At 60.3% G+C, this 53,819-nt stretch overlaps 1 protein-coding gene across 1 annotated transcript; it reads right to left on the bottom strand.

Annotated features, from left to right (window-relative positions):
- Window positions 1-22,587: 22,587 nt before the first annotated feature.
- On the bottom strand, window positions 22,588-48,930 carry MUC2 (mucin 2, oligomeric mucus/gel-forming). Its single transcript, XM_049096298.1, is given in 53 exon segments — window positions 22,588-22,992; window positions 23,070-23,196; window positions 23,481-23,520; window positions 23,635-23,763; window positions 24,393-24,488; window positions 24,584-24,706; window positions 24,829-24,869; window positions 24,958-25,062; window positions 25,199-25,373; window positions 25,920-25,951; window positions 26,046-26,143; window positions 26,292-26,361; window positions 26,702-26,880; window positions 27,501-27,726; window positions 27,954-28,137; window positions 28,641-28,888; window positions 29,256-29,430; window positions 29,719-29,948; window positions 30,225-30,467; window positions 31,242-31,340; window positions 31,419-32,263; window positions 32,265-33,938; window positions 33,940-35,183; window positions 35,185-36,780; window positions 36,835-37,460; window positions 38,428-38,619; window positions 38,934-38,977; window positions 39,321-39,468; window positions 39,953-40,084; window positions 40,268-40,424; window positions 40,799-41,038; window positions 41,144-41,323; window positions 41,408-41,518; window positions 41,713-41,851; window positions 42,038-42,189; window positions 42,489-42,589; window positions 42,690-42,742; window positions 42,861-43,116; window positions 43,350-43,476; window positions 43,644-43,738; window positions 44,156-44,320; window positions 44,422-44,559; window positions 44,664-44,733; window positions 44,819-44,929; window positions 45,015-45,153; window positions 45,254-45,371; window positions 45,855-45,980; window positions 46,221-46,431; window positions 46,532-46,641; window positions 46,724-46,814; window positions 47,102-47,216; window positions 47,731-48,001; window positions 48,811-48,930. Coding segments are annotated over 53 exon segments (12,696 nt in total). The 5' UTR covers window positions 48,887-48,930; the 3' UTR covers window positions 22,588-22,769.
- Between the last annotated feature and the right edge of the window lie 4,889 nt (window positions 48,931-53,819).

Here is a 53,819-nt window from a genome sequence, read left to right as displayed (position 1 = left end):
CTGCCAACCTGACCTCCAGAGGGGCTGTCCCTGGACATTCTTGTCAGCAGACATCGAGCACGCCTGCTTCCCTGCGTCCTGACCAGCACCCGGTGCCCCAGGCTTTCCCACAGCCATTCTGGTGTCAGTGTCCCCACATGCCTCTGTGGTTTCCATCTGCACTACCTCCGGGCTCATGATGTCCAGCATCTGTCCTCATGCTTCTCGGCCATCTGTAGCCCTCTTCAGGGGACCAACTCTCCATATCTTTTGCCCACTTGTGATTGGTTTGTTTGATCATCAGCGCTGAGTTTTGAGATTGTATATTCTAGATACTGATCCTTTGTTGAATGTGTGGTTTGCAAATATTTCCTCGCTGGCTGCACCTCGTCTTTTCGTCCTCATTGGGTCTTCCATGGAGCAAAGATTTTTCATTGGGATGCAGTCTGGTTGGACACCTGGGTCAGGGCCACCAACTCTTGGACCATCCCTGGAGCCCCAAGATTTTCTCCTACTTTTCCTAAAAGTTGCACAGTTTTGCATTTTACTGTCAAGACTGTGATCCATTTGAGTTAAATTTCATATAAGCTGGAGACTTGGATGTGGGCTCCTTTTTGCTCCTGAATGTCCAGTTGCCCTGATGGCTTGTTGAGAAGACAGTCCTTCTTCCATCAAATTGCTTTGGCAGATTTGCCACAAATCAGTCAGGTGTATTACGCATCTCTGTTCCTGGGTTCTCGGTGCTGCCACACGGATGTGCATCTCCATCCCTCTACCAACACCACACAGTTTGATCCTTGCACCTTAGTAGGTCTTCAAATCTGGGAAACAATTTCTCCCAACAATATCAATTCCCCCTACGTGAGCTTGGCCTTCAATTTCTGACACATTGTGTTTTCATGGTCACACGGTTCAGTCTATCTCTATGCTCCTTTTGACTCTTCCTCCCTGGTCCCTGGATGATTTAGACATGTGTTTCTGAGCCTTTGGAGATTTCCGTGCTTTCTGTTCCTGGCTCCTAATTTGATTCTGTTGTCAGAGAACAAACTCTGCCCGGGTTCAATTATGCCAAACGTGTTAAGGTTTGTTCCGTGACCAGGATGTGGCCCATCTTGGTCTACGCCCTTTGGGTGCCCAAAAGGCATGTGTGCTTTGCCGCTGGTGGGTGGCGTGTTCGGTGAATGTCAGTCAGGTCCTGTTGGTCGACAGTATTAAGTTCCTCCATATCCTTGTTGATTTTCTGCCCAGCTGTCCTATCAGCTAGGGGCTGTGAAGTCCCCATGAGTAATTGTCAGTTTGCGTATTTCCCCCTTCGGTTTCATTAATGCTCAGTTCACATATTTTGCAGCTTTTCGGGGACATCTTCCTGTGAGTGGATCTCTGTTCCTTCCTTGGAGGACATTTGTCTTCCTTCCACTGACGCACCCCTGGCTGGAAGGAGCAAGGCTACGTCGGCACCACTCCCCTGACCCCAGGGGAAGGGGTCCTCTCACTAGCAGGCTGTGCAGATGGCCCTGACTCTGCTGGACTTCTAGCCGGAGCTTGGGGTGCCCCCTGGCAGTCTGGCAGGGGTGGGAGGCTGGCGCCCCTCAGTCTGTGCTGGGGGCTGGCACACAGTTTGCTCCTGTAGTTGGGCAGCTACTGGGCTGGCATCTAGAAGTGCCCTGAGGGCACCTGGGTGGCTCCATCAGTGAAGCATCTGCTTTCGTCTCAGGTCGTGATGTCAGGGTCCTGGGATTGAGTCCCACGTGGGGCTCCCTGCTCCTCAGGGAGCCTGCTTCTCCCCTTCCCCCTGCTGCTCCCCCATGCTCTTTCTCTCTCATAAATAAATAAATAAATAAATAAATAAATAAATAAATAAAACCCTAAAAGTGCTCTGTTCTGCCAGCCTGCCCTTCTCTCAACCATCTTAGCTCAAGTGAGTAGGTTTTGCTGGGAGTTTGCTGGCCCATTGCCCACCTCTCCAGCTCCATGCCCAGGATATGAGGCAAAGATAAAGCCCAGAGAACTCACCCCTGGGGTGCACTTTCGGCCCCAAGGCCTCTTCTCATCACTCTTCCACCTCCTTATGTTTGTCTTGTATATAATGTTCAGGATCTGGGGTGGTACTAAATGCTCCCCTTTGTCTTATTTGATTTCTTTTTTTTAAGATTTTATTTTATTTTATTTATTGGTGTTCAATTTACTAACATACAGAATAACCCCCAGTGCCCGTCACCCATTCACTCCCACGCCCCGCCATCCTCCCCTTCTACCACCCCTAGTTCGTTTCCCAGAGTTAGCAGTCTTTACGTTCTGTCTCCCTTTCTGATATTTCCCACACATTCTTCCCCCTTCCCTTATATTCCCTTTCACTATTATTTATATTCCCCAAATGAATGAGAACATATAATGTTTGTCCTTCTCCGACTGGCTTACTTCACTCAGCATAATACCCTCCAGTTCCATCCACGTTGAAGCAAATGGTGGGTATTTGTCATTTCTAATAGCTGAGTAATATTCCATTGTATACATAAACCACATCTTCTTTATCCATTCATCTTTTGATGGACACTGAGGCTCCTTCCACAGTTTGGCTATCGTGGCCATTGCTGCTATAAACATCGGGGTGCAGGTGTCCCGGCGTTTCATTGCATTTGTATCTTTGGGGTAAATCCCCAACAGTGCAATTGCTGGGTCGTAGGACAGGTATATTTTTAACTGTTTGAGGAACCTCCACACAGTTTTCCAGAGTGGCTGCACCATTTCACATTCCCACCAACTGGAAGTCCTAGCCTCAGCAATCAGACAACAAAAAGACATTAAAGGCATTCAAATTGGCAAAGAAGAAGTCAAACTCTCCCTCTTCGCCGATGACATGATAATCTACATAGAAAACCCAAAAGTCTCCACCCCAAGATTGCTAGAACTCATACAGCAATTCGGTAGCGTGGCAGGATACAAAATCAATGCCCAGAAGTCAGTGGCATTTCTATACACTAACAATGAGACTGAAGAAAGAGAAATTAAGGAGTCAATCCCATTTACAATTGCACCCAAAAGCATAAGATACCTAGGAATAAACCTAACCAAAGATGTAAAGGATCTATACCCTCAAAACTATAGAACACTTCTGAAAGAAATTGAGGAAGACACAAAGAGATGGAAAAATATTCCATGCTCATGGATTGGCAGAATTAATATTGTGAAAATGTCAATGTTACCCAGGGCAATATACACGTTTAATGCAATCCCTATCAAAATACCATGGACTTTCTTCAGAGAGTTAGAACAAATTATTTTAAGATTTGTGTGGAATCAGAAAAGACCCCGAATAGCCAGGGGAATTTTAAAAAAGAAAACCATATCTGGGGGCATCACAATGCCAGATTTCAGGTTGTACTACAAAGCTGTGGTCATCAAGACAGTGTGGTACTGGCACAAAAACAGACACATAGATCAGTGGAACAGAATAGAGAACCCAGAAGTGGACCCTGAACTTTATGGGCAACTAATATTCGATAAAGGAGGAAAGACTATCCATTGGAAGAAGGACAGTCTCTTCAATAAATGGTGCTGGGAAAATTGGACATCCGCATGCAGAAGAATGAAACTAGACCACTCTCTTTCACCATACACAAAGATAAACTCAAAATGGATGAAAGATCTAAATGTGAGACAAGATTCCATCAAAATCCTAGAGAAGAACACAGGCAACACCCTTTTTGAACTCGGCCATAGTAACTTCTTGCAAGATACATCCACGAAGGCATAAGATTTTATTTATTTATGAGAGACAGAGAGCAAGAGAGGCAAAGACACAGGCAGAGAAAGAAGCAGGCTCCCTATGGGGAGCCTGATGCAGAACTCGATCCCAGGACCCCAAGATCACACACCCTTAGCCAAAGGGAGATACTCAACCACTGAGCCACTCAAGTGCCTGTGTTCCGTCTTTCAATTATTATTTGTGATCTCTGTAATCTACGTTGTTGCCATAATGCACATTTTTCTGGAATGACCCCTGAACCAGAGCATTCAGGGCTCAAAACAGATTCTTATATTACAACTTCTCCATGCTTGGGTTTTCTGCTAAGATTGTGTTTCGGGAGACTGAAGTATTTCTCTGACTGCTTTTAGTTTCTAGGAAAGTATATGATCATGAGTTCAGACCCCACATTGGACTCCAAGCTGGGAATGGAATCTACTTTTAAAAAAACACATTATACCACTCGATGTGAAATATAAAACTTTAGAACAGGCTCTTTTCATTTATCCTCCATCCTTTTTTTTTTTTAAGATTTTATTTATTTATTCATGAGAGACACAGATATATATATATATAGCGAGAGAGAGAGGCAGAGACACAGACGGAGGGAGAAGCAGGCTCCATGCAAGGAGCCCGACGTGGGACTCGATCCTGGGTCTCCAGGATCACGCCCTGGACTGAAGGTGGCGTTAAACTGCTGAGCCACTGGGGCTGTCCCTATCCTCCATCCTTGATGTTATTAGTTGTATATTTAACTATTACATGTGTCATAAAACCCTACAATTAATTGTTTAACTTAGTTAATAGTCCTTTAAAGAAAGTAAGAAAACTACACTTTTTTATTTCTGTTTAGCCACATATTATCATTTCTGGCATGTCTACCTTGTTGATTTGTAGGTGATTTAGAACTCACTACTTTTTGATTTTCAAATATTTTCTTGCTGTCTTATTGTTACTGGTTTTTAGTCAATATTTCTTTTAGTGAGAAAACAGACTGATGATTTGAGTCCTTAGAGGCTTACTGAGACTTGTTGCCTGGCATTGTTCTCAAGATCTTAATGAACGGTCCACCTGAACTTGTAAAAAAGGTGTATTGGGAATTCCTGGGTAGTGTCTAAAACACGAGCTAGGTCAAGTCTGCCCATAGTGTCTTTCAGATGTTTGATAGCCTTACTGAGTTTTTGTTTACTTGATTTATCAATTACTGAGAAAAAAAAAAAAGCGTTAACGTCTCCAAATTTTGTGGATGTACCCGTTCTTCCCTTAAATTTTTTCAATTTTTACTTTGTGTGTTTTGAAGCTCTGTTATTGGGCATGTACACATTTAACATTGCTATGCTTTCCTGTGAACTGGCACTTTATCTCTGGTAAACCTCCTTGTCTTGAGACAATCTACATTTTCTGAGGTTAACATGGCCACTTTGGCCTCCTTGGGATTACTGATCACGTGGCACACATTTTCCCATCCTTTCACTTCCAACCCCTCTGCATACAGATATTTACAATGCATCTCTTGCAGGCAACGTTCACAGTTGGCTTATACTCTTTTTGTATCCAATCTGAAAATATTTGCCTTATTTTTTTAATTTTTAATTTTAATTTTAATTTTTTAAAAGATTTTATTTATTCATTCGAGAAACACAGAGAGAGAGAGAGAGAGAGAGGCAGAGGGAGAAGCAGGCTCCATGCAGGGAGCCTGACGTGGGACTCGATTCCAGGCTCCAGGATCAGGCCCCAGGCTGAAGGCAGTGCTTAAACCACTGAGCCACCTGGGCTGCCCAATATTTGCTTTTTTAATTGGAGAGCTTAGTCCACTTACAGTTGATGTGAATTTTTATATGATTGGATCTATAGCGACCAATTTATTATGTGTTTCTCTGTATGCTCTATGTATTTTTCCCCTCTGGCTGCTTTAAAGATTTTCTCCTACTGTCTCTTTAGCACTTTGACTATTGTGTGCATAGGTATGATTTTTTAAATATTTATTCTTCTTGGGTTTTGTTTCTTGGAACTAAGATCCTTAATTTTTAGTCAAATTAGAAGACATTTGGCCATTTTTTTCTTCAAATATGTTTTCTCTTTTTTCTTATTTATTTATTCATTCATTCATTCATTCATTCATTCACTCATGAGCAACACAGAGAGAGGCAGAGACGCAGGCAGAGGGAGAAGCAGGCTCCCTGTGGGGAGACCAAATGCAGGACTCGATCCCAGGACCCCAGGATCACGACCTGAGCTGAAGGCAGACGCTCAACCACTGAGCCACCCAGTTGTCCCTTCAAATATGTTTTCTACTCCCTTTTTCCTTTCTCATCTTCAAACAACTTAATTTAATTTCTGACATAATCTCAGGTCACTGAGGCCTCTTAGAACAACCGTTTCCTCTTTCTTCCTCAGTGCAGATAATTTCTACTCACCTCCTCCTAGTCCATCGATCCTTTCCTCACACTACCCGATCTTCTGTTAATGACCACTCATTAGTAGCCATTGAATGACTGTTTTATTTCAGATACTCTTCCTTCAGTTTTAAGATTTCCATTTGGTTGGTTTTCAGAGTTTCTGTATCTCTCCTGAAGTTCCTCACCTCTTTCCCTTCCATTATATCCATTTTCATCTGAAGTTACTTAGCATCTTTATAAAAGCTACTTTAAAAAGTTTATGTTCTAATTGCAAAACATGATCTCTGTGGGTACTTCCTTCCTCTTGGCTGTTGGTCACACTCTCATGCCAGGTGACGCTGGACCTTGTGCATGGTACGTAGCAGAGGCTTTAGATTCTGTTGTCTTCACCACAGGAGTGTTCTGTGTGGTGCTAGCAGTTTAATTATTGGTGGATTGATGATCTTGAGGAAGATGCTTTAGGCTCTGATATCTGGACCTCTCTCAGTTTTGTGTCAGATTTCAGTTATTCTTGGGCACAGCTCTTGGTCCTGGGACACAGTCCTTACTCCAGAAACACGGTGTTGATGGAGTTTTAACAGAAAGTGCAAGCCGTTTATCAAGTGTCTCTGGGTGGCCAACCTGAATTCCAAACTCTGCTCCCTGCTACGTCTTTCACCCTTCCACTGTTTCTTTCCACGTGATTTGGAGTTGCACCTGACCAGGTGCGACGTTGAAGGACTCAGCCTGTGACTTGTGGCTACATCACCTCCATATCTTCCTTCCTAACCCCCAGTCTCTCCAGAAGCCTTGAGCTTGGCCTCCAGACTCCTGAGCCCTGTGAGCTTGCTGCATTCACTTCAGCTCTGCCCAGCGTGCCTGTAACCCAGGGAGGTTCTTCTGGCAGGAGCCACCAAAATCTGGAAACTTCCTCTTGCTTCTCTTTCTCTAGGGCAGTACCCTTCTGATTGCCATCTGCTTTGGGTTGCACCCCATACTTAAAACCATTGTATTTTATCTTTTATCCTGAGTTCGTCATCCGTACTGGCGGCCGTGCGAGTCTGACATGAGCTGCTCCGAAAACACTGAAGAGGCCACTCACGCTGGTTAATCTCTTTATCCTTTTCTTCTTCATTCCCAGAGAACCTTTTATATCTTCCACATTACTCATTCCAGGCTGTGCACTGCCATCCGCTCTCTGCTGACCCTAGTGGACGTGTCAGCCACCCCTGTCACCTATTTCTTTCACACACCTGCCTGAAGTTCACCCACCCTAATCTCAAGTCTGTGTTACCTTTCTCATCCATCTTTCACTAATTTTGCTTCACTGAGTCAACGTTTCTTGAATTAATATTTTCTAAAATATACTTCATTTCCCCTTTTATTTATTTATTTTTTTACCAAATTATGTTCCCCTCGCCCCACCCCACCCCCAAGGGAAATGTTTATTGTAAGAGCTAATGAATCTGTCCGCAAGCCCCACTTGTCTGTTGCTCACTTGCCTTGAGGTGGCTCTCCTGACCTCTGGTGATGCGGGCCAGGGGTTCTATGGGCCCCCAGACTCACCAGGCAGGTAGCTTCTCAGCCAGTTTAGACATCTGACATGACCACATCTCAGCCACAGGCCCATTCTCTTAGCTGAAGCCAGGCATGTAGGTCCCCCACTGGAGGAGGGCTGGTGCTAGTTGGGAGAAGGGGGAACAGGCCGACACCGGGCTGGGACTCTAGGTGGGAGTGACAGGGGTGGGAAGCGTGGGTCCCACGTGGCCTTCTGGATGGAGGCCACGGGGCAGTTCCTGATGTGAAGTGGCCCCATCTAGACATGTCATCTGGAGCCTCACTGTGGGATGAAGATGGTGGGGTGGGACCTGAGTCCAGGCCCAACACCATGGCCTTGGCTGTGGGCTCCAGAGGTCTTGGGGACACTCTACATCTTTGTCCAAGCCCCCTCCCCCACTGCCTATGGGTGGGGCCTGTCTAGACTGCAGGCTCCTCAGCCCACCTGGCTTTTGTCCCCTGAACCCCTCAAACAGAAGCCAAGGCTGCAGACAAAGGGGTGTTTGCTTTCCTCTCCCCAGCTGGTGACTTCACCCTGGCTCTGGGCCAACCTTGGGGCCCCAGGCCCACTCTCCCGGAGTGACAGAGGCCAGAAGCGAGCTCCAGGGCTCAGCCAGAGGGCCCTATCTGGGAGCTTGACCTCAGGAGCCTAACCCCTCTCTGCAGACACAGCAAGGGGGACAGGAGGCTGAGAATGTACTCCAGGAGCTTCTCTGCCTGCAGCGGGCGCAGAGGGCTTCACGGAGGGGTGTCCTGGCTTGGCAGGGATGCAGGGTACGACTTAGAGGTAGACATGGGGCTGGAGCTGGGCAGGTCAGGGCATTCAGAATGGGCATGGTCAGGGAATGAAGGAATGGGAGAAGGAAGGGGTAGCTGGGTGCCCTGGGGAGGTCTCAGCCCGGAGCCCCAGCATCTGTACGCCTGCACCCTCCCAGATCCCTGTCCCCAACCTTCCCCTGGCTGTGGGTTGAGAGCGAGCCATGCTGCCCGTTGGTGGCTTGGGAACGCCCGCCTCACCTGGGCCTGCCAGCTCCACCTGAGACAACATCCTGGCCCGATAACGCCGATTTCAAGCACCAGGGTGCACACAGCACTAATCTGCTTACCCGCAAGGTCATCCAGGCCGTGCCAAGAGGAGCCCACACTGCGCTATGACAGCAGAGGAGGGAGGGGCTCGCTCCACTGCCCCATCTAGCTGTCCAGCAGGGTCCCCTCCCCCTTCCCTGGAAGGGTCACTGGGGAGTCATGCCCACCTGCAGGACAGCTGGGCCAGGAGATGACTTCCATCCACGGTAGTGGTCAAGCTCCAGGCTGGGGGACACCCATATGTGGTAGGAAAGGCTCAGGACACCCTAAAGCCTCTCCTGGCAGGCTGGACTCTGTCTGTACACCCTGGGCTTGCAACCAGGACCAGGTCCCTTGGTCCCTTTGCATCAGCCAGCTCTGGGCAGGGTAGCAGGGAGGCATTTGCTGAGTGACTCTGGGCCTCAGTTCTCTGGCTGGACACTGAGAGTACTGGGGCTGGTGCATTGCGCCCCTGAACCCCTCCCCGGAGCTGGGCACTGGGCACCCAGAGGGAGGGAAATGAGATCCTGCCCACGAGACTGCCTGCCCAGGCACAGGTAGTGGGGAAGGTGAGGACCTCTGCCCCTTCCCTGTAGGATACAGCAGGTTGGTGAGGGCAGGAAGTGGTTGTGACCATGGGAGCTGGAGCTGGACAGGTCCCAGGGAAACCATCAGGGAGTGGGGCCGGCGTGATGCACACTGCAAGCTACTTAAGAGCAGACAAGGAGGGCAATGAGAAGTGGCCAGTGTGATGGGCACTATGGAGTGCCACCTGGGCCCCATTGGAAGAGTTGGCTATGAGGCTGGACCAGTCCTCCCTGGAAGCAGGCCATTGCCCCCACAGCCTGGTCCAGAAGGGGTCCCTGAGCCCAGCCCCTCAGCCGGGCTCTGATGCCCCAACGCCCCAGGCCCCATCCCCAGTCCACACCTGGCTGTGGGGTGGGAGTGGTGGTGCCTCTACCTGGAGAGGTGCCCCCTCCCCAAAGGTGGTGCTCCCCAGAGCCCACCCACCCCTGTTCCCACTCCTCAGTGAGACTTGGGGCCTCCTGAAGGATGGTGATCTGTTGGTCTCTCTGTCTCCGGACAAAGGCCTGCCTGGCTCCCAGCAGCAGCGACCACTGACTATCGGGGATTTTCTCCTGAATGCAAAAGTAAATAGGGCTAAACGGGGCGCATTCTGTTTGCCAAACCAGAAGGTGTCAAAGAGCCAACCGTCCCCAGGGGCCCGATGGCCAGTGCCTGAATGACCTTAGCCACCTGCCCCCCAGGACACGTGCTGTGGGGCTCATGGGAGATGTGCTGGTGACCTGGCAGGGCCAGGCCCCTGGAGGGACGTCGTCCACACCAAACTGCTGGATGTTGCCCTCAGGTGGAGCCAGTACGTCCCAGGTGAGGGTGTCTTCGGGCAAGTCAGAACCGGCTTAGGACGGATCTCCGCACTTGCCGCAGAGTGGTCTCGGGGTGCTCCTGGCAGCCCCCACCTGGGAGAGCCGGTGCACGCACGTGGCCTGGACTCAGGGGTGTCCACCAGCAGAGGGGGCCACCGGCCAGTACTCAGCACGGCTGGGGACAGAGCCTGCTGGCCTTGCTGCCTGGGGCTTGCTGGGCTCCCTGGCCCCGGGTGGGATTCCCTCCCAGCCTGTTCGGTGCTGGGAGGGTGCTGGATGGGTTACTCCGCCTGTGCGCCCCGGGACAGCGCCATGTGAGCTGCCCTGAGAGGCTGTGGGGCGCCGCGTCCACCAAGCGGGCAGGTGCACGAAGGTCACACCTGTAACCACCGCGGCCTCCTTCTGCAGTCACCCAGGGACACCAGAGCCCGGCTGTGGGCCTGAGAGCGTGTGCCTCTCGTCGGATCACTCGCTCCCATTCGCCTCCACGCTCTCCGTCATTTGTTCCTTGATTCCAAGGTGTTTCTGGGTCCCCGCCCTCCGGAGCTCACTGGGATTTGGGGACACACTGTGTCCAGGCACTGACGCAGCAGCGTGTAGGGGCAGGTGCGGGGCGGCACTGGGGGCAGTGGGACCTGACCCAGGCGAGTCCTCAGGCTTGAGGCCAAATTCCAGCCCCCAAGCCCGAGCCAGGATGGACGCATGTTCCGAAGCCCCACAGGGCTGCAGGCCCGCTGCTGTGGGACCTTTGCTGTTCCTCGGGCCGCCTCACAGACCACGCGCACCTGCTTGCCCCAGAAAGTCAGCCCTTGGCACCCCACGTTCACAGCAGCCTTCGCCACACAGCCCAGGGGCGGACACAGCCAGGGCGTCCATCGGCAAACAAATGAATCAACACAATGAGTATCGCCACACACTGGACGGTCACTCAGCCTGAACAAGGAGGGACATGCTGGCATGGGCCGCAGCATGGGTGGACCTGGGGGATGTGATGCTGAGTGACACAGGCCAGACACCAGGGGACACATCGTGCAGGATTTCACCCACATGAGATCCCTAGAGTCTCCAGGTTTACAGGGACAGAGAGTGGACGGTGGTCACAGGGTCAGGGAGGGACGGGGTCAGTGTGTCCTGGAGACAGAGAGTGGATGGTGGGCCCAGGGCTGGGGGAGGGATGGGGTCAGTGTCTCAGGGGGACAGAGAGTGGACGGTGGTCACAGGGCCGAGGGAGGGATAGGATCAGTGTCTCCTGGGGACAGGGTCTCCATTTGGGAATGATGGACAGTCCTGGAGATGGACGGTGGGGACGGCCACACAACAATGTGGATGTGGGTAGTGCCCCTGAGCTGTGGCTTAGAGGTGGTGAAGACGGTACCTTTATGTGTATTTTACCATAATTTTTTAAGAACACTTTTGACATGTGTTTTGGAAGATATGTAGAGGGGTCAACCTGGTTTAAGGGGGACAATGTTGGGGGGCTCAGTGGGTGAAGCATCTGTCTTCAGTTCAGGTCATGATCTCAGGGTCCTGGGATTGAGTCCCGCATCAGGCTGCCTGCCGGAAGCCTGCATCTCTCTTGCCCCTGCTCACAAGTCCCGTCGGCCAGTGGCGTGAGCCCCTAATGGATAAATGACAGTAAGAATTGTGGGGACAAAAACCACACTTCTGAGTCTCCCCCCAATGAAAACTGTGGTGCTGCTGGGGGGCTTATGGACCGAAACCACCTACCTCCCCCTTGGCGCCATGAGTGTACTTAGTGCGGCTGAAATCCACACTTAAAAACGGTTAAGCTGGTAAATTTGACATTAAGTGGCTTTCGCCATAATTGGAGAAAGAGAGAGAGAGAAAGAGCGAGCGAAGGCCTGACCCCCAACTCGGGCTGAGGCGGGGGTAGAGGGCAGGGAAGGAACCTGCTCCACTCAGCACTCGGGCCTCACACAGGAGGGCGTGCCCAGGTGGCTCCAGGTCAAGAGGCTTGGGGACCTTGGGGTCGCAGTGACAAGCATCCAGCTGGCCGCATGGGGCCATTCTTTCCCTCCCTTGTTCAGCAAACACCTGTTGGATTGGAGTGTGCCCCAGACCCACGGTGCCCGCAGGGAGTGCTCACCCTGTGCTGCTGCCTGCAGCAGGGACCCTCGAGGGGCTGCTCGGGGAGTCACCCAAGGGGACACTCTTGGCAGCTGGGACCGCTCAGGGAGGCCCGGCCCAACCCACAGGCTTTGTTGTCATGTTGTGGTGGATCAGTCACCGCCACTTCCCCAAAGGAAGCTTGGTGACAGCCCATGATGACCACAGTGGGGGTGCCGGCCTTGGGGCTAATCCAGGATGCCCGCGGCCCTGGGCACAGGCGGATCCGGGTTCCCTGGTGAAGCCTGAGTCACACACCGTGGCCCCGTGGGGTTCACGGGCCTGTGAGCCATGGACTTGGCACCAGGTCAGCCAGAGTCACGTCTATTCAGAGACAAGGAAAATATCGTGTCTGTTCCCCCTCCTCCCTGGGAAAACAAAGGCCTGGTTCATCTGCACCTCTGGGAACATGCTCTGGGTTCGAGGGACCAGGTCCTTGGGTGACAGAGGGGACCCATGACTCAGCCACCGTCAGCCACCCAGCTTGCTGATGCTGACCCCTGTCTTCGCAGCCGTCACTCATGTCTCGGCCAAGGAGGGGCTGGGGGCCTGGGAGGCACCTGCTGGACCAAGGGTCTCCAGGTCCCCACTCTCAAGGACCCCCCATCACGCTGCCTGGGCTTGGCCCCAAGGCCTGGGCTCTTGCCCCTCTTGGAATTTTGGGGCACTCTGGGCAGAAGCTAGGTTTCCAGGATACCAGGAATGCCTCCATGCACCCTCCCTGGGGCTGGGCTGCCCAGGGCCATGTGGGAGGGCCAGCCATGGTGCAGGAGGACAAGTATCAGGCTGGGGATGGCCCCGTCCTCAGCTGTCCTGTGCCCCTCCAACTTGAGAGCCTCAGGGACTCTGTGCAGCCACCTGCCCCATGGGGATGTTCTCGTGTGGGCACTACTGTCCTCGTCTCTCACACATACACACACACACACACGGGGCAGCCCTGCCCTGGACATCACAGCTCAAGGGAGAAGATGAGACAGTGGTCACACAGGTGGTGACCAGAACGGTCAGCACAGAGTCTCCAATCACCACCGCCCCATGCTTCCCCCATGCAGGGCACTGGACGGCAGGACACTGGGCTCAGGGTGCTTGTCTGGCTGCCCCTGGGGGCCCCCAACAGCTGCCCAGCCTGGCCCACCAGGAGCGGGGATCAGCCCCTTGCAGTTTAGTGACCTCTGGGTGGGCGCTTAAGGCAGAATGTCCTTCAGGGCACTCATGGGGCAAGAGGGAGGCCTCAGCCCACCTGTAGGCCATGAACTCCCCAACCAGAGGCTCCCATGCACGACCCACAGGTGGGGCCCCGGGGGGAAGGGCCCTCGCTGGCCCTGTCCATCTGGAAGCCTGGTGGTTGTCAGAGCAAGGTTTGGGGTTTGCATAAGCAGTGAGGGGAAGTGTGGTCTGCCCATCCTGGCCTTCATCGAGCCCTGGCTCTGCCTGGGGCCCACAGGGGATGCCAGGGGTCCCAGCAGGTCTGAGAAAGGCAAGTGCCCTGTGACATCAGGTCATGGTGTTTGGGGGTCCAAGCAGCCCCGCCTCCAGCCTAAGGAGCTGAAGCCAAGAGCCTGTCAGAGGAATGGCCCACTTGGTTGCCCCTGTATCCACCTCGCAGCCCTTTGGGGTGATTCGGAGGGGACAGACCCTGCCTGCCACAGTCCCTCCCCAGCAGGGACTCAGCAGGACGGTGACAGAGCCGCTGTCCCCCCATGACTCTTCCCTGCACCCCAGCCCTCCCCAGCAAACCGTGAAGCTGACCCACCCCCAAAAGTCACCGGGTTTGCTCTGCCCCGGCCCTGTCACCAGTGAGAGATGGTGATTTGCAGGGACAGGCCAAGGTCAGGGCATGGCACACAGGTTCCCAGCTACCCTGAACACATTTCTGCCATCTGTGCCAGGGCCGAGGACGGTGAGCACCAGTGGACCTGCCAATGGATTGAAAGCCCCAGCAGGCGGAGGCTGCTCACGCTGTCCAGGAACGCGGTGGCTTCCTGGCTCCAAGGAGTGTCAGCGCTTTTTTTAAAAAGGTGTTAAAAATGGCAGCTGGAAAAATCCCAGGACGTCCTCCCTGGGGGTCAGATTGGCTACCAGCCGTCTGTCCGCCCATAAAGGCTCCCCAAGTGTCCACGGCTGGACACTGAGGCGCAGGCCCCGGCGGTGGGAAGCAGGCCACATGGCCCTTCTGGCTGAGCCCCCGACTGCCAGGCCCCTGCACGCAAGACCCGAGCTTCCAGCCCCAGCATGACTCGGGATTCAGTGGAGATGCGGTGGGGTATGGCCTCCATGGGTTGGACCCTCATGGTGCCCGTGTCGTGTGACCCATGGGTTGCCACACAGGAGATCCACTGCAATGAGCAGCCGGTGTCCCAAGCAGGCACTTTGCTTCCACACAGCCTGGGGGGAGCTGGATCTGCAGGGCGCCCAGTACAAACCGAGCCAAAGCCTAGATGGTGCCGGTGCAGCCCAGCGGGTCCCAGCACGGAGGCACGCTGCCCCCAACCCCAGGTGTGTCACCCTGACCAGCACCCCCAAACCACTGCCTCCGGGCCCAGGGCCTGTCCCCTCCCAGGGCCTGCTTCTCCCTCCTCTTGGTGAGTCACCCCAGGGACCAGGCCTGGCCAGGGCTGCAGGGGGGTTACTGGGTGCCCTGAGCCCCCCACCCTTTTACCGCAGCTAGACCCCAGCCAGGCTGGGCCACGGTCCCCTTGCATTCTGAAAGGACACCAAGTGCGGATATGTTAGGACAGCCAGCAGGGAATGTGTCAGAACTGGCACTTGTGGGAGGACTGTCTCATCCCCCATAACTGGTCCCCACATTCCTGAACAGGGTGGAGACCACACGGATGCTTCTTGTTTGCATACAGGGCTGGCCAGGTCACCTTATTTAGTTATGAGATTTACGGGGTTTTAATTAAGCCTCACGTAATGACGCAGTCACTGGGCTGCACCAAAGTGGGGAGTAGTCAGAGATGCAGAGACTCAGAGATGAGGAGAGACAAAGTCTGAGACCGCTTGGCTGGGTGACAGCTGAGCCCAGAGAGGCAGCAAGAGGCCCTGGGGAAGCAGGCTGGCCTCTCCCGGCCTCATCCCTCATCAGGCTCCCGGCCATGGGGGTCGGAGGTCTGCAGCAGTGCTCTGCCCGCAAGTCAAGGGGGAAGATGAAAATCGGTGTCATAATGGCCATAAGCAGGCAGGGCCACTGGCCGGGCCACCCGGATCTGCTCTTCCAAACCCCTGCAAGCACCCCGGCTGGTAGGTCAACCCGCAGAGGCTCCCCTTCCCTGGCTGCCCACCCAGCTCAGGTGAGGGCCAAGCCAGGGTTTCTGCTCAGGGGACATGTCTAGGTGGGTCTGAGAGCCGGGGCTCATCCCTCCTTCCTCCTTCAGAAGACACAGGAGCCCCCAAACAACGAGAAAGGGGCCTCAAACAAGCACATGCTCCCCGCGTTCACAGAGCTCACGACAGCCTGAGGGTGGGAGCCACCCCGCGTCCATCAACGGACGAGGGGATAAACATGGGCCATCCACACGCTGGACGGTCACTCAGCCTGAACAAGGAGGGACGCGCTGACACCTGCCACAGCATAGGTGGACCTGGGGGACGTGATGCTGAGTGACACGGGCCAGACACCAAGGGACACATCCTGCAGGATTCCGCCCACACGAGGTCCCTCCAGATTCACAGGGACAGAGAGTGGACGGCGGTCACAGGGGCCGGGGGAAGGATGAGGTCAGTGTCTCAGGGGGACAAAGTCTCCATTTGGGACGAAGGACAGTCCTGGAGATAACGGTGGGGACGTCTGCACAACAGTGTGAATGTGCGTCATGACCCTGAGCTGTGGCTTAGAGACGGTGAAGACGGTACTTTTAAGTGTATTTTACCACAATTAAAAATTTTCATTTTCATGACAAGGAACAAGATTAAAATACTAATAGGAATCATATCCCAACAGTAAAAGACAAAGGCCTCAGTGGGGAGGGACTCAGGCAGAGCCACGCAAGCCTAGGAGACCGAAGCCCTGGCCCGGACGGGGAGCCGCCGGCTGCGGAGGGGCTGGGGCGCCGACCCAGAGCGGCTCCCGGTGAGGACGGCCTGTGGCGAGACTACAGCCCCAAAGGTGAGTCACAGCCCAGCTGCAGGGGGAGACACGAGTCTGGAATGTGGCCCAGATGGGCCACCCCCACGCACTCTGGTGACAGGACCACTGTTCCTATTTCTTAAGCCCCGAGAGAAAGGATCTTTCCATTTTGTTTCAGGTCGAGCCAAACCATCAAGCAGACGGTAGGACAGAACGGTGGAGTTCCCAAGGCCCCGAGGGCTTCCCACAGACCCACAGCATAGACACGCCGCACATGGGCCCAGCCCGGGAACAAGTCTATGCAGGGAGGGGGGCTGCCCCCTAAACAGCAGCCCAGTGAGTGCGGCTGGGGCCCGATGGGGACCCATGACAGGGCTCGGGGGTGGGTGGGAGAGCCTGGCAGGCACGACTCCCATGTGGCGGCATCCTGATGCCCTCAGGGGCCTCTCCCACCGCACCCCCACCCCTGTCCATGCAGGACATCTGGACCCCCGCAGTGTAGGGGGACAGGCACCCAGGGCCCAGGCTGCAGAAGGGACAGCATCCAGGCTTCCCTGGGGAGGGGTCTGGCCAGAGCCCAGGGGCCCCTCAGCCCACTGTCCACTCTGCAGAGCCGTGGCTGAGCCCTGTCCCTGCTCCTGGGCCGGCCGGGAGCTCCTCTCAGCCGAGCAGGACACAGGACGATGGCTCTACAGCTCGCTGCCCCTGGAGATGCTGAGCAAGCCCTTCGTGGCCCTGGGGCAGCAGGGTGACGGCCAAGAGGGGAGACACTAGGAGGAGCCCATCTCCCTGGGGCCTCTATAGAAGCCGCTGGTGCTTAAGGAGATGAGAGCGCCCAAATTATCCTCTGGCATCGCAGGGAGGAGGTGGCTTGGCCACGGTGCGCCTTGGGGGAGCAAGATTTCACACTTTGGGAGCATTTCTGGCCAGGACAGGGCAGGTACATCCTGCCACACTCCCGCCCAGGCCGGGGTGTTAGGGGGATGCTGCTGACCCGGTGTGTGACCCCCGGTCACTAGCCGTTCCAGCCAGTGTGTGAAGTGAAGGTGAGGGCCGACCCCCACCCACCCACCCATGATTGCCACATGGATTAAGTGGTTTTGCCCTCGGCACAGGGCGCTGAGTTTGTGCTCACTCCCTTTACCCCTCGTGGCTCTTCAGGACAAGGTTTTTGGTGGCAAACCGCTGGCCCTCTCTGAGCTTTCCATCCAGCCTGCCTGGCTCCTCCGTCACTGTGTAGTCGTGGGGTTGATCCCAGGGTGGCTGTGATACAGCGCACACTACAGACACGGATTCTCTCCCGTTCCTGGAGCCCGAGGCCAGGGGTCCAGGCGCGGGCAGGTGGGGTCGTCCTGAGGACCTGAGCGTGTGTGTGGACGGCCAGGCTCTCCCTGGGTCCTCACGGGGCCATCCCTCTGCATGTCTGTGCCCTGACTCCTCCGTAGGGACCCCGGTCATATGGATCAGGCCGCTGGATTCATACAGCTATTGGCCAAGAATCGACTTTGTTTTTCAAAACCCAATCTTACCACTCGTGAGCGTGACGTACGTGTCTCCACATACAAGGATCCACCTGTTTGTCCGTCCACAGAGCAGTTCCATTGTCTCGTCAAGGCCAGGGACGTGTCGTTAGATTTGCTCTCAGGAATCTGCACAGGTTCTGAGGCTGCTATGAGTGAGATAATCTTCTATTACTTTTGCTGCTTAGTTTTGTGTATTTTTTCTTCATCAACCTTGTACCCAACAATGTTACTGAGCCCTCTGGCCCCGGACGGAGCAGCGTGCTCTCTCGGCTTGCCTCATCTCGGTGGTCATGGCATCTTCAAATCAGGGCAGGCTAATCTCTTTCTCATCCTAGTATTTTTATTTCTTTTTCTTATTTTATCGATTTGGCAAGAGCCTCCAGAAGCCCGCAGATGGGGAGCAGAAGCACGGGACAGTCCCATTTCCCCGACTTCCATAGGAATGATCTGAAAATCCCAGCACTAAGTCGGATGCTTGCCACCATTTCTTGTCAGATACACCTGAACATGGTAAGAATGTTGCTTGTGATCTTGGTTTTATTTTTTTAAACAATCAAGACCAGCTGTTTACTTTTTTTTTTAATTTTTTAAATTTCAACTCAATTTGCCAACACTTGGTATAACACCCAGGGCTCATCCCATCAAGTGCCCTGCTTAGTTGTTTACTTTCATCACTTGCTGTTTGTGCATCTACTAAGAAGTTCACGGGTTTTCTCCTGAAATCTGTGGACGTGCACATCGCGGCAGCTGGTGGCAGCCCGTGGTCCCAGGAAACTACGGCTCTGCTTTCTGCTCCCTTGCTTTGTCATTTCCAGAATCCACGGTATGGACTCGTGCAGTCCTGTGTGTCTGTACACTGATGGGTGTCCTAGTGCTTTCTAGATTCATCCGTGCTGTGTAAGCCAGGATCAGCTCGTGTTCCCTGTAGATGGATTTTCACCCCTTGGATGGTGGACTCGCCTTTGATACCACACAAGTGCTCCCCAAGGAAAAGCAGGTGGGGAGACAGTTGGTGGACCCTCTCAACCCCCGCCCTGCCTCCCCAAAGCCGCTGCTCATGGAGACCCCATGATTGAGGGTGAGACGGTGGGACCCAGGGTTCACCTAGCCTGTGGTGCCCTGCACAGCCCAGAGGGAGTAGCACCAGGGTCTGGACTGGACCTGACATCACAGCAGGGCAACCCCAAGGCCCCTTCCCTCTCTGGGCCCAGGTGGGCGTCCTGGCTCTGCCACCTTCCCCTGTCATGAAGAATGAGCATAGCCTCCGGGAAGCCCAGTAGGCAGCAGGCTGGCCACTGTCCATTTGTTGTTCTGGTCACGATCTGGCTTCGAGGCAAGGGCAGGAGGGTGTCTCAGGCCCTCGGCAGCCCGAACCTGCCAGCATAGCCAGATTCTGAGCCAGACTGACCCCTGGAGGCCACACCTAGCCCACAAGGCCCAGCTCCTGAGAGCACAGGTGCCCACTGACCCAGACACTCGGTGTGTGGTGGCAGCCACAGGACCCAGATGTAGCAGAACCGTGAGGCACGTGTCTAATCTAGAGGATGCTATATGAAAGACAAGGTAGGCCAGCATGGCCAAGACAGGCCACAACCTCTGGGCATCCTGTCGGGCCCTGGGTGGCCTGTCCCCGTTCCCCAGAGTACCCTCAGATGGCAGCAGGGACCATATGGCCCAGCATCTGAGCTTACAGGGGCAGCTGCCCATCTGACCCCCCTCCCAGGTCCTGTATGCCCATGAGTCCCAGACAACACAGTTCAGAGATGTGGGCCAGATGAGGAAGAGGAGAGAGCTGGACGTGAAAGTGGTCTGCATCGTGACCGGACCTCCTCCCTCACTGCCCCACAACCTCCTCCACCTGCACCGAGATGACACTCTGGCACTTGGCTGTCTGGCTCTGGGCAGAGAGAACCTGAGAAGACAGTCCTGGCTGGGCCGACAGGGTGGGGTCTGTTGGGGAAGGGGGCACCTGCTCTGCTGAGCCCTCCCTGAGAAGCCCCTGCTGCACATGATCGAGAATATCTGAGGCCTGACCCTGTCATCAGCTGCTCCCGGGCAACAGCTGTGGAAACAAGGGGGCACTGCTCTGCCTGGGGTTGGAGGGCAGTCAGCATCCCAACCAGCCCCATGGATGTCAGTGCTGGGCTGGTGCTCAGCCCAGACTGGGGACCATGGTGGGGGCGCCCCAGCCCAGAAAGCAGGCATCTGCCTTGTCATTCTGGCTTTGCACCCCCTGGCAGTGTGGCCTCCACCCTGGGGTGTCCACGGGGACCTCTCCTTAGCTAGAAAGCAGGCCTACCTGGGCAGGGGAGGGACCCCTACGGAGCAGACACTGGGCCAGTGGGCTGTCCTCCAGACCCAACCCACTTTTTGGGGAGCGGAGGCTGGAAATGGGCAGAGGGGAGAGGTGGGGAGGGGTGCAGCCAGGCCACTGCCTCCGGGCAGAAGGGCAGGGTGGCTGCCCACTGCACGGGTGTCCCTAGCAGGCCCCATGTAAACAGTGGGCGTGGGACAGGTGGCCTGTAAGAAGTGGAGGGGCCCCCATACATAACAGCCTCTGGGCCAGGTGGGGCTGGTGCAGAGCGCTGGATCACTCACTCGTCCCTCCAGAGAGTTGAGGGGTCTGGGGAGCCCCCTCTGCTTCATCTAGTGGGGGGTAGTGGTGGGGGCCATCTCAGCAACCATCTGACAATGGTCATCAAGTGATTTTTAAGCCAAAAACCTCTTTCCAAACAAAGCCTCATGGAAACCGCCCTGTGTCAAACAGGAAACCCTGGCTATGCTGCTTCAGGTGGGGATCGGGGCACCGCCCAGATAAGCAAGCAGGGCCCAGCTGCACCCTCACCCCTGGTGCCCCTGAGCCCCCACCTCACAGCTTCAGGGCCAGGAGGCAGATGAGAACACCGGCCCAAGGCTGACCCCTCTCGAGCCTCCCCCCCATTCCTGTCTTGTAGGTGACCTGGCCTGGGCTGGGGCTGCCCCATCAAAGGCACAGGCAGGTGGAGCAGAAGTGACCTATTGCCAGGATGGGCCAGGAGCTCAGCTCCACGTCAATGAAACACACCACACACTCAGAACTTCTGGGGTTCAAGGCCTCCGTGGCCAGGGAGGGTGGCATCAGAATAGTTGAGGGTCATGGGGTAGGCACATTGACGTTCTTACAGAAAGGCTGGCTCTGAAGCACCCAGAACCCCCACCAGACCACATGGCAGAGGCTGTGAGCCCCCCATCCCCTCAGCAAATCTTCTGCTCTAGGAGGTCATCTGGGGGATCCAAGGCCAGTCCAGGCCAACAGACCATCTAGAAAGTCCACCGGTCTTTGCCAGGGACACTGTGGGCTCCTGAGATTGCCGGAGGGGGCTATGCAGGCTATGCAGTCCTCCCAGGCCAGGACGGCATTGGCTAGACCCCAGGCACTGGGTCCCAGGGTGGTGCTGATGGTCCTGACTGGCCATCAGTGCCCTCCCTGCTGTCAGATGGGGGCAGGTTGGGGCAGGCTCAGCTGAGGGACAGCCGAGCCCTCAGTCCCTTGGGAGACAGCGAATACGAGGAAGAGGGGTTACAGTCCCCACTGGTGCAAGCCCTCGCTGGATCCCAGCATTTCAGAGCCTGGTGTGGGTACCACCCTCCCTGAGAGCCCCCATTCGATCAAGTGTAAAATGTAGTGGAGAATCTTGGGCAAGGACAAGCTGGGATCCCTGGGGCAGCCATCAGCACCCTCCCCTCAGGCTTCTGAGGATGCTCACAGGTAGGGTGCCTGCACTCAGGGGTCCTCAGGCCAGGGACCCAGGGCTCCCACCCCCTTGCCAGCTGGTCAGGCTGGGGCTGTGCTGCCTCAGAACAGACACCTGGCTCCTCACCCCTCTTGTGAGCTCCAGCTCTTGTCCAGCAGGCCCCATGGCCACCCAGATGGAGACCACCGGCCTGGCAATCTGTGTCATAAAAGGACTAGAGGAGTCCAGTCCTTTCCCTAAAATTCTCATCGGGGTGGCTCTGCTCATGCATCAGCTCCCCAAATACACACAGGCAGGTAGACAGGTAGATAGACACATGCCTGTACACCAACACACACGCACACACAGTGCTGGCCTCCCATCCGGGGCCACAGGACCAACCAGAACTTCTGCCAGTGGGTCTGAGCATCTGCTGGCCCTGCGGGCACATCACAGACAGGAAGGATCCATCAGGTCACCCTTGCAGCAGGAGCTGGCTTGCTGCTCCTGACCCGTGGACTACGAACGTTCTTTTTGCCAGTGGAGAGAACCAGGGTGAGGCATATTTCAGACACATACACGCAAACGTGTGTGCATTCACACTCAAGCTGCACGTGCACACACGTGCACACATCCAGGTGCACACACGTGCTGAGCTGTCGAGCCCCATGGGGCAGGACAAAACCCTCACCAAGGGGAAAGTTGAGGAAAGCCACCCAAGGATCCCTTTTTGCAAACTCAGAGCTGAAAGTCCAACCGGAGGGGCAGGGCACCTGCCTCGTGAAGGCCCAGACAGGGCTTTACACACGCCGAGGGCAGGACAGCGCTGGACGGGGCCTTGGGGAGGGAGCCCTGGAGAAGGTGGCCCCTGGGGATTGCACCGTGCCCAGCAAGGTTGGGGAGGCCAGGCCAGGCATGCATGCCAGGCATCTCTGCGTCCCAGTGCAGAGGCCGGGGTCAGGCCGCACACGGGCTGGAGGGGCCCTTCCCCACCCGTGCACAGCGACCACCCAGACCCTTGGCAACAACTGAACACACCGGCACAGCGTCTGCCCAAGTTTATTTTGGAAAGCAAAGAAATCAAACAAAGACTCAGAAAATAAATATCTGCAGAGAGGAAGTCCGCTTAGGCGAGGAGGCTGAGAGGGTCAGCGGGAGGTGGGTGCGCGGAGGGCGCTCGGGGGCAGGGGGCACTGGATGCTGGACCGGCTCAGTCCCTCTCTGGTTACAGGCCCCGGGGACTGGCGCGCCTGGCACGGCGGGGGACACTGCGCTGAGTCTGCGGGAGCCCACACACGGTGTCCTGGCACTGGCAGCTCTCGATGTGGGTGTAGGTGTAGGTCTTCGAGCCGCCCTGAGGGCACTGCAGCACCACCTGCCGCTGGCTGGTGCGCTCCTCCTTACAGCAGGAGCAGCTGTGGTCCAGGCCCTGGGCCTCGGCCGAGTACCTGGGGGAGGGTGGGAGTGAAGAGCTGCTCCCTGGGCACCCCCCCCACTCAGGGCACACTCGGGGCCTCGGACTCACATGGCAAAGGTCCCACAGGACCCAGAGCAGTAATTCATTGTGATGTTGTTGGAGCAGCCGTCATAAGAAATTTCCTTGGTGACGGGGATGGTGGAGCAATAGATCCTGGTCTCATTGCGAGGGATGCCTGGCAAGAGGGGGCGGGAGCTCTGGGGTGGGGACTCCACACCTTCACACGGGGCCCACAGGTCCTTCCCCGGTGGCTTCTTCTCCCTCCCCCAGCGGGCCTGGCCTCAGCCATCCCCCAGGTGACACCCTCAAATTTAACATCTGGCTGAGAGTGGCACAGAGGGCACAGGATCCCCATGACACCATTCCCTGTGTCTCTTCCCCTTGAGGGCCCCAGATGGAGATCCCCTGCCCAGCCGCACCTGGTGCCCAGGAGCCAGCCTCCCACCAGCTTATACTCACATTTTTTGCAGCATCCATTGGGCATGAGTGTGATGGAGCCCTGGAAAGAAGGAGAATGAGCCTGGGAGCCCCTGGGTGCCCCCCAACCATGAACAACCCCCACCTGCCACGGAGTGGGAAGGGACAGGTCCCAGTCCTGGGGACCCCCACTCACCGGGATGCAGATGCTGGGGTCAAAGTCGGGGCAGGTGATGTTAGAGACAGAGGAGATGAGCTGGTTGTGTATTTTCACACAGCTGAAGAAGGTGCAGTTATTCTTGGGGTCAGAATGTATGTCCCCAGGCTGCAGGGCACAGGACAGTCTGGTGAGGCCCAGCAGGAGGCCCGGCCGGCAAGACACCGGAACCGCCTGGAAGGCTTCCCACCACCAGCTGAGGGCAGCTTCTCAGACAGGAGGTCCAGCCTGTGGGCCCAGAGCCCTGGGCAGGTGACGCAGAGACAGCCATCAGCCCCTAGTGCACAGACATGCCTACACCCAACCCCGGCACCTGCAGATGTTTATAGATGTGATTACGTTAAAGATCTAGAGATAAGACCATCCTGGATCACACAGGTGGCCCTAAATCCAACGACAAGAGTCCTAAATCCACACAGGCCCATAGAGGGGAGGGACCCAGGGAAGATGAGGCACAGAGTGGATGGGTGACACAAGCACAGCACCGCCTGGAGCCCCAGGAGCTGAGGAGGCAAGAGGATCCCCCAGAACCCTGTGACACCCGGATCTTGGACTCTGGCTCTGAGGGCTCCTGGTGTTTCCAGCCCTAGTCTGTTCTCACTTGTCATAACCACCCCAGGACACTTGAACAGCCGTGCCCAGAGCTGAGGAGAGCCAGCCAGGTGTTGCCCATGGCTCCCAGCCAGCTCCTCCCGTGTCAAGAGACAGGATGTCAGCAGGTGGGACGCCTCACCTACCTTTAGGATGATGTTCTTATCTGGCCTCTTGATGATGCAGTGGGTCTGCACACACTTCCCACAGCACTCCTTGGGAACCTCAACCAGCTCGAAGCCCTGCAGGACACGCACCACTTGGGTTGGCGGGAAGGAGAGGTGCCCTGGGGGCGGGTGGGGGGCAGCCCGTGCTCCCGGGGTGGGGTGTGGCTTACGGGGTTGCAGGAGTTGTTGCAGGGCACGTGGGAGCAGGAGATGATGTTGAGCTGCGAGGTGCTGTTTCTCTTGGTGGTACAGACACAGTCCTGGCACTTGGACGAGTAAACTGGGGAACCCGGCTGAGGACAGACAGTGAGTGAGGCAAGGCATCTCCCACGCCTCCCACCCACCCACAGGAGGGCTGGCCCCTGCCCCGGAGCCCCCAGGGCGGGCACCCACCACCCCCCGGCCCAGGGCTCACCTGGTACTCGGCATTCCCGTGGACGCACACCCCCTTGGGCACTGGAAGAGAGAGTGGGGACATGGGTCAGGCTGGCCCTGCGGCTGACGCCCAGCCACCGGACACCGTGGGCCCTCGGGCCCCACTTACCACAGGAGTAGGACGGGCAGCACTTCCCGGGTCTGGTCTCGCTCTTCACTTCGAATCCCAGTGGGCACTTGGGCGGCGTCTCCTGGCACAGGCTGGTGTTGCACTCTGGAGGGAGGGAGGAGACCCAGTAGGTCAGGCAGGGCCTGTGGGCGGCAGCCCCCCTGACGCCCAGGCCCCCAGGCCCGCTCTGACCCCGGGGCCCCCCAGTGCCAGCCCAGCCCCTGCCCCGGGGCGGCCTTACTGCAGGACGTGATGTTGCAGCACGGGTCCGCGGGGTTGACCTCCGTGAGCGGGTAGGTGCCGTCCTCCGTGCACTCGAGGGGCTCCTGGCGACACTCCTTGGGCTCGCAGACGATGCCGCGCCCGCCCTCCAGGCACACACAGTCCTTGCAGTCGAACTCGAAGTGCTCTCCAAACTGCAGGGAGGAGGTGGGTGGGCAGGGGGCGCAGGCGGAGGAGGCGCCGCCGTGGGCAGCACAGCGGGGGTCCCGTGGGAGACCTGTGCCCTCCCCGCCTCCCAGTCCTCAGGGCAGGCTCGCTCAGGCCACGTCGCTGGTCACACAGCCGTGACCGGCTCCCAGCATTCGCCTCCACGGCCTGGCCCGCGGCAACAGAGACACAGACAACACGGCAGCGGCCAAGGTGTCATCTTGGGTTTAGACAGAGCATCAGATGACTGATGGGTGGGTGGCATGAAGGGGGTGGATGGACGTTTGGATCAGTGGGTGGATGGACAGATAGACAGTTGAACAAACAAAGGGTGTGGGTGTGGGTGGGTAGGAGGAAGGAAAGAAAGAGGAAGGGGGAAGGAAGGGGACACCCCTGCTGGCTCAGCCTCCTGGGACTCAAACAACATGACTCAGGGTTTGAGACTCCTGGATTCTCGTGAGCATCCCACTGTAACCCCAAAATCTCCAGGTTCATGGGGGAACCCCACCCCAGCACCAAGGGACAGGGCCTACCTTTCTAGGCACATCGTCAGGTCCCACACAGCCTGGGAAGGGAGAGAAAAGCAGTCCTGTTAGCGGAGTCCTGGTGCCGCAGGACTGGGGTGGGTTTTGGGGGGGCCGTGTGGGCGGGCAGCGTACCACACAGCTCCACGCAGACATCGTATCCCGGGGCATAGCTCGTGGTGCCCTCCGGACAGAAGCAGCCTTCCACCAGGCTGGTGTTCGCCTCTGAGGGCCTGGGGGTGGGGATGGGGGCATGGTGAGAGGGGTGCACACACAGGCTGGGAGGCAGGCATGCTGGACCCCGAAGCCCAGGCAGCACCTGCCACCATGCACAGCCCGCAAGGCCAGCCCACCATCCCTGCGCACCTTCCAGCCACTTACCTAGACTCGCAGGTGGGCTCCTCTGCGGGACCACAGGCGCGGTACTCCCGGTGAGGCGGGCATGTCACCGCTGCAGGCAGGAGACACAAGTCAGAGGTGCCAGAATCAGGACAGAGGAGCCCACGGGCCCCCTGGCAAGGGACAGTGCTGCCCAGCATCTCCTGTCCCAGCCGCAGGTGACCGGCTGCCCGGTGCCGCCCACCTCAGTCCCACACAGGTGCCTGGCTGTGCCTGGCAAGGCTGGCAGTAGCCCCGGGCCCCCAGCCGCTCAGGCCGACCCTTCCTCCCACCCCCAGGCCCAGCCCGGCCCCCCCAACCCGGTGTGCTCCAGGCTGGGCACAGCGCCCCATGGAGCCGAGACCCCCTCTGGCCCTCAGGACCGCAGGTCTGGGTGAGGGGCAGGCACGCACAGCAAACCCCGTGGGTGTGGTTCCGCCAGTCGACACAGATGCCCGAGTGGGCGCACAGGGCCGCGTAGGCCTGCAGGCTGGCACACTCCAGGCCTGAGCCGGGCACGAAGCAGGTGTCGAACACGCAGGCGTCGTAGTAGTGCTGGGGGGGCACCAGGGCGTGGCACTGGGCAAACAAGCTGGAAGGGAGAGGGCGGGGGTCACTCTCTGGCCGGCCCTTCCCACCAGACCAGTACCTCCACCTGGCTGCCATCCAGGAGCCTGGCTCGGCCTACACCCCACCGAACAGGGGCCTGCAGGAGGACGGCGGCAGGAGAGCAACAGGGCCGCCTTGGGACGAGGACAAGCTGCTGGGGGCCACATTCCTGGAGGTGGACGCTCTGCCCTAAGTGGCTGCCAGGTGCCAGAACCACCAGCACCACCCCCACCCCACCCCCCGCAAAATCCTGGCAGAGGGCCATCCAGCCTCAACTTGTACACCTGGGGACAAGGTACTCGCTCCCCACGGATGCCAGCCTTGGGAGTGCCTCCCTGCTCCCAGCCCTGAACGCCAGCTCTGTCCCCGTCAGTTGCCCTCCTTAAGGCCTTGGGCTCGGCTGGCCCTGCTGAGGCCACAAAGGGCACGGGGCTGTCTGACATCGAGATCCTCGGCCCTGGGCCCTCCGTGACTCCCCTGTGGCGCCCCAGCCCTGTGCTCATGCCCCTGCCTTGACTCCTATTTGCAGACAGGGGGGTGCGGCATGGAGGGGCATGCCCGTCCCTGAGACCCCGCAGCTCTCCAGGCTGGGGGCAAGGGCACCTGTCTTTGATGAGCTCGCAGAGAGAAGAAGCACAGTCCTTGTGGTGGGTGGTGCTGCTGCCCCCTGGTGGTGTGATGAGTGGGCGCTTGGTGGTGACACCGGTCTGGGGACAGTGTGGCTTGGACGGGTCGTTCACCACCCAGTGGTCAGCTGCGAACTCGCAGTTGGAAACCACCTCCCCACTGGGCAGCATGCAGTCGTCCGCGGTGTTGTTGGTACAGGTGCCTGTGTTGGGAGGAAGCCCGCTTCGTACCAGCACACGGCCCCCGGCCGGCCCTGGACCCTCCTCATCTCCAACCAGCTCCCCCGGTGACCCTCAGGCCTCCGATGGGCCTCTTTCCATGGGGCCCCAAGCGGGGCAGCAAGAGAAGTACCTCACACCCTCCTCAGGGGCACAGGCACAGCCCAGGGCTGTGGGGAACCTTCTGGGGGGTGGGGGGCGAGGGGCTCACCACACTGGCCCTTGGTATTGTTGCCAAAGTGCTGGTAGGGCAGCCTGATGGAGAAGGAAAGCCCGTTGTAGGAGATGACGGCGCCCAGCTCGGGGATGTCCACCACGTAGTTGATGCCTGACTGGTACACCTGCAGCCCGTACTTCCTGTAGGGCAGCGCCACGACCTGCCTGTTGACCTGCACCTGCGTCCAGAACAGCTGGGGTCAGGAGCGCCAGCAGGGCAGACACAGTGGCCGCTCCCCCGGGGCCCTCCTGGCCACCTCAGGAAATGGAGCATCATGGCTCTAACCAGGGTGAGTCTTCAGAGAGCACCTGAGTCACCCCACCCCTGCCTGTTTCCAGGCCTGTGCATCCGGGGTGGGGATAGGGGGAACCTCTGCCTGTCCCTCTGCCCCTGCTCTGGGCCAGACTTGTCCTGGCCAGTCCCTGGGGTAAGATAGCAAGGACCCTGCCCTCACAGGCCCCTGGAGACTCTGGGGCCTATGCTGAGGAGAGAGCCCCCCAGGCCGCACGAAGCAACACCACGCGACTGTGTGCACAGTCCCTGCACTCAGGAAGGGGGCTTCTGCCCCAGAGACCTGGGGCAAGGCGGATGGTGGGAGCAAGAGCAGGTGAGGTTAAGGGGTCCCTGACAGCCCCCAGAGGGGCCTGCTGAGCGAGGGTGTCCTCCACCTTGCCAGCGCACCTGGACCTTTATGGGCATCAGCTGCAATGTCTTGATCAACACCTCCTGAGACTCGTGGCGCACGATGAGCGTGCGTGGGCAGGACACCTGGTCGTTGACGTCGCAGTGGTAGTTATCGATGTACACTCCAAAGTTGTCCACCTTGGAGGTGATCTCCTCCACAAGCACGTAGGTGCAGTTGCCCTGGTAGCTGTAGTAGAGCCCATCGAAGGTGACGTAGTGTGGGTCCCCCCAGCCTGTGCAGTAGCCTGCGGAGGGAGCTTGGCTGAGCCACGCTGTGGGACAGGACAGGGGCAGGAGCAGGCAGGAGCCCAGGGACGGGCGGGGAGAGCAAGCAGGGATCAAAGGGGTGCCAAAAATTCTGGTCCCTGGGGCACGTGGGGCATCCGAGCCTGTGCTGTGGGATGGAGCCTCACTTTGGAGCTGGGAGGTCTGGGGCCCAAGTCCAGCTCCTCCAAACCTAGGAGCAGCCTTGCTCTGGTCCAGCCCCTCCCCTGCCTGGACCCTCTGCCTGAGGTGGGGAATGAGCAGAAGGCCCACAGCGGGCAGCCATCACGTCCACCTGGGTTCTGCGCCCCCAGACCCCGGCCCCACAGAAGGCATCAGGGGACTCACAGTCACATTCCCAGTGCCAGCAGCAGCCGTCGGGATCCAAAACTCTCACGGGCTGGAGGCCGTTGGTGCAGGTGGGCATGGGCGGGGGCTCACACTCCACCTCTACTAGCTCCACGGTGTTGTTGTACTTGCAGATGGCCATGGTGCAGTTACACAGCCACCACGTCTCATTCTCCTATGGCAGGAAGGGCGCGGGATCATCGGGGGCCAGCCTGGACCCCCTGGCCTGCAGAGAGGGTGGGCCTGAGGCCCCGTGCAGGAGGCAGCTGCCCTGCCAGCCTCGCTGAGGGGGACCTGGGACACCCTGTGCCCAAAAGGCTGCTGGAAGCCTCAGTGGTGATGCAGGGCATAGGAACGGGGGCATCTTGGATGACCAGCAGAAACGCAGCGCCTGGCATCAGACGCCTGGCTGGTGCTTATGCTCAGTGCCAAAGGGACAAAACATGGCCCACAGCACACTGACCTGTCTGGGAGGAATAAAGTCTGGGCACCCAGGAGGCTTGCTGGTGGTCGGTGTGCTTGATGTCACAGGTGTGGGTGTTTTGGGTGTTGAGGTCGGTGTCGACTTGGAAGGGGTGGGCGTTGGGGAGGGTGTGGACGGGCATGACCAGTTGAAGATCTCAAGGGTGCAGGACAACGAGCAGTTCACAAAATAGCAGGTGTCTCCGTGCGTGCCATTGTACACCACATCACCTGCAAGGGGAGAGAGACCAGGCTTCCACTGTCCAGACATGGCTGACCACCAGGGCCTGCAGGCAGGTCCCCATGAGGCCACCAACCCCCACTTCCCTGACTCATGGCCACAGCAAAGTGGGGCCAACCACAGGGACAGCCGCCCATACCCGGCATCCAGCTGCCCAAGCAAGCTCCTGGTTTAGACTTATGCCTGACCCCTGAGCACTGGTAAAAGCAGACCAAAGCCTCACCAGCCTCTGTCACCTGAGAGCCAGAAGTGAAAAGCTTGGGTACCTGGTATGTAGTATGTGTCATTCAAAACGCAGCAGTAGACGAGGGTAGAGGAGGAGATGAATTCCGTGCTTTCACTGATGTGGGGAGAGGAGATTGAGGTCTGTGTGGGGGTGGGCCCATGGGAGGTCGTGGTGCTGGTGGTCTGTGGTGTGGGCGGCGTGGGCGGTGTGGTTGAGGAGGGCCTGGGGGTGGTCGCACTGGTGGGGGTGGTCTTCGAGGAGGGGGGACCAGAGGTCTGCGTGCCTGTCAAAATGAAGGTTTCAGGTGGGAACTCGTGGCGTCTTCATTTTAGAGGCCACAGGGACCTGATGGCAAACGCAGTCAGAAAACTGGCTTAGGGCATGACACGTGGCATGAAAAGGCTGATGTCCACCTTTCTGGCTCTCAGTTGCCACATAGATCACGCTGAGCAGGGCCCCTGGTCCACAGCATATGCAGGGGGTAGGTCCACAGGGATGAGGCTGAAGGGGTTGCCACAATACCGGTCTATCTGAGATATGCTGACCAGCTGCCCTCTGAACCCCCTCGGGGAGGTGTAGGCAGAAGTGGGAGACAGAGGAGGGTCTCCCAGGGACCTGACTGGCAGCTTCCACTCCCTGCCCAGCCCTGGCCTGACATGATACAGTGGGTCCCCCTCAGTGGGCTGCTTTGCCTATGTTGCCCATCACACAGCCGAGGAGTGAAGGACAAGGACCTCAGGCAGCTGTGCCTGAAGAATGACATCTTGTGGGGGGAAGTGAGAGCACTCAGCTCTGCTACCCACACATAGTGTGATGGTCAGCAGTTCCCTGAGCACTCAGTGGCCCACCCTGGCCTGCAAGGGAGGCATGCTGAGCCTGTCTGGAACCTCTCTGCTACTCTCTCTCACTAGACAGACTCATGTCTGAGAAGCTACAGGGCTCCCCTAGCAGAAAAACATGCTCTCCTAGGGTAAGGAAGAACCACAGCCCATCACTGGGAACCACACTAGTTCTGTGGTGTTCATATACCTGGAATGGGTGGGAGAAGGTGAGTTACCTCTTGTTGTAGTTGCCTTTGTTTCTGTTGGCGGGGAAGGCGATCCTGTGCTGGTTGTCTCCACGATTGTTGGGGTAGGGGTCAGATGTGTAGTTGATTCTGCAGAAAAAGGGAAAGTCAACTGAGAGTTTGGAGGAAAGGAGGGCTCAGGTGGGGCTTTTGGCATGGTGGTCTTACCTGTAGGTACAGTGCTGGTGGTAGTGGTGGTCGGAGTGGTGGTGGTGGTTGTGGTGGTGGTTGGGGTTGAGGGGCCAATAGGAGTGGTGGTCAGAGTCCCTGTGGGGGTGGTAGTTGGAGTGGCGGTGGGGGTGGTGGTTGGGGTGGTGGTCAGGGTGGTGGTGGGGGTGGTTGTTGGAGTGGCAGTGGGGGTGGTGGTTGGGGTGGTGGTGGTGGTTGAGATCGGGGTGCCCGTAGGGGTGGTAGTTGGAGTCACTGTGGGGGTGGTTGTTGGAGTGGGGGTAGGGGTGGAGGTTGGGGTGGTGGTTGGGGTGGTGGTGGTGGGGGGAGTGGGGGAGGTGGTCGATGGAGTGGTGGTGGGGGTGGGGGTGGGGGTGGTGGTTGATAGAGTGGTGGCCGGGGTGGTGGTGGTGGTGGTGGGGGTTGGGGTGGAGGTCGGGGTGGTGGTCGGGGTGGAGGGGGTGGTTGGGGTGGTGGTTGATGGAGTGGTGGTGGGGGTGGGGGTGGAGGTTGATGGAGTGGTGGGGGTGGAGGTCGGGGTGGTGGTCGGGGTGGTGGTGGTGGTGGTTGATGGAGTGGTGGTGGGGGTGGAGATCGGGGTGGTGGTGGTGGGGGTAGGGGTGGTGGTCGGGGTGGTTGTGGTGGTGGTTGACAGAGTGGTGGTGGGGGTGGAGGTCGGGGTGGTGGTTGGGGTGGTGGTGGTGGGAGTGGGGGTGGGGGTCGGGGTGGTGGTGGTGGTGGTGGTCAATGGAGTGCTGGTGGGGGTGGAGGTCGGGGTGGTGGTGGTGGGGGTGGGGGGGGTGGTCAGGGAGGTGATCGGGGTGGTAGTCGATGGAGTAGTGGTCAGAGGTGGAGGTCGGGGTGGAGGTTGGGGTGGTGGTCGATGGAGTGGTGGTCAGGGTAGAGGTCGGGGTGGTGGTGGTGGTGGTTGATGGAGTGGTGGTGGGGGTGGGGGGGGTGGTCGGGGTGGTGGTGGTGGTGGTCAATGGAGTGGTGGTGGGGGTGGAGGTCGGGGTGGTGGGGGTGGAGGTCGGGGTGGTGGTCGGGGTGGTAGTCGATGGAGTGGTGGTCAGGGTGTAGGTCGGGGTGGTGGTCGATGGAGTGGTGGTCAGGGTGGAGGTCGGGGTGGTGGTCGATGGAGTGGTGGTCAGGGTGGAGGTCGGGGTGGTGGTCGATGGAGTGGTGGTCAGGGTGGAGGTCGGGGTGGTGGTCGATGGAGTGGTGGTCAGGGTGGAGGTCGGGGTGGTGGTCGATGGAGTGGTGGTCGGGGTGGAGGTCGGGGTGGTGGTCGATGGAGTGGTGGTGGGGGTGGAGGTCGGGGTGGTAGTCAATGGAGTGGTGGTCGGGGTGGAGGTCGGGGTGGTGGTCGATGGAGTGGTGGTCAGGGTGGAGGTCGGGGTGGTGGTCGATGGAGTGGTGGTCAGGGTGGAGGTCGGGGTGGTGGTTGATGGAGTGGTGGTCAGGGTGGAGGTCGGGGTGGTGGTCGATGGAGTGGTGGTCAGGGTGGAGGTCGGGGTGGTGGTCGATGGAGTGGTGGTCAGGGTGGAGGTCGGGGTGGTGGTCGATGGAGTGGTGGTGGGGGTGGAGGTCGGGGTGGTAGTCAATGGAGTGGTGGTCAGGGTGGAGGTTGGGGTGGTGGTTGATGGAGTGGTGGTCGGGGTGGAGGTCAGGGTGGTGGTTGGGGTGGTCGTGGGGGTCAATGGAGTAGTGGTCGATGGAGTGGTGGTCAAGGTAGTGGTTGATGGAGTGGTGGTGGGGGTGGAGGTCGGGGTGGTGGTTGGGGTGGTGGTGGTGGGAGTGGGGGTGGGGGTCGGGGTGGTGGTGGTGGTGGTCAATGGAGTGCTGGTGGGGGTGGAGGTCGGGGTGGTGGGGGTAGAGGTGGTGGTCGGGGTGGTCGTGGTGGTGGTCGATGGAGTGGTGGTGGGGGTGGAGGTCAGGGTGGTGGTCGGAGTGGTAGTCGATGGAGTGGTGGTCAGGGTGGAGGTCGGGGTGGAGGTTGGGGTGGTGGTCGATGGAGTGGTGGTGGGGGTAGAGGTCGGGGTGGTGGTCAGGGTGGTGGTGGTGGTCGATGGAGTGGTGGTGGGGGTGGAGGTCGGGGTGGTAGTCGATGGAGTGGTGGTCAGGGTGGAGGTTGGGGTGGTGGTCGATGGAGTGGTGGTCGGGGTGGTCGTGGTGGTCGATGGAGTAGTGGTCGATGGAGTGGTTGTGGTGGTGGTCAATGGAGTGGAGGTGGTGGTGGTGGTCGGTGGAGTGGAGGTGGTGGTGGTGGTCGGTGGAGTGGTGGTCGGGGTGGTGGTCGATGGAGTGGTGGTCAGGGTGGAGGTCGGGGTGGAGGTTGGGGTGGTGGTTGATGGAGTGGTGGTGGGGGTAGAGGTCGGGGTGGTGGTCAGGGTGGTGGTGGTGGTCGATGGAGTGGTGGTGGGGGTGGAGGTCGGGGTGGTGGTCGGGGTGGTAGTCGATGGAGTGGTGGTCAGGGTGGAGGTCGGGGTGGTAGTCGATGGAGTGGTGGTCAGGGTGGAGGGTCGGGGTGGTAGTCGATGGAGTGGTGGTCAGGGTGGAGGTTGGGGTGGTGGTCGATGGAGTGGTGGTCGGGGTGGTCGTGGTGGTCGATGGAGTAGTGGTCGATGGAGTGGTTGTGGTGGTGGTCAATGGAGTGGAGGTGGTGGTGGTGGTCGGTGGAGTGGTGGTCGGGGTGGTGGTCGGTGGAGTGGTGGTCGGGGTGGTGGTCGGTGGAGTGGTGGTCGGGGTGGTGGTGGTGGTCGATGGAGTGGTTGTGGGGGTGGTGGTCGTTGGAGTGGTGGTCGGGGTGGTGGTCGGTGGAGTGGTGGTCGGGGTGGTGGTCGGGGTGGTGGTCGGAGGAGGCGTGGAGACACAGTAGTCCGGCAGGTAACAGCACTCCACGTTGATCTCGTAGTTGAGGCAGTACGGCTGTGGTATGAGCCCCCCTGGCTTCTGGTCCTCGTTCTTGCACACCAGCCCCACGGAGATGTCGCACTGCACGGTTTGCCCGAGGTCGCCCAAGGGGATGTCGGGCCAGAAGACGGCTCTGCAGGAGATGTTGACGGCCGAGCCCATCGTGCAGACGTTCTCAATAGATTCGAAGTCCCCACCCGGTTTGGTAAAGCTGGGCTTCCCGGAGTCCAGCCAGCCCGTCCAGTGGCAGTCAGGCACGCAGGGAGGGGTAGACCTTGTGCTGGTAGGCGTGGTGGTGGTGGTCGGGGTGGTGGTGATGGTTGAGGTCGGGGTGGTGGTGGGGGTCGGGGTGGCCGTGGTGGTGGTGGTCGGGGTGGTGGTGATGGTTGAGGTCGGGGTGGTGGTCGGGGTCGGGGTGGCCGTGGTGGTGGTGGTCGGGGTGGTGGTGATGGTTGAGGTCGGGGTGGTGGTCGGGGTCGGGGTGGCCGTGGTGGTGGTGGTGGGGGTCTGGGTGGCCGTGGTGGTGGTGGTCGGGGTGGTGGTGATGGTTGAAGTCGGGGTGGTGGTCGGGGTCGGGGTGGCCGTGGTGGTGGTGGTCGGGGTCGGGGTGGCCGTGGTGGTGGTGGTCGGGGTGGTGGTGATGGTTGAGGTCGGGGTGGTGGTCGGGGTTGGGGTGGCCGTGGTGGTAGTGGTGGGGGTCTGGGTGGCCGTGGTGGTGGTGGTCGGGGTGGTGGTGATGGTTGAGGTCGGGGTGGTGGTCGGGGTTGGGGTGGCCGTGGTGGTGGTGGTCGGGGTCGGAGTGGCCGTGGTGGTGGTGGTCGGGGTAGTGGTGATGGTTGAGGTCGGGGTGGGTGGTCGGGGTCGGGGTGGCCGTGGTGGTGGTGGTCGGGGTCGGGGTGGCCGTGGTGGTGGTGGTCGGGGTCGGAGTGGCCGTGGTGGTGGTGGTCGGGGTGGTGGTGATGGTTGAGGTCGGGGTGGTGGTCGGGGTCGGGGTGGCCGTGGTGGTAGTGGTGGGGGTCGGGGTGGCCGTGGTGGTGGTGGTCGGGGTGGTGGTGATGGTTGAGGTCGGGGTGGTGGTCGGGGTCGTGGTGGCCGTGGTGGTGGTGGTCGGGGTCGGAGTGGCCGTGGTGGTGGTGGTCGGGGTAGTGGTGATGGTTGAGGTCGGGGTGGTGGTCGGGGTCGGGGTGGCCGTGGTGGTGGTGGTCGGGGTCGGGGTGGCCGTGGTGGTGGTGGTCGGGGTGGTGGTGATGGTTGAGGTCGGGGTGGTGGTTGGGGTCGGGGTGGCCGTGGTGGTGGTGGTCGGGGTCGGGGTGGCCGTGGTGGTGGTGGTCGGGGTGGTGGTGATGGTTGAGGTCAGGGTGGTGGTCGGGGTCGGGGTGGCCGTGGAGGTAGTGGTCGGAGCTCCTGTGGGGGTGGTTGTTGGAGTGGTGGTTGGGATTGTGGTGGTGGTGGTTGATGGAGTGGTGGTGGGAGTCGGGGTGGGGGTGGAGGTCGGTGTGGTGGTCCGGGTGGTTGTTGGAGTGGAGGTGGCGGTGGAGGTTGGGGTGGTGATCGGGGTGGTTGTGGTGGTTGATGGAGTGGTGGTCAGAGTGGTGGTGGTTGATGGAATGGTGGTGGTAGGGGGGGTGGGGGTGGTGGTGGTCGGGGTTGTGGTGGTGGTGGATGGAGTGGTAGTCGGGGTGGTGGTCGATGGAGTGGTGGTCGATGGAGTGGTTGTGGTGGTGGTCAATGGAGTGGAGGTCGGGGTGGTGGTCGGTGGAGTGGTGGTCGGGGTGGTGGTCGATGGAGTGGTGGTCGGGATGGTGGTGGTGGTCGATGGAGTGGTTGTGGGGGTGGTGGTCGGTGGAGTGGTGGTCGGGGTGGTGGTCGGTGGAGTGGTGGTCGGGGTGGTGGTCGGTGGAGTGGTGGTCGGGGTGGTGGTCGGTGGAGTGGTGGTCGGGGTGGTGGTGGTGGTCGATGGAGTGGTTGTGGGGGTGGTGGTCGTTGGAGTGGTGGTCGGGGTGGTGGTCGGTGGAGTGGTGGTCGGGGTGGTGGTCGGGGTGGTGGTCGGAGGAGGCGTGGAGACACAGTAGTCCGGCAGGTAACAGCACTCCACGTTGATCTCGTAGTTGAGGCAGTACGGCTGTGGTATGAGCCCCCCTGGCTTCTGGTCCTCGTTCTTGCACACCAGCCCCACGGAGATGTCGCACTGCACGGTTTGCCCGAGGTCGCCCAAGGGGATGTCGGGCCAGAAGACGGCTCTGCAGGAGATGTTGACGGCCGAGCCCATCGTGCAGACGTTCTCAATAGATTCGAAGTCCCCACCCGGTTTGGTAAAGCTGGGCTTCCCGGAGTCCAGCCAGCCCGTCCAGTGGCAGTCAGGCACGCAGGGAGGGGTAGACCTTGTGCTGGTAGGCGTGGTGGTGGTGGTCGGGGTGGTGGTGATGGTTGAGGTCGGGGTGGTGGTGGGGGTCGGGGTGGCTGTGGTGGTGGTGGTTGGGGTGGTGGTGATGGTTGAGGTCGGGGTGGTGGTCGGGGTCGGGGTGGCCGTGGTGGTGGTGGTCGGGGTGGTGGTGATGGTTGAGGTCGGGGTGGTGGTCGGGGTCGGGGTGGCCGTGGTGGTGGTGGTGGGGGTCTGGGTGGCCGTGGTGGTGGTGGTCGGGGTGGTGGTGATGGTTGAAGTCGGGGTGGTGGTCGGGGTCGGGGTGGCCGTGGTGGTGGTGGTCGGGGTCGGGGTGGCCGTGGTGGTGGTGGTCGGGGTGGTGGTGATGGTTGAGGTCGGGGTGGTGGTCGGGGTCGTGGTGATGGGAGTGGTCGTGGGGGTCAGGGGTGTGGATGTGGGACACGGCAGGCAGCAATTGACACGGATCTCGTAGTCGTAACAGACGGCGAAGGGGCCGTTTCCAAACTGGTCTTCATTGTAGCAAATGAACCCCACGGACACATCGCACTGGGCCTTCTGGCCGGCCTGCTCCCAGCTGAGGTGGGGGTCCGTGGCCAGCCTGCACTCGATCTCCTCGGGGGCCCTACAGACGCTGTCGAAGGTCTCCCGGTCTCCAACATTCTGCTCAGTGGGATGGTTCTCGTTGATCCAGTCGGACCAGAAGCAGCACAGCCCTGGGGTAGCAATACCCGATGTTGGTCCCTACCCTGGGCGCAGCTCCAGGGAGCTCACCGGGCCTCCCAGAGGTCAGGGTCCCACGGCTGCCCTTCCTGAGAATGTCAGGATGGACGCCACGTCTGCCCTCCTCCTGCAGCTGAACGCTGCACCCCTCATGCCACACCTGGGTGATGGACCCTGGCCTCAGGGCCCCCAACCCCTTCCCCAGCTGCTGTCAAATCCTGCTGCTCCCAAAAAAAGTAAATCCAGGAAGAGTGACCCATTTCAGTGAGGAAGCCCGCGGGAAGGGGCCTGGTCTGGGCTCCCAAGCGACGGTGTCACCCAGAGCCAGCGAGTCCCTGGGGTCAAGGCCCGGAAAGCACCCTCTGGGCAGAAGGGAGCAGCACCACTGCCTGACCCCTCCCATGTCCCGGTCTCCCAGAAAGTTACTGGGAGCCCTTCCCGGCACCTCCCCTCCCAGCCGCGCACCCGTGCGACCCCCACAGGACCTACCCGGAACTTGCGAGGACGAGGGTGGAAATACAGAAGAACCGGGAAGGAAAGAAGCCTGGCGTTAGGTAGTTCAATCTTTTTTAAAAATCTTGTTAATTTTTACGACTTTCTTTCCAGTGGCTGTTACCCCCCGGGTGGCCTGTCCATTGGTGGCTGCCACCTCCGTGGCATGGACGGCATGGACACAGGGACACCTAGGGACCTTCTTCTGCTTTCTCAGGGACAACCTCAGGGGTGTTCTCCTGCTGGCTCAGGAATGTCCCCCCAGTCACCTTCACGCCAGTCTGGGCTTGGGGATGTGGTCGTGAGGCTGGCACCTCAACTCGAAAGGCCAGGGGCCCAGGGGACATCCCTTGAGCAGAGACGCCCGTCGTTTTGACCGCCCACCCGCAAGCAGAGGTGAGAACCTGCTACACTCGCCCCCAGAAGGGCCACACCTGCTGGGCTCAGCGAAGCCAGGCACTCGGGGAAGTAAGGGGGGCATGGCCCTGGGGCCTTCCTTACCTGTGCTGGGTGTCGGGGTGGTGGTGGTGGTGGTGGTGGTGGTGGTGACGGGGGTGGAGGTGACAGGGATCGTAGTGGAGGGCAGGGGGGTTGAGGTCGCGCACATGTTGAAGTGCCTCTCCACGGTCCCGTTGGGGCCACAGATCTCCCAATAGCAGAAGAAGCCATCCTGGGTGTAGTTGAGAATCTTCCCTGGGGGGCAGGAGGAAGGCCCATGTCCACACGGCAAGAATGAGACTCTCAAGAACCCCCCAGGTGTCCCCTAGCTCCAGCAAGCGCTAGGCCAAGCCCCTCACCCGACCTCCAGAAACCCAGGGGGTCCCCCATCAGGGCACAGGAGCCGGCTAGAAGAAGGGATGACCTGGGCTCCCCATCACAAGTCTGAGCCAGCTCTGAGCCGGGAAAGCCCCCAGGGGGCCACAGGGACAGGGAGGGCAGCCTGGGGGCTCTCCTTGGGGGAGGAGGCCCTGGCCGGCCACCTCGGGGTAACGCAGAGGGTGGCTTACCTTCATCCCACCAGCACACAACTTTCGAGGAGTTGGTACACACGCTGTGAAGCAAGTACAGAGCTGCAGACCCTGAGGCCAAAGCCAGGCCCCTCCCGGCTCCCAGCCCCCCACCCCGAGCGCCCCGCAGGATGTGGGGCAGGATGTGGGGCAGGAGCCCCAGCTCCTCGGCTCTTCCCATGCAGAGGGGGAGCTCGCATGCCTACGGCCTGGATCCTAGGGGTGCCCGTGGGCCCGTGTGCATGACGTGCTGGTGCAGGTGGGCATGTAGGTGTGCGTGCATGTGTGCATCCATGAACATGCAGTGTGCTGGTGCGCACGGCTTTTAGGTGTGCATGTGCATGCACCTGACCTCCCCCAGGCCCCCTGCAGCCTGAGCCCAAGTACCAAGAGTGGCAGTCCTTCTCGGCGGGAACAGATGCTCCAGGTGGGTAGTGTGTGTCCCCGACATAGCAGCCACATTTGTCTGCTGTGACGCATTTCTTCAGGTCCTCGTCATAGATGGGCCTGTCCTTGGGGCACCGGGGGTAGCAGCCTGGAGGGCACAGGGCAGGGGGCTTAGGCCACTGCAGAGGGCCGTTTGTCCACCAGACCCCACCCGTTGCCACAACCCCCAGCCACAAGGCCCTGCACACCGCCATTCAGCCCTAGAGACAGCCAGGTCCCACCCAGCCTCCTGGGGAGGTGAGGGAGGGCGCCCTGAGCCCCCGACCCTGTGTCCCCCCCATGGGCTAGGATGCTCCCTCCCCAGAGGTGGCTCAGTCTCTCATGCCCCCTAGTTCTCAGCCACAGTCCTTGTCACCCCGCCCTGTCCTCCCTAACCTCTTCCGACCTTCGGGTCTCTGTCAACCTGCTCCTTACTGCCTGTCTCCAGGCCAGGGGCTCGGCTCAGGGCACACGCTCTGTGGCCAGGTGAGCCCGACCCGTCCAGACCTCAGGCCCCCAGCCCCACGGGGCCGCTCTCAGGCCAGCCTGTGGGTGTCCGGGGCGCCATGGCCGCCCCCGAGGCCCCCACTCACCCTCCAGGTAGGACACGGAGATGTTGGAATGGATGCCATTGATGGTTCTACAGGTCTCGAAGCTCCGATTCCCGCACGGCTCGTAATGCCACTCACACTCGTCCGGGGGGTTGTAGTAGTCGCAGAATATGGCTGGGGGGAGGGGTCAGCTTCAGGGGGCGCCAAGGCCAGGGTCGGGGGAGACGCGCCAGCATGGCCCCTGAGGGGCGACACCTGGCCCGGGGCTCGGGACAACGTGCGCCCCGTCTCCTCCGTGGGCAGGGAGAGCCGCCCGCCCGCAGGGCAGCCCCAGCACCGAGACAGGTGGGCACTCACGGCACAGGTCTGGCGTCCTCCAGAACACACAGGCCCCCTCCTTTGTACACTCCTGGGCGTAGGAGGCCACAGCGGAGCAGAAGCACTCACAGTCCCCGCCGGAGTCACAGGAGCAGGAGTCATGGACGCAGGCCTCGTAGAAGGGCTTGGGGTCCACCTGGGGGAGAAGACTCTGCCTCAGGCCCACACCGCCACCCGGGGCCAGACCTGCCCTGGGGCCAAGGAACTCGGGACCCCCCGGACCAGGGCACCATCACCCAGCACCAGCCTCCCAGGGAAGCCTGGGGGGGACAGGGGTCCAGAGACCGGTGGCCTGCCCTCCACACCCCCCACCACTGCCTGGAGCCATGGGCCTCTGGGCCTCAGGGGCTTATGTGTCCTTTCTTCCTCTTTGGAAGGCACCGGAGGAGCAGCGAGCTGGGGGTCTCGGGGAAGGTGGGACCTCAGGCCCAAGGACAGAAGATGCAGTTGACACTGCCCGGTGGTGACCACGGTGTGACCCCAGCTTGACCCCCCCCCCGGCCCACACACCTTGCTGTGGCAGCTGCTGAAGACAGAGCTCTTGATGATGCTGCACTGCTTCTCAGCCCAGGCGAGGCGGTGAGGTCTCAGGACGCAGGGCTCCGGGGTGCTGCTCACGTCAGGACACGTGGGGGCCTCCTTCCAGCTGTTCCCGAAGTCCAGCTCGCTGTCCACCACCATGTGGTCCCTCGTGGTGAAGTCATTGCTGGAACGCTGGTCAAAGTTGCCGCACAGCCCGCACACCGTGCCCTGCAGAGACGGCGAGCCAGCGGCTTCGAGACGGGCTCGTGGGAGGGAAGGCAGCCGGTCCCCTCATGCCCCGGGGAGGCCAGGCAGGGGAGGGCCACCACGCACCTTGTAGGATGGGGACAGCTTGATGAAGATGGTCGTCTTCCTGTCCCAGATGATGATGACACCAATGCTCGCCTCCACCACTAGGTACTGGCCCACATCCCGCGTGGTGTAGGACACGGCGTGGCCTGTGTCGCGCTGGACCACCAGGCGCTGCTTGTTCTCGAGCTTCAGCTCCGTCCTCTGTGCCCGGGGAGAGGCCCCGTCACTGGTCGGGTCCGAGGGTCCCCGAGGGCTCCCGTGACCCCAGGGTCAGGCAGCACTCACCCCTATGAATATTTTGATGGCCTTGGAGCAGGTGACCCCCGTGGTGCCACAAGGAACGTTCTCAGTGATGATGCTGAAGGAGCCCAGGGAGGCATTGTGGCCGCAGTAGTCCTGGGGACCCACAGAGGATGTGGGCCAGGCTGGCTAGGCCACCTGGACCCCACCCTGGCACGAGGACCCTGAACCACACCCACGAGCCCCTCAGTCCCCGTGCGCTGCGGGAGGGTCACAGAACAGGAGCACCGAGGGAGGGCCAGCAGTACCCCTCGCTGGGCGCTGACCACGGGACCAGGGCCAGGCCTCACCTGAGCAGCCACATAGGAGCAGTGTCCGTCAAAATCATAGTACTTCCCGTCAAAGGTGATGTAGTGCCCACTCCCGTAGATGGAGCAGGAGCCATAGCACACGGACTGCGTGCACGTCCAGCGCCCTCTCTGGCAGGTGCTGAGGAGAGTGGGAAGTGGGCCTGGAGGGGTCACAGGGGCCCAGCCCCCCCCACTGGACAGCCCCGCCGACAGCTCACGAACCACACCTACACACACGCATCCGTGTGGACCTCGCCGCCCTCGTGTCCCCACCACATGTTCCCACCCGTGCCCAGAGTGGGGCCGATGGAGCCAGGCCACTTACCAGGTGTTGCAGTCCACCTTGATCTTGTCCCCTGGGGAGTACAGGTCATGGTTGTGCACGCACGGGCAGTCCTTCTCCACGACACAGCCACCACGGCCATCGTCCAGCAGCCCACTTGGGCAAATGCAGCCACTGACACACTCCGTCTGATACTGCAGGGGCCGGGAAGTGGGGCTCAGGGCTTCGATGCCAGGTCCAGGGGGCCCAGCCGGCCCTACTCAGGGCCGCCCCGTCTCCTCACACTGTGGACGCCCCTCTGTCCCCCGCCCTCTGTCCTGCCTCGGGCTCTCTGTTGTGCCTAGAGACAGCAAGGGCTACCTCCCCCGTGCCCTTGGTGGGCTAGGCAGGGACCCACAGGGCCCCACCTCCTTCCCCAGGACAGGGAGGGCCGGTAAGGCCTGTGTGTGTGGAATCCCGCCTCCCCCGCCCCCATGGTGGCCCCTACACGCACGTGGCCGGCAGCCAGTGTCTGGCAGCTGACAGGTCGTGGGTTCTGGATGGCCACCGCTGTCAGGTTGTTGCAGTCAATGTGGATCTTTGGGGATGGACAGCCTGTAGGACAGAGGAGGCCATCCTGGCTTAGCTGGAGTGGGGACGTGGTGGGTACGGGGCAGGTGAGGGACAGGAAGCCGTGCGCTCAGCTGTTACTTACTCTGGCCAAGCAGCTTGACCTGCATGCAGTGCAGCCTCCCGTTCCGGCAAACACTGAGGGGGAGAGGTGGGAGCTGAGTAGGCTCATAGGGGCAGGGGGCGGAGGGGGGATGTGGGCCCCCCCAGATAGAGCACGCCCTCCCAGCCCTCCCACCAGCCCCAGGCCACCCACCATCGCTCCTCCTGCCTCAGCACCACTTCTCCGGCCTCGAGGTAGAGGCCATGGTAGTAGCAGGAGCACTTGGCCAGGGACACACAGCGGCCCTTCTCGTCCAGGAAAGTGTGGACCGGGCAGCCGCAGCCGTCCACAGGCGCGAAGCCCTGCACACAGTGGGTGTCGGCCTCGGAGAGCGAGCGGCAGGTCTGCTGGCAGGTGGTCAGGTTGTACAAGAAGACCTGCGAGTTGGGGCAGGAGCCCACATCCTCATCTGTAGGGGGAAGGGAGGGGCCAGCGTGAGGGTCGGAGGGATGGGCCCCAGCTGTCCTCCCACAGGCCGTCCCTGAGCCCCCTGCTCCCAGGACAGACAGATGCTGGCCCAGCCACGGGCTGACAAGGGCAGGCTCCCCAAGGCCTAGAGGGCGCACGGCAGCAAAGAGCAGCAGAGGGCTGACCCCTCCCGCCACTGGGGCCCCCAGACACCCCAGAGGGGACGGCACTCACTGCACACTTGCTCCCGCCAGCCCCACAGCATGATGCCCTTGGTGGCACAGGCACGGGCGTAGGAGGACAGCGCGGCACACATGCAGCTCTCGCTGTTCTGGCAGTTACATGTGTCATATTTGCACCTCTGGAGGCAAAGTGAGGCAGGCAGTGAGGGAGGGAAGCGGGTGCACACCCACGTGCACCCACACGCAGACACACACGTGCGCTTGCACAAACATGCTCAGCAACCTCCAGCGGCAGCCTCGCCGGCAGGGGTCAGCTACAAGCAGTGCGGGTGCGGGGGCCACCCACCTTGTAATACTCCGAGGGGTCCACGGCTGCGTGGCACTTGCTGAAGGGGGTCTCTGTCTTCTTCAGTAGGGAGCACCAGTGCTCGGCATAGTTGGCTGCAGAGGGGCCAGAACCTCAGCGGGGCGGCCCCCCCTCTAGCAGCCCCCCAAGCCCAGCTGCCTGGCCACCCAGGCTGGAAAGACTGTGCCCCTGCCCCCCACACTGGCCCGGCCCCTCCCGCCCAGGGCAAGTCCCGCCCCTCATCAGGTGGGGCGCCCCCCCCCCGTTCCCCTCCCTCTACCTCCCCTGACCGGGTGGGCAGTTGTGTGCAGGCACAGCCCTGCCCCTGACGAGGGCCGCCACCCAGTGATTAGCGGGCGGGCCCAGGCCCTCTGCTGTGTCTCTTGGCGGACGGCCACCACGGGCCACCGTCAACCAGCCACGTGGCCGAGGGCAGCCGGTGGATGGGCTGGCCACCCGGCCGGCACCTGCCCCCACCCGCACGTTGCGGGCCCCCCGAGTCCAAGCCTCACCGCTCTCGATATTGAGGGAGCAGGGGTCGTCCAGCCAGTCTAGCTTGTCGTGGCAGTTCGACTGCGCCTTCCAGGAGTTGGCAAAACTGGCCCCTGTGGCCTCCACCAGCCCACCAGGCGTCTTAAAGTCATCCCCTTCCTGGCCATTGAAGTTCCCACAGAGCCCTGGGGGGGCCAGGACAAGGTTGGGAAGAGGCAGGGCGACAGGGGGACGGGGCGGGCCCCGAGCGGGGCCTCTGTGGGGACCCGCTAATGGCGCCACTCACCCTGCACGTGCCCCTGGGCAACCTGGTCCAGCGTCAGGAAGAGCTGCATGACGGGCAGCAGCTGCACCTGCAGCCTGAGGCCGAAGGCGGTGTTCACCATGAGGTGGTAGGAGGACGGTTGGAAGACGGAGAAGCTGGCTGCAAGGCAGGCGGCAGGGGGGTCCCACGTGGTTGGCAGGGGCTCCGGGGATGGAGGGGCTGCCCTCCCCCACCCGACTGGGTGCTCCAGGGGCAGGACTCACCTGTCACGTGGGGCAGGTTCACCTCCAGCTCGTTCAGCAGCACGCTGCCATCGGACTTGAAAGCCAGCACCTGCAGGGGGAACAGAGCAGACAGCAGGGCTGAGCAGGGCCTCGGGGACCCTGGGGTGCTGGGCAGGGAGAAGGGGGGCACCCACGTTCTTCCTGTTGTCAGCCAGCAGCACCACCGTCTTCAGGCAGGTCTGCTTGTCCGTGGAGCCGCAGGGGGCCAGCTCGCCCAGCAGGGCATAGGAGTCGTTGTGGTCACCCTGTGGGGGACGGGGGGTGGTGGCAGTGACCGGCGTGGAGCCTAATGCAGGGCCGGGCTCTGCCCACACGCTGCCCCCCAGCTACCTTGATCAGCACGTAGTAACAGTCCCCGTGGAAGGTGTACTTCTTCCCGTCGAAGGTGGTGATGTGGGAGCCGCCTTCCAGGCTGCAGGTCCCCGGGCACGGCAGGTCTTTGCACACCCAGCGGCCGGCGGTGCAGACGCTGTGGGTGGTGGGGAACAGCATCAGGCTCCACTGCCCCCAGGCCTGCCCCCCAGCCCGCTGACTCCCTGTGTCCCCCCAGCCCCAGGCCCTAGACCCACCACTCCTCGCATTCATTGGTGATCTGCTGGCCGGGCGAGTACAGGTGCCCGTGAAGCCTGCAGTGGCACTGGCTCACGGGGATGCAGCCACTGCCTGTGATGTCGTCGTACACGGTGCCTGCACAGGACGGGTGTGACGTCACCCTCGGCTGCCTCAGAAGGCCCGGGAAGCCCCACACTGCGGCTCTTGCTGCAGGGGCCAAGGCCCCGGACGGGCGCTCGGAAGGCGGGGTGATCCCCTAGGTGGGGTCGCCAACCAGGCCTCCCTCTCCCCCCACAGATGCTCCGGTCCTTTGGGCAACATATGTGCCCCCGCATGTCATCCAGTCAGGGGTGGCCTCCAGGCCCCGCAAGCAGGGCAGCAGGACACTTGCTCACGGAGCGCTGACCGGGAAGGATCCCCCACACCAAGACCCCCCCAAGGTCGCCACTGTGTGTGTTGCAGGGGAGGGGTCTTCAGCACTCGCGTCTCCTCTACCTGGTGTCAGGGACGGGGCACCGCACCTCGCTCCTGGCACCGGCGCTACCCCCACCAGGCGCACACTGCCCCCCGCCCCAGAGCAGTGCCACCAGCCTCACCCCGCGGCCCCCCAGCACGCACCTTCCGGGCAGAAGCAGCCATCCATGTGGTGCTCCTCACACAGGCTGCTGACCTCCAGGTGAGAGCAGGTGTCCATGCAGGGCGAGCCGCTCTCCAGGTAAACCATGTTCCCAGGGCAGCTCTTGGCTGGGAGGACAAAGGAAGGCCCCTGAGCCGGCAGAGTCGCCGAGGGGGGCCACACAGCGGGCAGGGGAGCCCCTGAGCGCCCACCTCGCATGCTGAAGCCTGGGCCACTGCTGAGTCAGCACCCACACAGCCCCCCAGGCCAGGATGCCAGGCCACCCAGCCCCCTGGACGGTCCCCCCAACAGTCCCCCAACTCAGGGCCCCAAGGTGCCCGCCTCCCACCTGCCCTGGCGGCACTTACGGCACAGCTCAGCCGTCCTCCAGTTGCCGGGCTGCCCGCCCGCGTGGGAGCACTGGCGGGAGAACTCGGCGAGGGTGCTGCAGGCGCAGGAGGTGCCCACCGGGCACCGGCAGCGGTCCTGGGCGCAGGCCTGCACGTACAGCTCCAGCGGCAGGAGGCCCAGGCAGTCTTTGAAGGCCGAGGCCGTCAGCAGCCTCTCGCACTCCGCGCGCTGCAGACACATGGGCGCCGGGTGAGGACCACACGCCCCCTCACCTCCCGGCCGCCCACGGCCCCCCAGCTCCCCAGCTCGCCCCGGGCCGACGACGCACATGCTCAGAGCAGGACTCCAGGGCCGGCTCCTCCTCGGGGTCATCGCACACCACACCGGGCTTGTTGATCTTCTGCATGGTCCCAAACTCGATGGCACTGAAGAGCACGCCTGGGGACACAGCCCGTCAGTGGTCACCCCGCCTGCCCCGCCCGCCCCTCACCCACCTGCCAGGCCCCGGGGAGGCCCTCACCATCAGAGAGGAACTCCGAGTAGGTCTGCAGCCCATTGTAGTCCCCGCAGAGGCCACATGTGTGGTTCTGGAACCTACTGTCCAGCTCCAGCTGTTGGGGGAAGAGGAGGCAGGGATGGGCTGGCGGCCAGCAGGACAGGGCCACCACGGTGGGTCTCCCACGGCCAGGCTAGCCTCGGGACGTCCGAAGTGGGCTTCGGAGGTGATAGGAGGCACAGCATGTCTGGCAGGGTGGGGGGCGGCACCCCAGGCCCTGATGGTACCCTCTCCGGGTGGGCTGCAGTCCCTGCGGGACTCCTCATGACCAGGCTCGGGCCCCAGCCACCACACCCCCCTGGGATCCCCAGCCCGCAGGCCCATGGTGGGAGCTGCACCCACCATGAGTGAGTCTTCCCGGTTCCACATGAGGGTGAGTCCAGCACGGGAGTAGACCTTGGTATAGGCGTCGTTCTTCTCAATGAGCAGCCCAGAGCTGTAGTGTGGGGTGCTGACCCTGGGGAAGGGGCATCGGGCAGGGGTCACCCGCCGGCCCACACAGCCCCCACCACGGCAGGTCTCCCACCATCCTGCGGCGCAGAGGCCACTGAGGCTGTGCTTGGGCGGGAGGGATGGCCAGGACCACAGACAGGGTGGCCACCTCCTTGTCCAACCCCCCACCCATCCCCCTCCCCACACCTCTCCTCAGAGCAAGGCTGCCCAACCCCTGGCCCGGGCTGGCCGAGGGGCTCGCTTGCCCCAAGTCTGCGCTCCCTGGGCCTGGACCCACCCGTTGTGGACACTGGAGGTGACAAAGGACAGACACTGCAGGAGGCTGGGCAGGAATGCAGCTTAGAGCCCCATTGTTCCAGAGACAATGGGGGACAATCACCTGGGAGGGGCTCCCACTGCTGGCCCCCCACTTCTGTAACTGGAGCCTGGTAACAGGGAGGCCCCCTCCTCCTGGGAGGGCCCCTAGCGGTCTGGCCCATTCCTCCCACGGGGCGGCGCCCCTCTTGCCCCCCACTCACAAGGCCCCGTTCACCACAACCAGCTGCGGGGTGAGGTAGATGGTGTCGTCCTTGATGCTCAGCAGGATGTACTCAAGCTGGGGGTGCTTCCCATCTCTGCCCGCGCCCCGCTTCAGGTGAACCGCGAACTCCTTATAGGAGTCCCTGCAGTCGGACGCGAAGTTGTAGTCACACAGGCCCGGGAAGCGGAAGACGTCCCCATCGAAGGTCTTGTAGTGGAAGTCGCCCCAAGTGCTGCAGACGCTGTGGCCGTGGTTCCGGGTCCTGCCCTCTGGGAGAGCGGGAGACGCAGGGGTGAGCAGCCCGGGCCCCCCGGAGGCCTGTTCCGAGGCCCTACCTGGCAGCTGCCCGCAAGGGACCCTCCTTGGCCACCCCGCCCAGGGGGGTCTCAGCCCCCTGAAAGGACATCTCCAGCTGCCACACCCTCGCACCCCAGCCCGGCACGGAATGCAGCCATTTGCCGAGTGGGCAGCGAGGGCCGTGGGGCTCCCCGGAATGCTGGGCTCCCTGTCCGCCTAGCCCAGTGCCCCCTGCCCTGTTGCTGTCTGGACCCAGGCAGCCTCCCCCTGCTCCCACCGCCCCTCATCCAACAGGACTGCATCCCTGCACCCCAGACAGTGTCCCGTTGTGTCCAAACGTCAGGGGCCAGTTCCCCTCCAGGGGTTTTTCCACCCAACGCGCAAGGGGTGGAGGTGTCCCCATCTTGCGTTCCCAGTCTTCTCTGTCTGGAGCGACCCTTTCATCCTGTGGCCAAACACCCTACTCTGCAGAAGGATCATCTTGGCCTTGGCCCCCCGCGGGTCCCTTACTCCCGGGCCCTCTCAGCTGCCCCTGCCTCCCACACACACCCCTGGACAGAGGCCCAGCTCAGGTGTTTCCAGCAGGAGATCGTCCTCAAAGGCATGGCACAAACCCAAGACCCCCTTCCCTCCTTCCTTCCCTCCACCCAAAGTCAGCAGGGGCTCAGGAGCAGGATGCCTGACCCAAGCAGCGCACCCCAAAGGAGGGGCAGCGGAGGGTCGCCAACTCCCAGGTAGGACACCTGCCCTGGGCCACCCCAGCCTTCCTGCCGCCCCTCACCTCTCTGGAGCTCTGCACCCCTGGCCGAGCTCAGGACCAGGCAGATGGCCACCAGGCGGGCTAGTGGCAGCCCCATGGTGGCTCGGGAGGGCAGCAGGGAGAGCACCTGGGGCAGGGGTCCGGGCCTTATATGGCCCAGTGGAACTGGCAGAGGCGGGAGAGGAGAGGAGGGGAGGGGCGGGGGTGGGTGGGTGGGGCGTTTCCAGGTTATCAAGAAAACAGCTGTGGGGGCTCCTGTGGTGCCACCTGGGAAATATTGATTCACGTTATCTGCGGTTTATCTTTTTATTGAGCTCTCCTGGGGATGCCTCAGCACCAGTGACCCAGTTCCAGCACACGCCCTCCCAGCTGCAGGCAGGACCGGGCCCAGTGAGGTCCTCCACGCCCTGGCATGCTCCTGCCCCTCCTGGCCCCAGCCCACTCTGCCAGCATCCCGGCAGAACCAGGGCTGAATGAGGCCCTCCCCCAACGGGGGTCCCAGTCAGGACCACGGCCATGACTGCTCCCCTCTCCTACTCCGGTACCCCAGGCCTCTCCACGAGGGGCCCAAGCCCCCCAAGCCAGGGAACAAATGGGCTCCTGGGAGGTCCAGGGGCTGCCCCATCTCCCTGTGGACTCAGTTCCTGGGCCCGTTTCGGCCGGCAGCTCAAAGTCAGGCCCCCAGCTCCCGCACACCTTCTAATCCCCTCGTGTTCCCAGGCTGAGCCAGTCTCTGGAATTACCTGTAATTAGAACTTGGGAAGCCCAGCCAGGGGACGCGTAACTGAAGCACATCCTCTGGGGCCCAGGAGGCCGGGATGAAGGCTGGGAGTAGACACCCCTGCAGGGAGTATGGCCCAGACACAGGCCCAGGCTGGCAGCCACCCCTGCAGGTCCAAAAGCCCATCTTTGGGGAAACATGAGGAGAACCGATGCTCAGACTCACAAATTATAACCCAGTTGTCCCCGAGCTTCAGGGACAAGGGGGGAGGGACCCTCTTAACAACCACTGAAACTCTGGGCTAGGAGGATGTCCTGCTTCCCTGACCCAGCTCCCCTCACAGGGACTGACCGGGACCAGGTGCCCCTTGGCTTGCCACCTCCTGGTGGGCCCTTCTTCTGCAGACAGGATCCCCACACCACAGGGGCAAGAAGCCTCCTCACACCACCTGACCCATCCTTGCAGGGCCCATGGAGGGGCCAGTCCCCTGGAGGATAACCGGGGGCCAAGGGCACAAAGCCTGCCATTCCCAGGGAGCCTGGGATGAAGCCCCTCCTCCCATCCCACTGTGCCACCAGCCCCAGGCCTAGGAACTGTCACCTGTGCAGGAACCCAGGGCCCCGGGCACGAGCGTGTGGCCTGAGCCAGGAGCAGCAGGGATTAGGAAACCAGAGCCAGAGGGGCCAGCGGGCCCATTGTGCCACTTCCCTGTGGGGCCGAACAGTCTGGCACTGAGCCCTGAGGAAACCCAGGACAGGGGGCCCCCTCACAGCCCCTAGAGGCAGTGATTTTCCATGACAGGTTTCCTCTGTCCTGGTGGGATTCAGAGAAATCCTGGCCGAACACTGGACACCCAGCCCAGCCCCTCCTGCCCTGAGTATGAGAGGCAGGAGACCTCCCCAGGAACTGAGAAATTGGGGTCCTCCCCCAGGATGGAGAAGGTGGGGCCCTCCACTGGGATGGAGGAGGTGGGAGTCCTCTACTGAGTCTGAGAAGGTGAGGTCCTCCCCTGGGAACAGAGGAGGTAGGGTCCTCCCCTGGGATGGAGGAGGTGGGATCCTCTCCTGGAACTGAGAAGGGGGGTCCTCCCCTGGGATGGAGAAGGTGGGAGTCCTCTACTGAGTCTGAGAAGGTGAGGTCCTCCCCTGGGAACAGAGGAGGTAGGGTCCTCCCCTGGGATAGAGGAGGTGGGAGTCCTCTGCTGGGGTCTGAGAAGGTGGAGTCCTCCCCTGGAACTAAGAAGGGGAGTCCTCCCCTGGGATGGAGAAAGTAGGATCCTACCCTGGGACTGAAAAGGTGGGGTTCTCCCCTGGGATGGAGAAGGTGGGGTCCTCCCCTGCGATGGAGAAGGTGGGAGTCCTCTACTGAGTCTAAGGAGGTGAGGTCCTCCCCTGGGACAGAGAAGATGGGGTCCTCCCCTGGGATGGAGGATGTGGGAGTCCTCTACTGGGGTCTGAGAAGGTGGGGTCCTCCCCTGCGATGGAGAAGGTGGGAGTCCTCTACTGAGTCTAAGGAGGTGAGGTCCTCCCCTGGGACAGAGAAGATGGGGTCCTCCCCTGGGATGGAGGAGGTGGGAGTCCTCTACTGGGGTCCGAGAAGGTGCGGTCCTCCCCTGGAACTGAGAAGGTGGGGTCCTCCCCTGCGATGGAGAAGGTGGGAGTCCTCTACTGGGATGGAAAAAGTGGGGTCCTCCCCTGGAACTGAGAAGGTGGGGTCCTCCACTGCGATGGAGAAGGTGGGAGTCCTCTACTGGATGGAGGAGGTGGAGTCCTCCCCTGGGACTGAGAAGGTGGGGTTCTCCCATGGGGACAGAGAAAGTGGGGTCCTCCCCTGCAATGAAGGAGGTGGGAGAAGTCTGAGAAGGGCAGCCCTATATCTGCTATGTGAGGGGCAGCAGTGCTGACCTGAGGCTCAGAGGTGTGACCCTAACACTCCTGGCCCAGGGGCAGGGTCTCAGAGACCCCAGAAGAGAGGTGACACCAGGCTGCCAGGCATGGGACGGCAGTTCAGAGCCTGCAGAAGGCAGTGGTGAGCCCTCTGTCAGGCTGGGGTGACCGGCATCGGCATCGCCCCACCACCCCCAGCAGAGTAGAGTCTGGAATGGCTTCCCATGCTCAGTGCCACCTTCCTATCCCTGGGCAGTCCCCAAGGCTGGCTGAGCTTTGTCGCTGTGGCCGTGGGGCCCCTTACAGGTGAGTCAGTGGGGCGCAGGCTCTGCTAAATAGAGAACAGAATGCCCGACTAGAGCCGCAGAAGCCTGGTGCTTGGACACACACAGGCCCCTGTCACCTTGTCCACGAGGACAGATGTGGGAAGAGGACTGTCTGCCCCAGAAGTGTTCCCTGTACAGCTGGAGCCTGTCCTGCCCCTGGGCCCCACGGGGACTCCCCGTCCCCTGTCCTCAGTGCAGGCTGTTGAGGAGACGCTGATGGCCCATCCCCAACAGGTGGACCCCCCAGCACAGGGCCGGGGACACCTGGAGCCTCCCCGCTAGGCCCCACACCCAGGAGTGTTTACCCTGACAAGACACTGTTCCCAAGGACTGCGTGAATTTACCACAGGGAGGAGGCCACAAAGACGTCATGAAACAGCCCAAAGTGACTGTCCCACTGCTTTTCTGTCCATAAACCTGACTCACCAGGAAGTAGAGGGGTTATGAGGGAGGGCTGTAGGGGAGAGAATGGGGGAGAGGGGGGAGGGGGAAGAAAGGAAGGTTGTGGAGAGAAGAGAGAAGAGGAAGCCTCACACCTGCCAGAGAGACCTGAAGATAGCAGGTGTGTCCCCAGCCCGCTATCCCTTGTTCTGAGTCACCTGGCATGAAGGTTAATTCTATGCACCAACATTGCCAGGACATGGTACCAATTTTTGATAAAACACCAGTCCAGATGTTGCTGTGAAGCTATGTTTTAGATGTGAACAGGACACCCTGCATAATGTGGGTGGGCCTCATCCAATCAGTTGAAGGCTTTAACAGGAAAAAGACAAGAGGTCCCCCAAGAGGAAAGAATTCTGCCTCCAGATGGCCTTTGGTCTGAAGCTGCAGCATCTTCCCTGGTGCTCACCCTGCAGGCTTCACACTTGCAGCCTCCACAATTCCTTAAAATAAGTCTCTCTCTCATATATATGTACATATACCCTTCTCAGACCAAAAGCCCAATCTCAGATCCACAGCTCTGGCCCAGCTTCATCAGGCACATGGAGGGTGCACCCAGATAAAACATGGGTTCTCAGGCCCTCTGGACACCCAAGGAGACCCCAGTCCCAGCCAGCCACAGGGACAGAGTCCCAGGCAAGTAAGTGTCTGAGGAACAAGAGCAGGCAAACAAAACACCAGCCATGCCTACCTCCTCCCCATGTCCTCCCCAAAACATCAGAAAGGGAACTCAGACGTCACAGCATGTCTACTTCCTGCACTTTCAAAGATTCTGAAAGACCTGGGGTATGCAGGCCCAGGTCCCACAACATCAGCCCCTGGACTGCAAGGGTTCACTAATGGGATGTTAACTCACCCTCCACCCAATAGTGTGTAAAGGGCAGGTGGGTAAGAACACAGAGGTATTTATTCTGGGTAAGAATGGGGAGAGGCCAAGTCAGTAGGCTGGACTCCTTGGCTTGGGCTCCACTGGACAGGTGTCCACTGGGCTGGCCTCCTTATGAGAAAAAGGCCACTGTGCTTCAGAAGACCAGCCACCTTTGAGAAGTCACCCCCACCTTGAGACCTGGCCCAAGTGCCATGCCTTTGCCCTGACCATGGCTCTCACCACCCTGGCCACAATGTGTGGCTACTACTGGCCTTCTTGCTATAAATGCCTTGAGGGCCGTAGCCTATGTGGGCTCCTCCATAGGTCAGCTTCACAGTAAATGTGCTCAGTAACTTCCCTTCCGGGTGGCTGGGTGGTGGAGGGAGAGAGGAAGGGAGAGAGGGATAGGTGGATCATGAGTGGATGGAAGGATTGTTGAATGATTGCATAGTGAATGGATGGATGGATGGATGGATGGATGGATGGATGGATTGGTGGATGGATGGATTGGTGGATGGATGGATTGGTGGATGGATGGATTGGTGGATGGGTGGATAGATAGATATGTGGATGGATGGATGGATGGATGGATGATGGATGGATCAAAAGATGGATAATGGATGGATGGATGGACGGATAGTGGATGGATGGATGGATGGATGGATGGATGGATGGACGGGTAGATGGATGGATGGAGAGTGGATGGATGAGAGGATGTGTGGATGGATGGATGGATGGATGGATGGATGGTGGATGGATGGATCAAAAGATGGATGGAGAGTGGATGG

Source organism: Canis lupus, chromosome 18, assembly GCF_003254725.2.
Source record: "Canis lupus dingo isolate Sandy chromosome 18, ASM325472v2, whole genome shotgun sequence".
Classification (NCBI taxonomy): domain Eukaryota; kingdom Metazoa; phylum Chordata; class Mammalia; order Carnivora; family Canidae; genus Canis; species Canis lupus.
This window is presented reverse-complemented; position numbering and strand designations above follow the sequence as displayed.